Raw genomic sequence first — 72,089 nt, forward strand, 5'->3', positions numbered from 1 at the left:
TCTCCTGAGAAACACGGGCCTCTCTCCTCTGAACCGCTTTGGTGATTTCCCTTGTGAGTGGACTGCTCTCCTGAGAAACACGGGCCACTCTTCTCTGAACTGCCTTGGTGATCTCGTTGTGAGTGGACTGCTCTCCTGAGAAACACGGGCCTCTCTTCTCTGAACTGCCTTGGTGATTTCCCTTGTGAGTGGACTGCTCTCCTGAGAAACACGGGCCACTCTTCTCTGAACTGCCTTGGTGATCTCGTTGTGAGTGGACTGCTCTCCTGAGAATCATGGGCCTCTCTCCTCTGAACCGCCTTGGTGATTTCCCTTGTGAGTGGACTGCTCTCCTGAGAAACACGGGCCACTCTTCTCTGAACTGCCTTGGTGATCTCGTTGTGAGTGGACTGCTCTCCTGAGAAACACGGGCCTCTCTTCTCTGAACCGCCTTGGTGATTTCCGTTGTGAGTGGACTGCTCTCCTGAGAAACACGGGCCTCTCTTCTCTGAAATGCCTTGGTGATTTCCGTTGTGAGTGGACTGCTCTCCTGAGAAACACGGGCCTCTCTTCTCTGAACTGCCTTGGTGATTTCCGTTGTGAGTGGACTGCTCTCCTGAGAAACACGGGCCTCTCTTCTCTGAACTGCCTTGGTGATTTCCGTTGTGAGTGGACTGCTCTCCTGAGAAACACGGGCCTCTCTTCTCTGAACTGCCTTGGTGATTTCCGTTGTGGGTGGACTTCTCTCCTGAGAAACACGGGCCTCTCTTCTCTGAACCGCCTTGGTGATTTCCGTTGTGAGCAGACTGGTCTCCTGAGTAACACGGGCCTCTCTTCTCTGAACTGCCTTGGTGATTTCCGTTGTGAGTGGACTGCTCTCCTGAGAAACACGGGCAACAGTCGCAGCCTTTGGTCTCAAGGGGCCACTTTGTATCCTGACAGGATCTTTTTAGTTCAGGTTTCCCAGCGCCTGCCGCCTATTCAGCATCGCATCACTAGCGGTTCGCTGACTGTCATGCCCAGCCCGAGCTCCAGACATCCCCTGGCGATCCCCAGGCAGCGCCCGTGTCAGTCTGCTCCATTGACATCCCTCCATTTCTCAAGCCAAAGAGTATTGCCTTTTATACCGACAGACAGGATGTTCAGCCACCCCGAACATGGAGAACAGACGTTGACCAGAGCACCGCCTAATCTAGGTACAGACGTGTCTAGATTTGCTTCAGGACCGGGGGAGGGTAGTGGAGGTGGGGGGTGCCGGGCTGGATTTACCCTAGTGGGTATCTTCTCCCCGGACCCTATGCCCCTGAACACAGACCTCACTGCAGAGCTGGAAAACGAGCCCCAGCTCCTCACCTGTCCTCAGAGTCGATGCAGCTGAGAGGCTCACCATCCGAAGACTGCCTCCGGATGCCGTTCCCAGTCTTTGCTACTGTGGCTGTTTATTCGTCTGTGTTTGTAGTTCTTTTTGTTCTTACTGATTCTGTTATAATTATTTGTACCTACTGTGAGAGGCCGGAAGATAATGAACCGGAGACTCATATTGCGGTGATATACACGTACTTTGATGGGGAAGTGATTCTGAACTTTGAAGTCTGAACATGATTTCCCTTTAGTCTTCCCCTCACTCGGTAGATCAAGCGGACATCCTCCCGCATACAGATACCCTGCCCGTTCGTCCAAATGACGAGCACAATCCATCCTCCGTCTCTTCAGGCTCCCCCTTGAATCTTCGTGTTGGTGGAAAACCGAGTCCTTCTAAACAAGCGAAAGCCGGACCACTACACGTCATCATTCCCAGCCATTTATTCCTTTATGTTTCCCATCAGTCTGTGCGGCTCAGCGCACCACACGCAGGGGAACGGGTTATTGGTCGGACAATGAGAAGGATGGGATAGACCTATGGGGACGGGCAGAAAGCCGGTGGGGGGAATACCCACATCTGTGCGGTAACAATCCGTGGACGTGAAAGAAAACAGTTCAGCCAGGGGAGTCGGCGCACAATGCAGACGGGAGCCGGCACGGACCAAACAGGACAGTGGGACCAGCAATGACAGAGAATTCCTATGAGAGAGAGAAAAAGAAAGACTTTGGACTATAGAGTACTTTTTGTTTAAGGTATCTATTTTGCCGATGTGAGTGTCATTGCTCAGGTCTGTAAATATTCCGCTAAACCATACACGAATCCGTGGCACTAAGGGAACAGCGAGTCGGACAGCAGGACAGGCTCAGTGTTAGCGACGGCCGACACTGCGGGCGTCGTATCCATGGCGACAGACATTGTATCAGATAAAATGAGCGAAGATGAACCTCCGTCAGGAACAGTGGATGGAGCGTCGCCTCCACCGGGAACAAATGAATGAGGATCAAATCTACTGGGAAAAGTGTATGGAGGGTCAATCCGCAGGGAAAATGGATGGAGGGGGAACTTCTAACGGGAACAGTAGATGGCTGGTCACCCACCGGGATTAGTGATGTGGAGCAATTGGACGGATGGTCAGCCCAGCGAGGTCAATGCATTGCGGGTCACTCACACAACGAATATTGGATAGAGAATCAACGACACACGGGTCAATGGCTGAGGCTTCACTACCACCGGGAACAATGAATGGAGGTTCAACACCACACGGGTCAATGGCTGAGGCTTCACTACCACCGGGAACAATGAATGGAGGTTCAACACCACACGGGTCAATGGCTGAGGCTTCACTACCACCGGGAACAATGAATGGAGGGTCAACAACACACGGGTCAACGGCTGAGGCTTCACTACCACCGGGAACAATGAATGGAGGGTCAACACCACACGGGTCAATGGCTGAGGCTTCACTACCACCGGGAACAATGAATGGAGGGTCAACACCACACGGGTCAATGGCTGAGGCTTCACTACCACCGGGAACAATATATGGAGATTCCGCGCCACTGGGATGTATGGGATCTGGTCACCCCTACAATAGATGGAGGGCCAACCATCGGGTACAAGGGATGGTTGCTCATACCTAACGGGATGAATGGATGCAGGGCCACCACCATCAGACATCAGCGAATCGCTGTAATTTGTATCCTTGCTTCGTAATGATTGAAAATTGTGGGCGCAGAGTCACTGTATCTGGGCACTGAGGAGAAAGTGGGACCTCCCCATTGTCACTGAGAGGACGGGGTCTCCGACAGAGGGCAGTGTGGGGGAGGGTCTCTGTTTTCGGAGATTGCAGGATGATGTCACGCACCGGACACATTGACCTGGGGAAAGAGAATCCCGTCACCGATGGGAAATTGATATACAGCGTCACGTTCCCGGACGTGCGATCGAAGGAGAGTGACAACGCTTACTGTATGGACACCGTAGCTGTACGGTCTGTCGATATTCAGCCAGCTGCGCCACCTTAGGGAAGATTGGGTAAAAGTCGGGAGCAGCGAGGCTGACGGTGAGCAGGTTTGTGCTTCGTTTGGGGGTTGCTCTGTTAGTGAACCGGAGTACTGAAATGAACGGATATTTCACCGCGCTTTTCACCTGCTCTCGGAATCTGGACTGAGTGGCGGAGTAAATGAATGTGTTCGTGCAGCAGCTGAAATTCCTTAGCAAATATCCGGCATAGGCGGAAATAATTTCCGAGTCATTCTCCTGTTTTCCTATCCTGGTGATGTGATAGTAGATAAATTCTGTAACATTCGTCAGCCACAGGAGGATGAAGCTGCCGGAGACGGTGAAGAGCAGAACCACAGACCCTCTTCCGGCTCTCCATCTCCGGGTCACTGCTGTTTCCCCCACTTGCTCTGACACCTCAGCCCCTACGGACCCTACTGGCCACTAAAATGTGCCTGACTGTCAGAGCATTGAGCAGCGGAATTACGCCGAATGGGAGGAACGGAGTCAAAACGATCTCAGACAGTCATACGCCACCCACGCCGGTTCAGTGAAGTAACTTGGGTTCGGTTAACAGAACCCTGGTACATGTAAGTGAAGGAGAGTGGGCCGTTTTTCAGACAGAACGGACCGCTAGATGTCGCTAGAACCACGGCGGCCGTTCTCCCCGTGCAGTACTTTGTTTTCAGTTTCTGACAGCAAATGGCAACAAACCGATCGAAGGTGAAAGTGACGGTGAACCAGACGGAACAGTTCACGGCAATGCGGGACAGGACACGGATAACAGTACACACAGAGGGGACGTTCAGGAAACAAAAGGGAAAATAATGATAAGTGAGTTCAGAGCCCATGGAATTTAAAAGCCCATGGAATTACAGGAAAGTTACATACGTGGATAGAGGTCTGTTTGATTGGCAGGAAACAGAGAGTGGTCATAAAGGTATCCCATTCAATCTGGCTGCCGGTTACCAGTGGTGTTCTGCAGGATTCTGTGTTGTAGCCGCTTCTTTTTACGTTGTATATCAACGATTTGGATTGTGGAATAGATGGTTTTGTGGCCAAGATTGCTGATGATACACAGATAGGTGGAAACAAAGAGTCTGCAGAAAGACTTGGATAGACTGGGGGAATGGGCAAAGAAGTGGCAAATGAATTAGAATGTCGGAAAGTTGAGTCCAGGTTGAGTCGGAGTTGAAGAAGGCGAATGCAATGTTGGCATTCATTTCTAGAGGAATAGAGTATAGGAGCAGGGATGTGATGTTGAAGCTCTATGAGGCACTTGTAAGACCTCACTTGGAGTATTGTGCGCAGTTTTGTGCTCCTTATTTAAGAAAGGATGTGCTGACGTTGGAGAGGGTTCAGAGAAGATTCACTAGAATGATTCTGGAAATGAGAGGGTTAACATATGAAGAACCTTTGACCGCTCTTGGACTGTACTACTTGGAGTTTAGAAGAATGAGGGGGGACCTCATAGAAACATTTCGAATGTTGAAAGGTATGGACAGAGTGAATGTGGCAAAGTTGTTTCCCATGGTGGGGGAGTCTAGTACGAGAGGACATGACTTGAGGATTGCAGGACGCCCATTCAAAACGGAGATGCGAAAATATTATTTTAGCCAGACTGTGGTGAATCTGTGGAATTCGTTACTACGGACGGCAGTGGAGGTCGGGTCATTGGGTGTATTTAAGGCAGAGATTGACAGGTTCTGTGTAGTCAGGGCATCGAAGGTTATGGTGAGAAGGCGGGGGAATGGGACTGAAGTGGAGATTGGATCAGCTCATGATCAAATGGCGAAGCTGATTCGATGGGCCGAACGGCCGACCTCTGCTCCTTTGACCTTTGGTCCTATGGAGTTGATATAAAACGACCTGAGTGATAATGACCAGTAGATCCGCCGCTGCCAAGGCATCCAGGTACCGTGTGGTGCAGAAGGAGAGGCCGCCCTTTCCCCGGGACAGGATGACAACTGCCACTAAATTCACTGGAGAAAGAGAACGGAATGACATTATAAAAATATGATTCGCAGTCAGGCACCCCCAACTTAACCGCCCTCCACAACCCATCAAGGGTAAGGTTGAGTTACTGTTAACCTCAGATTCAAGGCTCTCCGATTCCAATGATTCACCGATCACGAGCGGTAAAGAATTTCATCTGATATCCGTCGTGAGCAGTGTATTCATTTTTCTGAAATTTTGCCTCCTAGGCCTCGACGGCACCGTACAGGATACATATTCCCTGCACCCAGACTGTCAATCATAGAATCATAGAAATCTACAGCGCATTACAGGCCCTTCGGCCCACAATGTTGTGCCGACCATGTAATCTCAGACAGAGATTATCTGCAATATTTGCAAATCATTCGTCTTGCTCGGTGTGAATGAATGTACAGGTCATTGTTTGAATGAAGCAGCTTCGTGACGGAGCGTCCAGTCCACGTGATCCAATCCCCGTCACAGTACAGCCACGTCAGAAGCCAAGATGGTGAACATTCCTCAAATGCGAGTCGGTATTTCTTAAGCAAGGAGCACAGGGTGCATGCAATACAACAGTTTTTGTCTCATAATGTCGAGACGAATATGGAGTAGGAAAACATTACTTTGACGGGGGATAAATGTTACTTGCCGAGAATATCAACTGACCATCTCTGAATCTGACTGGTTGCCCTATTTACACGTGAACAGTGAACAGTGTTCCAGGTGACCTGAGAATTGGCACACGAGAAATTTCCAATATATTATTCAAAACGCTATTTTGGTAGCACTTCGCTTTTAATTTCCGCCATACATTACATTTATCCACGTTACTTTTTTTTTTAAATTGCCATAGATTTTTGCACACAACGAGATTCACTAAATGGCACTGGATCATCCCGGCGTCCTCATAATTCTCCACATTGCCCAATTTCACATCGCCAGGAATGCCAGAAAAAAAAATTCTGTCCTCATAATTCCCCACATCGCCTAAATTCCCCTCGCCAGGAACGCCAGTAAAAATACAGCCCGTCCTCATAATTCTCACATCGCCCAATTTCACCTCGCCGGGAACAATAAAACCCGACCTCATAATTCTCACATTGCCCAATTTCACCTCGCCAGGAACAATAAAACCCGTCCTCATAATTCTCACATCGCCCAATTTCACCTCGCCGGGAACAATAAAACCCGTCCTCATAATTCCCCACATCGCCCAATTTCACCTCGCCGGGAACAGTAAAACCCGTCCTCATAATTCCCCACATCGCCCAATTTCACCTCGCCGGGAACAATAAAACCCGTCCTCATAATTCTCACATCGCCCAATTTCACCTCGCCGGGAACAATAAAACCCGTCCTCATAATTCCCCACATCGCCCAATTTCACCTCGCCGGGAACAATAAAACCCGTCCTCATAATTCCCCACATCGCCCAATTTCACCTCACCGGGAACAATAAAACCCGTCCTCGTAATTCCCCACAACGCCCAATTTCACCTCGCCGGGAACAATAAAACCCGTCCTCATAATTCTCACATCGCCCAATTTCACCTCGCCGGGAACAATAAAACCCGTCCTCATAATTCCCCACATCGCCCAATTTCACCTCGCCGGGAACAATAAAACCCGTCCTCATAATTCCCCACATCGCCCAATTTCACATCGCCGGGAACAATAAAACCCGTCCTCATAATTCCCCACATCGCCCCAATTTCACCTCGCCGGGAACAATAAAACCCGTCCTCATAATTCTCACATCGCCCAATTTCACCTCGCCGGGAACAATAAAACCCGTCCTCATAATTCTCACATCGCCCAATTTCACCTCGCCGGGAACAATAAAACCCGTTCTCATAATTCCCCACATCGCCCAATTTCACCTCGCCGGGAACAATAAAACCCGACCTCATAATTCCCCACAACGCCCAATTTCACCTCGCCGGGAACAATAAAACCCGTCCTCATAATTCCCCACATCGCCCAATTTCACCTCGCCGGGAACAATAAAACCCGTCCTCATAATTCCCCACATCGCCCAATTTCACCTCGCCGGGAACAATAAAACCCGTCCTCATAATTCCCCACATCGCCCAATTTCACCTCGCCGGGAACAATAAAACCCGTCCTCATAATTCTCCACATCGCCCAATTTCCCCTCGCCGGGAACAATAAAACCCGTCCTCATAATTCCCCACATCGCCCAATTTCACCTCGCCGGGAACAATAAAACCCGTCCTCATAATTCCCCACATCGCCCAATTTCACCTCACCGGGAACAATAAAACCCGTCCTCGTAATTCCCCACAACGCCCAATTTCACCTCGCCGGGAACAATAAAACCCGTCCTCATAATTCTCACATCGCCCAATTTCACCTCGCCGGGAACAATAAAACCCGTCCTCATAATTCCCCACATCGCCCAATTTCACCTCGCCGGGAACAATAAAACCCGTCCTCATAATTCCCCACATCGCCCAATTTCACATCGCCGGGAACAATAAAACCCGTCCTCATAATTCCCCACATCGCCCAATTTCACCTCGCCGGGAACAATAAAACCCGTCCTCATAATTCTCACATCGCCCAATTTCACCTCGCCGGGAACAATAAAACCCGTCCTCATAATTCTCACATCGCCCAATTTCACCTCGCCGGGAACAATAAAACCCGTTCTCATAATTCCCCACATCGCCCAATTTCACCTCGCCGGGAACAATAAAACCCGACCTCATAATTCCCCACAACGCCCAATTTCACCTCGCCGGGAACAATAAAACCCGTCCTCATAATTCCCCACATCGCCCAATTTCACCTCGCCGGGAACAATAAAACCCGTCCTCATAATTCCCCACATCGCCCAATTTCACCTCGCCGGGAACAATAAAACCCGTCCTCATAATTCCCCACATCGCCCAATTTCACCTCGCCGGGAACAATAAAACCCGTCCTCATAATTCTCCACATCGCCCAATTTCCCCTCGCCGGGAAACAATAAAACCCGTCCTCATAATTCCCCACATCGTCCAATTTCACCTCGCCGGGAACAATAAAACCCGTCCTCATAATTCTCACATCGCCCAATTTCACCTCGCCGGGAACAATAAAACCCGTCCTCATAATTCTCACATCGCCCAATTTCACCTCGCCGGGAACAATAAAACCCGACCTCATAATTCTCACATCGCCCAATTTCACCTCGCCGGGAACAATAAAACCCGTCCTCATAATTCTCACATCGCCCAATTTCACCTCGCCGGGAACAATAAAACCCGTCCTCATAATTCTCACATCGCCCAATTTCACCTCGCCGGGAACAATAAAACCCGTCCTCATAATTCTCACATCGCCCAATTTCACCTCGCAGTGAACGGCAGAAAAGAATAAAACGCCCGGTCCCGATCTCATCGACATAATCGATACAGTCTATATCGTGACAGACGGGTTCCATCCTGTGCGGTACCGCACATGTGATTGACTGCTACCCTAAAAAAGAATAATTTGTTGCCAACATCTGTATTTTTCGTCTGACAACGATTGTTCAAATGCAAACTCGCATGTCACTGTCTTTTCCACGGGGGAATTTATCCGAGATAATACTTTTAATTTCATACTTTATAGGGAATTAGAGAATCTTTCTTGTTATTGCTGATGGATGAGACTGTTCAGAGAGATGAGGCAGAAAAGGAATAAAAGGGTGGGGAGAGGGGTGCAGAGAGAGGAGGATAGAGTTGGGAGAGAGAGGTGGGGTAAAGAGATGGAGAGAGAAGAGGAGACAGAGGGTGGGAGAGAGAAGTTGAGGGAGTAGTTAGTGGATCTCGTCTACTCTTCTCACCTCTTTCTCCTCTCCGCTCCTCAATCTGACACCTCCCTTTCCCCCACCCTGCAGAAAATGGTGGTGATCCACGCCAACCAGCCCGCACTGCCAGACCTCACCTCCGTCTTCTCCGGCAAAACGGCGCCCACTTCTGCCTTTGACGGGCCCGAGTGACGACACGTCCCCCTACTCCACGGGACAGCCTGAGGGATTCGGACCGACCGACCTGAGACTCGGCCCGAGAGAAAAGTCAAGGCGAGATTTTGGAGACCAAGGGGGGAGGAGGGTAACAGTGCTAGTTATATCCCCCCCCCCCGTGGGAACCCCCCAGTTCCAGCTCCCATGTTATGAGTCGCCCTATCCCATCCTCAGCTCCCGTCACTTCTGAAACACTCCGCTCTCTGTCCCCTCGCTCTTCCCTCTATCACTGCACATCTCACCCTGGCTGGCGGCCATTTTTGTGATGATTACCATTGACAACCGCTCTCCCAGCTTCCTAGAATGGGGCAGACCCATTTCCTCACCTACCACTCCCCTCCCTGTTTATTCAATCTCAACTCCTCATCTTTCCTCTCCTTTCTCTCCCTCCTCGCTCTTCCAACTCTCCATTTCACCTTCTGCTAATAGCCATTTTGTCACAGTGTAAGCACACTCTTCCCCTTTCTTGCCGTCCGTCTTGTTTACGAAGGAAATGTCACCACCCACCCTTTCTCCTCTATTGAGTAAGCCACTCCCGCACACATCCCATCCTGTTCCTCCCAACCCTGTCCCATTATTCTCCCTCCCTCCCCGTCCAATCACTTCCCCTCCCTCCCCGTCCCATTACTCCCTCTCCCTTCCTGTCGTTTCACTCCTCCTCACCCCGTCTTTCTCTTATCCATGTCGGTCACCAGTTTGTGACAGGAGCTTTCCATCCCCTATTGAGTCAGTGACTTCGCCACGCTCACCGTCTCATCAGTCCACTCCTCGTCCCATCACTCCTCTTCCTCCCAAACCCCTCACCCTCCTCACCAAAACCCACATGTATATGTGTATGTGTGAATATCTGAGATATATAGTTTATTCAATGACAACATCATTAGAAATAAAACATATATACAATACCCAAGACTATATAAAACACAAATTAAAATACTGTTATTACCATCAATAACACACTCGATCCCGGGATTGTATCCATGGGCACCGCATGTTCCTTCGCCATAGATTCTGTATGTGACAGTGGCCATTGTAAGTCAGTGTCTCACTCCATCCCTGGCGGGCACATTAACCAAGGATTCGCCCATTTTAAATAAACGCGTCCCTCCCTCTCTTGTGCTCACTTCCACCAAAGCCGTCCCACCTCTCCAGCGGCCATTTCAAGTGAAGCGCCGGAGATCCCACCTCTCTCGGAAGTTCTGGGAGTCTCCCGTATATTGATAGTGACTCCCTGACGCCCGTAATTTATATAAAATATCACGGTGGAAGGAGGGAGGGTGGGAGGGAGGGAGGGAGAGAGAGGGAGAGAGAGAGAGAGAGAGAGAGAGAGAGAGAGAGAGAGAGAGAGAGAGAGAGAGAGAGAGAGAGAGAGAGAGAGAGAGAGAGAGAGAGAGAGAGAGAGAGAGAGGGAGAGAGAGAGAGAGGGAGAGAGAGAGAGAGAGAGAGAGAGAGAGAAAGAGAAACCATGGCAGAGTGTTCCAAAAAAAATATAAAACGTACTTCACCCCCAGACTACACTGAAGTGTTCCCCTGCCTAATAGGGGTCAGGAATAATGACAGTGTTGCTCGCTGCACTGTTTGCAACAGTGAATTTTCTATTGCCCATGGGGGGTTAAATCACTGTTGAGGTGAGTTTAACGGGTGTCATTCATTCATCAGCACAGCTAACGCTATTTAAACTAGCTGGCTTGCCGCTAAGGAGCTACTCTATTGCAGACATCCCACCTCTCCCGGGAATTCCGGGAGTATCCCGCAAATTGATGGTGCTACCGCCTTGAAATGAGATTTTGCAGGGTTGGATTATTTGAATTCAACGTGTCCTTCACTCCTTCTCTGCCATTCATTTTATCCAAGGCGTCGCTCCCTCCTTGGTTACGTTTCGACCCGGCCGAACGGGGTCTCATTCAGTCACCACATCTCTTCCTTTTTATCAATAAAATTAACGATGCTGACGGTCGTTTTCAATCGCCGTCTCACCCACTCCTTTCCCGGCGTTCAATTTAAACAAGTTATCACAACAGTAAACTGCCCCGTCAGACAGGATAAGCGAAGCCGCGGCCATTTTATGTCAGAGCAATAGGTCATTTTAAATCGCCCCATTACCCCCTCTCCCTTCTCAATATGCCACTGACTCCATTTCGGCCATTTTACCCGGTGCGTCTCTCCTGCTCTGTTGTCTGTCCATCACTCTCTCCCTGTCGGCCATTGTAACAAAGGTATCAGAGACTATTTCAGGTCGGGTCGCCACTCCCTCGGATTTGTCACCTCCTGGCGTCCATTTTCTCTCAGTGCATCCCTCCCTTCCTCCATGTAAACCATTTTCAAAGCGCGCGTCACCCCCTCCCTATTGACAATGTTATATTGGCGCGTCACTCTCTCCCTGTTATTAATTCTATATTCTGGTTTTAATCCAGAATCCAATAGTTAATCAGCACATAACCTTCCCCGCCCCCGGTGATAATTTTCAGTCAGTGCACAAGCCTCACTCTGTCGGCCATTATCACTCAGCCCATCACTTTCTCCGCGGAGACCATTTTCAGTCAACCTTTCACTCCCTCCCCAGTGACCATTCTAAATCCTTCTGTCGCTCCTTCCCATGTCACCATTTTCCATCAGGAGCCCCTCGCAGGACAGACACTCTCGACCACCCTCCACTCGATTGCGCAGACTGTTTATCACAAATAATAAATATATCGCAAACAATAGAGACCCATCCGACATCCTCATCTCCGGATCCTGTGCGTCATCACTCCGAGTGTCGTGGAGAGAGGAGGATACAGACACCAGGTAACGTGTGCGGTAATACTCCCGGTGTCGATACAGAGACCCGACACGGTGCGCGGTAAAACTCTCAGTGCGGAGACAGAGATCGGAAATTCTGCCTGGCAAAATTCCCAATTTGGGATTTGAGGACGGGAACCGTGCCGTGTATAACTTCCTGTGTGCTACGTGGACACAGGGAACCGGGCGCAATGAATCTCCCGACGTGGGGAAACGGAAAGGGTAAACCTCTCTCATACGCACCCCACCCCCCGCCATCTTCAGATAGATGTGTCGAATGTCCTTCAGTCCGATCCTATCCGCCGTCTCCGCCAGGAGATGAGCATCGTCAGTGTTACAAAGCCGTCACCATCCGCACCACCCTCGACTTTCCGAGTAACTAATAAACCCATCGGCGTTCTCGTCAAATTTCCTAAATCCTCTCCGAGTTCTGTCAAATACAGAATTCAGGCGTCCCCGACAATTTCCAGCATCCCATTCCTGTCGGAAATGAACTGAAAGGAGTTCCATTGGGAGGCAGACGGTGGGAATGGCCAGATGCCACTGGGTGATCGGACGACAGGAGTGAATAGGAAGCGGTGAAGACGATGGGGGTAAATGGGAAGGGGCGGGTCCACTGGTAGGCAAATAGTGGGAGCGAATGGGAAGGGGCGGTGCCCACTGGAAGTTTGGACGATGCAAGCGAATGGGTCAGAGTGCGTCCCGTTAGGAATGCGGATAGTTGGACTGAATGGGAATGGGTGGGGTCCATTGGGAGTGTGGATGGTGGGAAGGAATGGGAAAGAATGACATTTGATTGGGATCACGGTCCGTGTGAGTGGGCGGGAAGGGACGGGAGGGACGGGAAGGGGTGGAGTCCCACTTTGCAAAATTATCCTCAACTTTGATTTCATTCTGGTCTACCTCTGGAACCTAGAAGTCAAATGTGATTGTTAACCGCTATGGTTATGATTACCGTCTGTAGTCCCCTGCCTGTTTGTGCCCCCTCCCACCCTCTCCTGGTTTGTGCACTGTGTGTGTGTGTGTGTGTGTGTGTGTGTGTGTGTGTAGTTCCCTGTGCTACAGTTCCAAAATGAACACAATGAGAGTCTCCTCTGTAATCTGTTTTGACTCGAGAACTGCAGACCTTTTTGTTCCCGTGTCAGACCTCAGAAGAGTGTCATGGGATGGTGTGGAGGGAGATTCACTCTGTGTCTGACCCCGGGAGTGCGTGATGGGACAGTGTGGAGGGAGATTCACTCTGTGTCTGACCCCGGGAGTGTGTGATGGGACGGTGTGGAGGGAGATTCACTCTGTGTCTGACCCCGGGAGTGTGTGATGGGACGGTGTGGAGGGAGATTGACTCTGTGTCTGACCCCGGGAATGTGTGATGGGATAGTGTGGAGGGAGATACACTCTGTGTCTGACCCCGGGAGTGTGTGATGGGACGGTGAGGAGGGAGATTCACTCTGTGTCTGACCCCGGGAGTGTGTGATGGGACGGTGTGGAGGGAGATTCACTCTGTGTCTGACCCCTGGAGTGTGTTATGGGACGGTGTGGAGGGAGATTCACTCTGTGTCTGACCCCGGGAGTGTGTGATGGGACGGTGTGGAGAGAGAATCTGACTGTGTCTGTCCCCGGGAGTGTGTGATGGGACGGTGTGGAGGGAGCTTCACTCTGTGTTTGACCCCGGGAGTCTATGATGGAATAATGTGGCTCAACGCCGGTGTGCCTTCCCCCATCCCTATCGTACTCGGGACACAAGTGAAATCACGTCTGACATTACAGTCGATTTTAACTGTCTGCGGGGGCAATCAACCACAATGGGGGTAGGGTGGACATGCGATCCTGGGCACCCAGACTCTGATACGCTGCTGAGGAGCTCAGACCCACTATTACAGTGCACAGGGTGCGGGGGCAGCTGTAACCCCAGGTCACTGTTTCTCCTTTCAAGTGACTCAAGTCCGACACCAAGACGGAAAGTTACAGCGGTTTATTGATTTCATCATGACAAATGTAAATGAAACAATGTGTGAGCTGCTGTCGTGCGGGAATAAATAAGCTGCTCCCGACTCACTCACAGTCACACACGATTAACTGACCGGCGACAACGATTGACCGGTTGAATAATCAGTCCCGTTTCTCACCGTCACTCTGCATCGGGGAACCGATGATTATCAAATCACACTTCAGGGCCGTGTCCGGGATCGCTGCAGATCCAGGGTCACTGCCGAGGGATTTGTCCATTTAACATCATTATATCGGCCAGGCTGCAGAATGCACCGTCCTCAGCAAAGGGAGCAAAAGGATTCTCTCCGGGGATAATCCCACCCCGGGATACCGGTGTCCCAGACTAAGCCCCGCCTCCGGGTTCTTCCTGCCTGTGTAATACCCCGGGGTCTCGCGTGGGGGAGTCTTGAACCCGCACATCCGGCGGAAGCTGGTGCTGGACCGGAGGAGATATACGTCAGTGCAGGATCACAACGAACAACACACAGCGCGAGACTGGAGCCAGTTCCGTTAAAACCGTTGGGAATCACACCTGGATCACGGCCATTAAATGTAACGGCGGGAGTTAAAATGGAGGGTGTGGAATCTGTCAAAATGTCCCCATCCCGCGAGCGGGGATGTTCACACATTCAGATGTTCACAGGATCACAGATCCACCATCAGTCCGGGTCTGAGTCCCTGCAAAGATCTCAGTTTATTCCCCTCGGCCTCACTGAACCGATTCCAGTGCAGCCTGAAACAGATGGAGGAATAAAGGTGAAATAAACAGATTACACAACAGTGTCAGTAACAGGGGACCGGGGTTAATGTTTCAACAACACTCACAGACAAATATCACCAGAAAACCCGCGGATCCGCTGATATTTTATCACATTGAACATTAACACAAACACTCACCCGATCCACTCCAGACTCGGGAGGGTCAGTATGAGGTGGCGGAGAGCGGGGACAGATCGGTCTGTCAGCGAGTTTGATCCCAAGTTCAGCCACGTCAGTGATGGTTTTGTACTGAGAGCGGAGACGAGATCCTCGACACCAGAATCTGTGAGACCGACACTCCCCAGACTAGAGTTGAGAGAGAGTGAGGGTGAAGGACACAGAGAGACAGGAGACGGTACAAATCCCCAGTGTTTATCAGTAACACAATTACTGATCACATTAATGTTCAGTGTCAGACACCCAGTGACTGTAAACGCAATCTCCCTCAGTCTGGTACTTACCGCAGAGCCTGTATTTTACACTCCGGGTTCCTCAGAGCCATAGACACCAGTTTCACTCCTGAATCTCCCAGTTTATTATCACTAAGGTACAGCTCCGTCAGTGATGGTATTGTACTGAGAGCGGAGGCGAGATCCTTGGCACTCGTATCGGTGAGACCGACATGGGTCAGCCTGGAGATGAGAGAGAGTGAGGGTGAAGGACACAGAGAGACAGGAGACGGTACAAATCCCCGTTGTTTATCAGTAACACAATTACTGATCACATTAATGTTCAGTGTCAGACACCCAGTAACTGTAAACACAATCTCCCACAGTCCAGCATTTACTCCAGTTTCGGTATTTTACACTCGCGGTTCTTCAGAGCCGCAGACACCATATTTTTAAGTAGGTACAGTGGAGGTGTCGGGGGTAAGACTTTAACACAGAGAGTGGCGAGTGCGTGGAATGGCGGAGGCAGAAACCATAGGGTCTTTAACAGACTCCTGGATGGCTACATGGAGCTCAGAAAAATAGAGAGCTATAGGTAAAGCTTCGGTAGTTCTAAGGTAGGAACATGTTCGGCACAGTTTTGTGGGCCGAAGGGCCTGTATTGTGCTGTATGTTTTCCATGTTTCTTTGATTCTACTGATCACATTAATGTTCAGTGTCAGACACTCAGTGACTATAAACACAATCTGCCACAGTCTGGTACTTACCACAGTGTCTGTATTTTACACTCCGGATTCCTCAGAGCCACAGACACCAGTTTCACTCCTGAATCTCCCAGTTTATTAAAACTCAGGTCCAGCTCCGACAGTAATGGGTTTGTACTGAGAGCTGAGGCGAGTTCCTCGGCACCAGAATCTGTGAGACCGACATTGTCCAGCCTGGAGATGAGAGAGAGTGAGGGTGAAGGACACAGAGAGACAGGAGACGGTACAAATCCCCACTGTTTATCAGTAACACAATTACTGATGTTTTTTTTCTTCAGCACGACTGTGCAGGTCGGCCAGTGAGAACAGCGAGAAGAGTTTAAAAGGAAGACCGATTTACAGAGCGAGCGTCAGAGGAGCGGGAGACAGAGTAGGAAGGCTTTGGCTCAACGGGGCTTCGGCGATAAAGGGTCGAGGCGAGGTAGGTTATCTGTTTACAATACAGACAGAGAGTATGTGTGTGAGGCTAGTTGTCTCTGCTTAGTGTCAGATGTGGGAGACCCGTCGTCTTTGTGATTATTATTAATGACCTAGATGAGGCAGTGGAGGGATGGGTTAGTAAGTTTGCTTGTGACACAAAGGTTATCCACAAAGGTTGTGGATCGTGTGGAAGGTTGTTAGAGGTTACAATGGGACATTGATAGAATGCATAACCGGGCTGAGAAGTGGCAGATGGAGTTCAACCCAGATAAATGTGAGTTGGTTACTTTTGGTAGGTTAAATGTGATGGCAGAAAGTAGTATTAATGGTAAGACTTGGCAGCGTGGAGGATCAGATGGATCTTGGGTTCCGAGTCCATTGGACACCCAAAGCTGCAGCGCATATTGACTCTGTAGTTAAGAAGGCATACGGTGTATTGGCCTTCATTAATCGTGGGATTGAGTTTAAGAGCCGAGAGGTAATGTATTGCTATATAGGACCTTGCTCGGACCGCAATTGGAATGCTGTGCTCAGTTCTGGTCGCCTCACTAGAGGAGGGACATGGAAACCATAGAAAGGGTGCAGAGGAGATTTACAAGGATGTTGCCTGGTTTGGGGAGCATGCCTTATGAGAATACCTTGAGTGAACTCGGCCTTTTCTCTTGGAGGAACCGATGATGAGAAGTGACCTGACAGAGGTGTACAAGATCATCAGTGGCATCGAATGTGTGGATAGTCAGAGGCTTTTCCCCAGGGCTGAAATGGCTAGCATGAGAGGGTATATTTTTAGGTGCTTGGATGTAGGTACAGGGGAGATGTCAGGGGTAAGTTTTCTTTTACACGGAGACTATTTAGTACGTGGAATGGGCTGACGGCAGCGCTGGTGGAGATGGAAACCATAGAGTCTTTAAGAGACTCATGGATGGCTACATGGAGCTCAGAAAAATAGAGGGCTAAGGGTAATGCTTAGGTATTTCTATGGTAGGAACATGTTCGGCACAGCTTTGTGGGCCGAAGGGCCTGTATTGCGCTGTCTGTTTTCTATGCTTCTTTGTTTCACTGATCACAATAATGTTCAGTGTCAGACACCCTGTGACTGTAAACACAATCTCCCACAGTCTGGTACTTACCGCAGTTTCTGTATTTTACACTCGGGGTTCCTCAGAGCCGCAGACACCAGTTTCAGTCCTGAATCTCCCAGCTGATTCCCCCCAAGTCTAAACAGAAACAGACAAATTGATGATCAAAGTGATTCAAGCCATGTTTCTGAGGGAATTTCTCTCACTCGGATATTTGAGGAAACATTAAACCCTTCAATAAATCGCTAATCGGAGTTCCCGTCACTGTCAATGTCCCTCACTGCCCAACTCCAGGGTATTTACGGAATGCCAGTAATTTACTCCCACAGTGAGGAAGATTTGTAAATGGGGAAGTATTAATGGGAGATGTTGGAAGTGATCCCACCTGAGAGAAAGGGATAGGAAGACAGATCCTGCAGGAGATGGGTGGGTCTGAACTGATGTCCACAATCGGGAGAGGAGATGCGCCCGTGGGGTCTGGGTATCTGGTAGTGAGCACAGTCACACAGGTGGACTGATGGTGATAGTCACACACGGGGAAGGGCAGGCAAGGACAATCTCATAATGGTATTTCTTTCCTTCTCACTGGGACAGTCTGCAGACGGTCTCTTGTCCCTCACCGGGAAGGGGGTGTGAATCTCTGACCCACCTGCTGCAGTCAGTGTCGGTCTGGGTGTCAGTAACAGTGAGAAGGAATATTGTCAATGGACGTGTCACAGGCAGCGAGAAACACGGCCATTCCTGTGATTTACTACCATTAAACTAATGTCCGTTGTTCACTGATCTGATGAAGTCTCCAGCATCCCTTCACAAGGAACCCTCCCATCGTTGGGCATTTGTCAGAAGTCTTGGCAATCTGAATTACTACAGTTTTACCCAAAAAACTTTACATTGAAACAACACAATGGAACAGTTTCGCAGTTCAGAGTGAGAGATAAATCAAGTTACCTCAACTCCCGGCACTTGTACAACCCGGGTCCCAGCCGCTGGGTTCCTTCACACTGAATGTGGCAGTACTCTAGGTTGAGGTATTTTATTGTATCACAGAGTCCGATGACATGAGACAGGACCGCGCAGTCAATCGGGGTTAGTGTGATTCCACTGAATGAAAGTGTTTCCACAGATCGCAGTGCGGCCTGAGCCAGTCCACGATTCTGAGACTCAAACAGGTAGTGCAATATGTTCAGGAGGCTCCTTTTACCAGATTCACTCCTCGTGTTTCCACTCTGGCGTTTAACCTCCTCCTTCACCCAGTCAATCACCCGGCAGGTTGTTTCATGAGTAAATGGACCCAGAAACTCCTCCAGGCCCCGAGCTATCATTGGGGAGGAAAGACCAGCAACAAAACGGAGAAATACTTCAAATCGCCCATCTGTCGTGTTGTGGGCTTCAGTAAGGAATATCAGGATATCCCCGGGATGTGGATTCAGGAATTGTGCGACTGCAGCTACAAACTCTTGGATGGTGAGGTGTGGGAATGTGTACACTATGCCCCGGGCAGAATCCTCTCTCTCCAAAAGCTCCATCAGGAACCCGGACAGGAACTGGGAAGACTGCAGATTGTACTTGATCAAATCTCCATCTGTAAACACAATCTTCTTCTCGGACACTCCTCTGAAGGCCATCTGACCAACCCTGAGAAACACATCGCGGGAGTTCTCAATCTCACGACCATGGTTTTTCAGGATGTTGTAAATATAGTAGGAGTACAGTTGGGTGATGGTCTTGGGAACTCGCTGCGGGTCCCTGACTCTTTGGGTGAAGAAGGGGCCCAGTGCCAGAGCAAGGATCCAGCAGTAGGAGGGGTTGTAGCTCATGGTGTACAGGATCTCGTTCTCTTCCATGTGTTTGATAACAGCTGCTGCCATCGTATGTTCTTCAAAATACCTGATGAAATATTCCTTCCGTTCCTCACTAACAAATCCGAGAATTTCGGCCCAGACACTAATCCGAGCCTTTTTCAATAAATGTAACGCAGCGGGACGGGTGGTCACCAGCACTGAACACCCTGGGAGCAGCTTGCCCTGGATTAAACTGTACACAATGTCAGACACCTTGCACTTGAATTCAGGATCTGTGCATGTGGACTGAGTTTCTGTGTCTCTGCGACTGTCAGAAAAATCAATTCTGTCATTGAATGTATCCAAACCATCGAATATAAACAGCAATCCCTCTGGGTTCTTCCAGACCTCTCTCAGGATATTCCCAAAGTAAGGATACTGATCCAGAATCAGTTCCTTCAGGTTTATTCTGCAGTTAATGGTGTTTAAATCCCGGAATTTGAAACTGAATACAAACTGGAACTGTTGGTATATTTTCCCCGTGGCCCAGTCATAAACAATCTTTTGTATCATTGTTGTTTTCCCAATCCCCGGGACTCCAGCCACTGCTGCCGAGCTCCCAGATTTGGATTTACTCCGGGAAAAGCTACTCTGGAACAACTGATCAGTCCGGATTTTTTCCAGCTTTCGGCGGAGATGGTTCTCTCTCAATTCCTCATGGTCTCTGCCTCTTGCCAGCAGCTCATGTTCCACCAGTGTCCGATCTCGAACAGTAGAAATGACCGTGAGCTCAGCGTATCGATCAACCAGCTTGAAAACTTTCACCTTCTCCCTCATCAGGATCGTGTTCACTCTCAGTGTTTCAGTTTGTGCCCTCAGAGTCTCCTTGTGTTTCTGCTGAACATCTTCCATGGGAACAGAGAACATTGTCAATATATCAAATTGTTCAACTGACAAAGAATATCATAACTGCATTTCAACATTCAGTGTTTGAGATTACATGAATTAATTCAATGCTTCCATGGAAATTAGGACAGAAAGCAAAATTATTTTCACAGACACTAGAACTGAGAGAAAATGTCCAATCCTTAAATTCTGGTACTAATGACTTGTGAAGGTAATCATTCCCCCGATATCCTAATTCAATCCTGACTGTACTTATGTTACAACAACATTTCACTATATTTAAAGCATTGTTTGCATCATTAACAGTCGATGTTAATGGTGATCTGGTGCGGAAATATGGAGAGCAGGACACTGTGCATTTTGACAAAGCTGCACACTGGGGCGTCAGAGGTGCCCACTGCTCTTGCATCTAAACAGGAACAGAATATGTAGGAAATACTCAAGTCGGGTAGCATCTGGAGAAGAATGACAGTGAAGTTCCGGATCGATAACCCATCAGAACGACAAGAATGAAAATGGATGGAGGAGGATGGAGTGATGGAGGAGCGGAGGAAAGATGGAAAGGAATCTCCGTGAATGGCAGAGACCATAAGCGTATCAGTGGTGTACATCGTGTGTGTGGAGAAGGTGGTGAAGTCTTGGCAACTGCTACTGATCAGTCTGGCAGGTGGAGTGTGGGGCACTGTATTATGATGCCTCCGCCTATCAGAGTCGACCATGGACGTTGCGGCCCGGATGACTAGATACGCAAGCCAGGACACTCTTCCATTGGTTAACATCCTTCTCCTATGATAATTTCTTCATTTTTATGGATTCTGCTTTTATTTCCGTTCAGTGATGCGTACCCTTTATCAGAACTGCATATGCTTGTCCGGAGTGCTGAATCCTCCTTGCGTTGATGAAAATATAACCTTAGAGCTAATTGTGGATTTCAGTTAGGCCACACTGATTTCTGGTCGCCTCACTATAGGAAGGATATGGAAGCATTGAAAAGGGTACAGAGGAGATTCACCAGGATACTGCCTGGTTTAGAGAGTATGGATCATGATCAGAGATTAAAGGAGCTAGGGCTTTATTCTTTGGAGAGAAGGAGAATGAGAGGAGACATGATAGAGGTGTACAAGATATTAAGACGAATAGGTAGAGAGGACAGCCAGCGCCACTTCCCCAGGGCACCACTGCTCAGTACAAGAGGACATGGCTTTAAGGGGAGGGAAGTTCAAAGGGGATATTAGAGGAAGTTTTTTTACTCAGTGAGTGGTTGGTGCATGGAATGCACGGCCTGAGTCACTGGTGGAGGCAGATACACAGGTGAAGTTTAATAGAGTACTAGACAGGTATATGGAGGAATTTAATGTGGTGGGTTATGTGGGAGGCAGAGTTTGAGGGTCGGAACAACATTGTGGGCCGAAGGGTCTGTAATGTGCTGTACTGTTCTATGTTCTATGAGTATCTAACCTGGGCCTAATATATCGATGCAGCTAAAAGAAGGCACAACAGCGGCTATATTTCATCAGGACTTTCCAACATCACTCGAATATTTCTACAGGTGTAACTTGCAGAGCATTGTAACTGGCTGCATCACCGTCTGGTTCATGGGGACTACTGTACAGGATCGGAGTAAGGCGCACACTCAACGATTCAGGGATAACTTCTCTGCCATCCAGTCTCTGAATGGACATTGAACCCGTCGATAGTGACTCACTAATCTCTTTTATATTTCTATTTCTACACAAGTAGTTTAATATTTTATAGAACCACACAGACATGCATAGCTATATATACTATATACGGTTTCTTTGGAAATTAGTTCCAGTATTTGAATTAATAGTTTTAGCTTTACTGATGCAAGAACAACTAATTTCCAATCATCCCTGTACAGCTGTGTCAAAGTATAATTCGTTTATTATTTTTTCTTCAGATTTGATACCTGATTTTTGTCCGTTTCAGTAAATTAGAAAGCAGGTTTACAACTAGACAAAACCACAGAGAGCTGTGGAAGTCGCTCTGGAATACACCTCCATTTATTTTTATAACAGTGGCTGTTCCTCTGTGGATGTTAATAGGGCGATTATTTCATGCCGATGCTTCATCAGACGTTGTGGAAATTTCACAAAGATTTGTTGCATTTTATATATATTAGGAACTTCTCTTAAACACACGAGGGACAGAATCAGGCAACACAGACAAAATGTTGGTGGAACGCAGCAGGCCAGGCAGCATCTACAGGAACAGGCACTGTCGACGTTTCGGGCCGAGTACTTCCGTCAGGATTGTCTCAGAATCAACCGGTGTTTGATAAACAATATAATGTTGAAAGATTTCTGCTTACCCCAGGGCTTGCTATCGAATTACATAATCTATTAGCAGTTGTTCCTTAAATCCGTTCATACCAACACTGTATTCTTACTGCATTTCTCTATGTCTATTGTGGTTATCATGTGAGTGGTAATTAGTGACGAGATGAACGATGTTACAATTATACATGCATACATACATACATATTGGATTTATTATTAAGAAGCCAATAATAACATAGTAGATGACCATTCAACAGTCTTATAAATGCAGAATTAAAGCTGTCCTTGAGGCTGTCGGTTCATACCTTCAGCCTTTTATATTTTCTGCCCCATGGGAGTATGAAAGAGAGAATGTTTGAGGTGGGTTAGGGTTCAGCAGTGAGGCTTTGGGGAAGGGGGGTGTAGTTTCTTGCTAACTTGATTGAGTTCCTCCAGGAGGTGACAAAGGCGATGGATGAAGTTACACATGGATATTTTCTGCTTGAATATTAGTCGGATGTTTGACAAGATCCCACATGGGAGGCTCATACAGAAAATTAACATGCTTGAGTACTGTGTGAACTGTCCTGGCTGCCGGGGACCCACATTGGGAGAAATTTATTTCGCTGGCGGGTAGTGAATCTGTGAAATCATTGCAATAGACAGCTGAGGAAGACAAGTCATTGGGTATATGTAAAATGCAGGTCAATATGTTCCTGATTAGGAAGAGTGTCAATGTTTACTGGGATAATGGAGTAGGGAGAAATTGAAGAGCAAATTTACTGCACCGAATGGCTTAATTCTGCCCCTGGATCTTACGGTTTTAGGGAGCATCTGCAGTATTGTATTCACTTCTGATTGTCCAGCTCTTGGAAGGATTGGAAAGGGTGCTGAACAGGTTCATCAGGGTGTTGTCTGGATTCGGTGACATGTGCTACAAGTAGAGGTTTGAAAAACTTGGTTTGTTTACTCTGGAGTTAGAATAGAGATCTGACTGAGGAGTACAATTTTGAGAGATGAGAGTTTAGGTACACAGCCTGTATTTTGTTGTTTTTTTTTTCACATGTGACTGGTGTCTAGTACCAGAGGGCATTTGGTGAGGGTTAGACTGGGTAAAGTTACAGCACATTGGTCGAGTTTTCACATGGTGGTGGGTGCCTGGAATTTATTGCCTGCGTCATGTCGGATGCAACTATGATATAGATTCTCCGAGGTCTACACATGAAATGCGCAGTAAATGCAAGGGTATGGTCAATAAAAAAACAGAGGATACCAAAGTATTTTTTTTCTTTCCCAGATATATAAAGAGTAAAAGACAGTGAGAGGGTCGATATCGGAGCGCTGAAAAATGATGTTGTAGATGTCGTAATGGGTGAAAAGGAAATGGCAGACACACTCTGTAGAAGTCATTAGGGGAATTACAAAATGTAAAGAGCATCAGCAGACATAATTGAGTGTAGCTGTTGTTACGAAGGGCAAGGGGCTTCGGAATCTGAAAGGTCTGAATGTAGAAAAGACACCTCAGCTGGACGATAAAGTATATCAGGAGCCCGCCTGAGGTGTGTGGGCATTCCTTGAGCATTAGAAACAGGTGTGAAGGGTTCAGCACACCCACCCAACAGCTGGATTAATAGAAAAATGCAATGTAGGATATTCAGGCTGCAGCGAGATATTCTCTGAATTGTACACCGAACCAGAGATCAGCGAATGATTAATGGTGAATTTTGATTCCCAGGTTCCAGCAATTCACAGTCAAACATTTGAGATCTGGTTTGAACTCTGCATTTCATCACTCACCTATCAGATGAGAGGGTAACTCAGATAACACTTGGCCGAAGTCCATGTATTCTTGTGGATCAGGACCTGTTTGAATCAAAACAATGTCCATGAAAACAGAGCTAGAATAATAAAAACTGTTTATTTCAATGTGCCTTTGTGTTCAGTGCGTGGTTTTAACATACCGAGCTCCTGTATTTCCCTCAGTATTCTGTCCAACTTCGGTAACTCAGTCCTCCATGTCACAAAGGATTCCCACATCGCCCTCCGGGCCCGGGAGCCTTTGCCCATCACCAAACTGAGGAAGAGTCTGGAACTCTCTGCCCGGTTTCCCTTCTCTGTCAGCTCAGTGACTTTCTATAAAAGAAAACAATGAATATATTGTGGAGCAGACAGACAGACATGGGGAATGTGGAGGAAAATATCTGTTCATGGTCCCGGTAGTTTCAGAACAGATGCAGTCACTGGGCTGCTGTCTCATCCTCCCTGGGTTCAGTCATTAACAGAGAAACAGTAACTGAAGGAAATTCTACATCAATATTCTGTAAGTATAAGATTTTACTGACACCCTGCTGTATATTCAACGTGATTAACTTACATAAGTGTGCAACATTACATCAAAAAAGATGCGACAACAAGAACGGAAGAGTGGGAGAGTGAGAGGATGGCAGGCATCACTGAATTGTGGCGAAAAGAAGATGGATACATACTTAATCAAAAGGACAAGCGGGTAGGTGAAACGGTTGGCTTGACTCCGTTCTCGTAGAAAAATAGAAGTCCTTCTAAAGAGGTGATATTGGATTGGATGATGTAGATGTTAAGAAACTGCACAGGAAAAATGACCCTGACGGAACAGTAACCAGGATGTGGGCTACAAATTCCAGTGGGAAAGAGAAGAGGCAAATAAAGAGCTCAGTGTTAAAATAGTCATGGGGTATTTCGATATGCAGATAGCTTTGGAAAATCAGGTCGGTGCTGAATCCCAAGTGAGGGAATTTATAGAATGCCTATGAGATGGCTTTTGAGAGAAGCCTGTGGTTGAGCCCACTATAGGAAAAGCGGATCTGGATCCGGTGTTGTGTATTGCAGCAGATTTGTTAGGAAGCTTAAGGTAAATAAACCCATAAGAAGCATTGATCATAAAATAACAGAAAGGGAGGGAGAAGGTAAATTTAGATGCATCTGTGTTACAGTGGAATAAAGGAATTACAGTCTGGGCAAAAATAAATTGGAAGATGACACTAGCAGAGGAAACACCAAAGTAGGTGAGGAGTAGATGAAGATTCTCGTAGCGATTCGGAAGGCGTCGGTAGAGGTAGATAATCACAAAGATGAAAAATTATTCCAAAGGGAGGATGATCAAACGTGGCTGACGAGGAAGTCAATGCAGCACAAAAGCAAAGGAGAGGGCAGAGAATGTTGCAAAATATAGTCGAAAGCTGGAGGACTGGGAAGCTTTTACTAACCAGCAGAAAACAACAAAAAAGCCATAAGTGGACAGAATATGAAATGTGAAGGTAGGCTAGCTAATAACGTAAAATGGTTCATCAAAAGGTTTGTCTGATATATATACTCTTTTAGGACAACCTATTGATTTTTGGGGCAATAAGATATCAGCTTTACGTGCGGTAGTTCATGTCTAACCAATCTTAAAGTTCTTCCAGGAAGTGACCAGGAAAGTGCATGGATTCACGGATTCAAGGAAGTGGGTGTTGTCTCCATGTAATTTAGCATGACCTTTGACAAGCTACTGCATAGGAGGGTGGGCAAGAATGTTCAGTTGCTCAGGTTTCAAGGTAAAATGGTAATTTGAATTTGACATTGGCTATTTGGAAGAAGACAGAAAGTGGTTAGAGACTGTTGAATCTCTGACTGGGAGTTTGTAACTCATGCGGTGCCACAGGGATCTGTGCTGGGTCCCTTGTTGTTTGTCATCTGCATCACCGATCTGGATGAACATGTGGTTAACTGGATCAGCAAATTTGCAGCTGGTACCAAGAGTGGGAATGTGTGGTGGAGAGTGAAGAAGACGGCCAAAGCTTGCAGTGGTGTCTAAACCAGCTGAGATATCGGCTGGAAAATGACGGATGCAATATAATGCAGACAAGTGAGACGTGTTGCACTTTGGAATGACCAAGCAGGATCGATCTTATACAGTGACAGTAGGGCACTGAGGTGTGTGGTATAACAAAGTGATCTGGGAATGCAGGTCCATAATCATTAAAAGTGGCAGCAAAGGTAGATAGATCGGAAAGGAAGTATTTGGCACATGAGCCTTCAGAAATGAAGGTATTGAGTACAGGAGATGAGATGTGATGTTGAACGTGTATAAAACGTTGGTGAGGTCTAGTTTTCAGCATTGTGTGCAGATCCAATCATCTACTTAGAGCACAGATGCAAAGAATGTTGGAAGAGTACAGAGCAAATCTACAAGAATGTTGCCAGGACTGGTGGATCTGAGGTATAAGAAAATATTGAACAGTTTAGGGCTTTAAGCCTTGGAACGCAGAAGATTAAAGGGCGATTTGATAGAGGTTCACTAAATTATGAGCGTTATAGATAGGTTAAATGAACGGAAACTTCTTCACTCAGGGGGTGGTGACAGTGTGGAACGAGGTAGCAGTGCAAATGGTACAAGCGGTTAAGAGAGAACTGGATAGATACAAGAATGATAAGGGTATAGAGCGCCAGGACACGGTGCAGTCAATAGGAATAGGCAGTTTCAGTAGTGTGGCATGGAATAGATGGGCGAAAGGTCCTGTTTCTGTGCTGTACTTTTCTATTTCTATAACAAGTCGGCCACTCGTTGGGAACTCAGATGGAGACCAGATCAGCTGTGGTTAGCAGGTTTCCCTCCCTCAAGTACCACAGTGAAGCCGGTTGGTCCAATTTACAATCTGACAGTTTAATATTCATCCTGGATTAATAAGCTGAGGCGAATTTGACCAATGGTCCTGATAAGATGCAATATTAAATTTAGACTGAATGTCTGTTCAACAGTCCAGATATGCAGCCACTGCTCTTATTTCACACTGATAAATGCAGCAGGTGTGAGAGGAAAATGTGACGCTGAACCTGTTGTTCCCAGTGCTCCCCACCTTAGCAGCTGAAAACAGATCTGCTGAAGACAAGTCAGAGATCAAATTTTCCATTACCATGTAGAACTAGAATGTGCAGGAGATTAATATCGATTACTATTCCCTCTGACACCAGCAGTTCAGTGACAATACACTAAATACACTCACCTCATTTTCTTCTCTACTGAAATGTCCCTCCTTTGTCAACATCCAACCGAGTCTTTCAACCTTTTCTTCAATCGCTTGTTTGAGTCTGTCCCTGTAGAATTTTGTCAGCTGGTACAGTCGATACTCGCCCCCCTCTGCCAGGAGGTCGGAGATTGTAAACTCTGGCTCTGTGAATATAAAAAGAGAATGTAGTCACAAACTCAAATATCGCTTGTCTCCACCGCTCTGGCCCTGCTCAACAAACCAGTCACGTCTTGAATCTCAGTGTTGACCTGCTTTCAGCTGAAAACACGTATCGCCCTTAAAACCGATCCATCAATGCGCTGGGCATGACGTTACCAGAAAGACCACATTCAGTAGTAACCTGTCTCTCCTACCGTCCCACCCACTCACTGATTTCAGTTTAAGATGGGCAATAAATGTTGGGACTGTCCATAATAGTCGCTTCCCAGAGATATACTCTCTCTATCCTGGCGGATACATTTCCCATAACTCAAATCCTGGAACTAATCACTTATCCAGATAGCTGCATTTCATGTTGTGGGGTAACGGGTGCCTCACTACACCACATACACCACACCAACACATTTCCCCTCTCTGAACAACCCTCCAACAAGGAATCACATTTACCTGCTTCCTGATTCAATCTGCAAACACATCACCCTCATATTTCACTCACCCGCTTCTTGTTTGGGAGTTGACAACTCCGTGTTCAGTGAGCTTACGAGCTGACAGGCAGTCGCCTCGCTTGTGCCATTTCCAAGGTCCTGCTCGGTGTCTCTGACGTAACTGTCTACGGGCTGACTTTGCTCCTCCTCCGCTGCGGCTGTCACATTCCATTGTGACATTGCTCTCAATCTGACCCTGTTTTGGTACCTTGCTTCCCGCGTCCCGATGATCTTCCCTCGGTGAGTTGCCTAGTAAAAACCTCTTGACTACTTTTCGTACCCGCTTTAATTTCCCATCGGAAGTGAATGATGAATAGCAGGTTCGGAGTGATTTATACTCGAACAAGGTTTCACAATGGGTGTCTGCAATGAAGCCGAGACTCTGACTGACTAGATTTGGAGTGGGACTGTGCTGGTGAATGTGAACCACACTTCCTGCTAGGTGACCATCACGACAAACCAGTGTCTGGACACATCCACTCCCAGAAAAAGAAGTGTATAGACACAGTAATACTGTTATCGGAATACGCATTAGTTGAATGCCCTGATAACCAACGGTTATTAATGGAACGGCATCAGGTGATACCGGGAATTATCACTGGGATCATCAAGCATAAATAAACATAAATCTCTTGGATCACAAACTGTCCAGTCACCTGTGTCACACACAGACACGCCATTGCATTACTCATGGTCCGATCCTGTAGGTAACACGTTCTCTGTTTGCTTTGTCACACACTGTCTTGTCCCCTGGGTCACAGACTGACCACTGCCTTGAGACGAACAATGTCCAGTCCCCTGGGTCACAGACTGACCATTGCCTTGAGACGAACAATGTCCAGTCCCCTGGGTCAAAGATTGACCATTGCCTTGTGATGAACAATGTCCATTCCCCTGGGTTACAGACTGACCATAACATTGAGCCCCTGAAGCCTGGTCCCCTGGGTCCCGTCCCGTCTCCTGGATGATGATCGTCATGGAACAACTATACAAGTCATTGGCAATTGAAGAGTCTTGGGTGCATTTCTAGTAGCTAAACTTAAAGACACGCTGAGAGAGCTTTACATACAGTTGCAATTGTTAATCTAGAGGATGGATGGTATTCAGCTCGAAAGAGTGAGGAGGAGATTGACAAGTACGTTACTGGATGGGGCTGTTTGTTTTTTTTTGTGAATTAGAGCACTGGTTTTGTTATACCACGAGTTTGTGAGTTCAAGACCGACTGGAGCCTCAATATTTTTTTTTTTCGAATCTCATGTGGATAGGCTGGTGAAGAAAGCTTTTGGTATGTTGGCCTTTATAAATCCGAGCATTGAGTATGGGGGTTGGGATGTAATGGTAAAATTGCTCAAGTCATTGGTGAGGCCAAATTTGCAGTATTGTGTACAGTTCTGGTCACTGAATTATGGAAAAGAAGTCAACAAAATAGAGAGGCAGAGAATATTTACTAGAATGTTACCTGGGTTTCACCTCCTAAGTTACAGGGAAAGTTTGAACAAGTTAGTTCTTTATTCTTTGGAGCTTAGAAGGTTGAGAGGGGACTTGATAGGGAATAATGAGGGGGATAGATCAAGTTGACGTGGATAGTATTTTTTATTGAGAATTGGAGAGATTCAAACAAGAGGACATGATTTGAGAGTTAAGGGTCAAACGGTTAAGTGTAGCACGAGGGGTATTTTCTTTACTCAGAGAGTGGTAGTTGTGTGGATTGAGCTTCCAGTAGAAGTGGTAAAGGCAGGTTCGGTATTGTCATTTAAAGTAAAAATTGACAGGTATATGGACAGGAAATGAATGGAGCGTTATAGGCTGAGTGCAGGTCAGTTTGGATAGGTGTGAGTAAGTGATCGGCACGGACTAGAAGGGCCGAGATGGCCTGTTTCCGTGCTGTAATTGTTATATGGTTATATGGGTCGGTGGGACTAGGTGAGAGTGGGCGTTCGGCACGGACTAGAAGGGCCGAGATGGCGTGTTTCCGTGCTGTAATTGTTATATGGTTGTCTGGTTATATCACGGGAGCTTGAAGGGAAACCTTACACACGTACATAAAATAATCAGGGTGTAGACAGTGTTTTTCCCAGGGTAAGGGAGTCTGAGACCAGAGGGCAGAAATTTAAAATGGACCGAAGGTGGTATATACACTTTTTCACGTGGTAGGTGATGGGTATAAATTACCCATGCAGCCAGATGAGGTAGTAAAAACAAATAAAATTACAAAGTTGAGAAAAGATGTGGGCAGGAAAAAAGATAGAATAAGTCTGCAAGGGAAACATGGGAAAAGCTGCTGTGAAATCGGACAAGCTCAGAGACATTTAGAACAGCATTTAGTTGGGCAGCTGTGAAATCGGACAAGCTCAGAGACATTTAGAACAGCATTTATTTGGGCAGAAGGACCTGTTTCAAGGCTGTAATCTCTATTTTATTCCACCTGGAATCACAGAGCTGAGCACAATCACAATGCTTACAGGAGACAGAGACAATTGGTCACAGGTTATACCGGGTCTCCTATCAGAGATACTTGGAATTTAAATTCAAGTAGCAGATCATCTCATGAGAGACTATGAGACCTCAGGTTCCCCATTTGGTCACAGACCAGATATGGATTGGGGTATTAAAACAGTATCAGAATCAAGTTTACTATCACCGGCATGTAACGTGAAATTTGCTAACTTAGCAACAGCAGTTCAATGCAATACATAATCTAGCAGGGAAAAGAAATATTAAAAAAATAAAAAAATATATAATAATAATAATAATAATAATAATAATAATAATAATAATAATAAGAAGAAGAAGAAGAAGAAGAAGAAGAAGAAGAAGAAGAAGAAGAAGAAGAAGAAGAAGAAGAAGAAGAAGAAGAAGAAGAAGACAAATAAACCAATTGCGTATATTGAGTAGATCTTTAAAATCATGCAAAAACAGAAAGACTCTATATCAAAAAAAAGTAAGCAAGTGTCCAAAGATGGGATGTCCATTTCGGAATCAGATGGCAGAAGGGACGAATCTGTTCCTGAATCGTTGAGTGTGTACCTTCAGGCTTCTGTATCTGCTTTCTGACGCTAACAGTGAGAAAAGGGCATGCCTGGGGTGCTGGAGGTCCTTAATAATTTGACGCTGCCTTTCTGAGACCCTGGTTCCCAAAGATGTCTTGGGAACTTTGTAGGCTAGTACCCAAGATGGAGCTGAGTAGATTTACAAATTTCTGCAGCTTCTTTCGGTCCTGTGCAGTAGCCCCTCCAAACCAGACAGTGATGCTCCGAAGCTGACCACAAGTCTATCTAAAATGAAGGGTCTCCTGATCCTCAGCCATTTCCAAGTCTGGCAAAGTTCTCGGCTCGGCTACAGAAAACAGAGTTTGGAAAATTCCCCTCATCTACTTTGTCAACAAGAGGGGTGTTGATAGCTGCCCTGCCGAATCCTGAAATGTTTTGTTATCACAGAATCTCTGAAATCCCGGAAATGCACTTATCACCTGTCTCTGAATTTTATAAATGAAAATTGGAGATGTCTTTCACCTCTAAACAGGCCCTGATGTACAACAAACCCTGAACCTGGACTTTTACGTAACAAGCAACACCGCTGTCTCATTCCTGTATGTGTTTCACTCTCAACCTGCTGATTCAGGGTCTCCAGCTCCTTTCACTCAGGTGAAGCTTGGCCTGGTGAGCGGAGTCATTCGACCATTACTGGTGTCAGGTCCCTGCGCTGGAACTGGAACACAAAGCCGTTTTACCAGTGGGATCAATGTTTGATAAAACTTCTCTGCCCTGTTAGCGCCTGTGTAAGTTTCTTCATCTGAACTACTGTGCACCAACAGGGCAGAAGTTTAATTATAAAGATCCCGGTGATCATACCTGTAGCCATTCTTATTCTGACTGATGATTGTCGATTTTCGTCGTCTTGTTTACACTTTGATCGCGATGCACGACAGCTCCACCCGCTGGTGATGCCCTGAATTACACAAAACAAGCAGTGTGTCAGAGAGCAAATGTGCAAATGTGCAAATGTGACAGTATCTGCATCCTCTGCATCTGAGCAGCAGTTCGTTTAGGAACCAAACATTCCCTGTTAACATCACTTCCCACACCATGCCTGTACGTCTGTCCAGTGATATCTGGCTCATCCTACTGATGAAGTATGCCGACCACAGTGCCCACAGAGCTGGTCCCAATTTCCTGTGTTGAGCCCATTTCCCTCCTGGCCTCTTTATTCCATCTTCACATCCCAACTGCTTCTGGAATTATACAATTGTGCCTGCCTCATCCACTTCCTCTGGCAGGTCCCTGCACATAATCACCAGCCGCTGCATGAAACCGTTGCTGCTCATGTTGGTTTTGCAATCTATATACCACTCATCTGCCCATTTAGATCCCCTACAAGCTACGATATTCTTCACCGTGGGTACCATCTACTAATTTTGCGTCATCCACGAACTTACCAGTCAAGCCTTGTGCACCTGCATTCAATTCATTGCTATCAAATAACAAATATCAAATATTGCAACTTGTAGCTTTGCGGTACAACACTACTTACGCGCCTCCATTCTGAGGAGAAACCTTCATCCATCACTCTTTGCTTACTAATTTCAAGGCAATTTTTGAATCCATCTAACTTTCTCTCTCTGTACCGCATGGGACCTTGTCTTCCAGACCAAGCTGTCATGAGGCACCTTGTTAAAGGCTTTACTGAAGTTCAATGTACAACATCCACTCGCCCATCCTCACTGACAATCATCTTCAAAAACCTTAAAAAGTATTGTTGAACACAACTTTCCATGCACCATGCCATGGTGACTCCTACTCAGTCTCTGCCGACACAAATGTTGGTAGATATTCTGTGTGTGACTGGTCCGTACTGTGGAAAATTGTCTCGGGCACATCCCCTTCCATTTTCTCTACTCACCATCAAAAATCCAAAATGATAACCCGTAGTAAGATTATGCTTCTCCAAATGCTCAAAATTCCTGTCCTCAAGTATCCGTTCCAAGGGTTTTCCAACCCCCGATGTAACACACACTGGTCTATAATCCCCTGGATTAAGCCCATTGTGTTTATTGAATTACAGAACAACATTTGACAGCCTCCAATCATGTGTTGCTACCCTTGTGGCCAGAGAGGATGCAATGACCATTATCAGTGCCCCGTAACCACCCCCCGTCACTTCCTGTAGTAACGTGGTGTTTATTGGCAGAATGAACAACATCTCTTTCTTAGCAGAATGACAATGTTATGCTATCGTCACCATCACTGTCCATCTCATTGGTAACACTAAAATAAAGCATTCGTTAAGCACCTCACCTGTCACCGTATCCTCCGGCACGTTTCCACCTTTGCTCCTGCGTAGTCCTACACTCAATCGATTCACCCTCCTCTTCTTCACCCACATGTAGAACGCCTTGGGCTTTCCTTCATCCTACTTCCCAAGGACTTCTCAAGTTCCCTTCGACTTCTAAATCACTTCTTAAGTTCCATCCAGGCGACCTTATAATTCTCTAGAGCCTTGCTTGAATGTTGCTTCCTAAACCTAAATAATGCTTCCTTCTTGCTTAAATGCTCTCATCTCTTGTGAACCACGGTTCGTTTATATAAACATTCTTTCACGGTGTCTGTAACAAATCTTCCCCGAACCGCATTTAAGTGTTCCTGAAACAAACTTCAGAGTTCCATTGTGCATTTCCCTTTGAAACTGTTTTTCCCAATTTACACTCCCAAGATGCTTCGAATACCATTGCAACTATTAAATACTGCCTCGTATCGTCCGCTACCATCCGTGTCCATGACCATGATAGAAGTTGAGGTGTTGTGGTCATTATCTCAAAAGTGTCACGCATCGTAATATCTGTCACCTGACCAGCATCATTGTCTCATACTAGATCGAGTATGGCAGCTCCTCCAGTTCGCCCAGCCACATACTATGTCAAGAATTCATCCAGGACACATAACGCATTCTGGCCCTTTGACACATTTTGGAACAAGGAGATGGAATCAACATCAGGAACGTTGAGGTCAACAATGACAACAACCTTGTTGCTTTTGCACCTTTCCCAAAACTGCCGAGTTATCTGCTCTCATTATCCCAGTGGCTTTCGGGAAGGCTGACAGAATGCTCCCAGATTGATAGCCTCCTTCCCGTTTCTGACTTTCACCTACGTTGATGTTCTCTGTTTATGTAGCTGTGATACCATTCCTAATTAGTAAAGACAATCCTCCATATGTATTCTGAAACAACTAAAAACTGAAGCATCAAACACCAATCCTACCCTTATAACAGTCAGGTCTGTGTAATGGTGATAATATGCACCATCCATGTTCTAAGTTACTCTTATTCTTAATACTTATTGTATGGAATTAACCACGTTTCCAGCTGACTACATGATGTCCTGTCCACATCCGACCTTTCCACCAGTCTCTGTGAACTTTGCATCTACCTTTATATCAACTCTTCTATTACCTGACCAAACGCTCTGTTTCCCAACCCGCAACCACTGAGTTTAATCCGACCTCGGCAGCTCCAGCAGTCCTGGCTGCAGGGACATTTATTCATCCCAAGTACAGATATAACCCATGCCTTTGGTACAGGGCCAAATGGGAACATAACTTCATTATAAAACCTAAATATGCTTAATCACAGGTTCGTACGTTCTGACAATTTATTAGTAGAAAAGCACTTGATGGCGACAGGGTATACAAATGTAAATTATTGTTTGGCATTTGCTAGTTAAGACTGAAATATGGTGCTGGGACATTTGGCTTCAAGAGGGTTTGCTCTTAGCAGAGGCTTGCTCGACGATATACTCGAGGGCAAGTGTATCATTGCAGCTTGCAATAGACAGAGGAGTCAATGACATGTTGCTGCAGTTCACGGTAATTCCACATTTCCGCAATCAACAGAACAGGAAAAAAACTGGCCTCTTATAAAGGGAGGAAATTCTCAACGCATTTTCAGATTAATGTGACGTAACACAGGCAAGCAAATAAACAAGCAGAACTGATAAGAGTTTGAAATGAGCAAACAATATGAGGGAATGTGCGTGGCTTCACAGAGTAATTAGCAAATCTGCAGTGAGTGCAGCTGGGTCTGACAGACGCATATTGGTATTCCTAGGCTGATTCAGTCCCACTCCAGCTATTTCCTACCTTCCTTGGTACAAAAATGTAATACCAAAAGGACCGGTGTTCGGGTAAATAAGACTCTCCAATCTTTCCCCTGACTGAATCAATGGAAACGCCAAGTCAGATGGGTTCTCTCCATTTGGTGCTCTCCGTCTTCGGGCTGGTTCATTGTTGCTGTTCCCTCGTCTTCAGTTGTGATTTTCTTCCAGTCGTGGGCTTTTCCTCCAATAAATCTCGCAGGTCAGGTCAACCTTTAACCAGAGAGATAATGAAGCATGTTACTCATACAAAGTAGAACAGAGGATTAAGCTTATTGGAACTTAATCTTGAACTCATATATAATGATGCGAGTGAAGAAATCTGTAACTGCCCCTCGACTTTACAAAACCTGACATGGGATACAAAGAAACACACATAAAATTGCTGCAGGAACTCATCAGATCAGGCAGCATCTGTATGTCGACTCTACTCTCTTCCACAGATGCTGCCTGGCCTGCTGATTTCCTCCAGCATTTTGTGTGTGTTGCTTGGTAGCATCTGAAGATCTTCCTTTGTCTGTGATGGGATAAAAAGAAGTCATCACTCAGTCATGGTATAAGATAAAAAATCATTATGCATAGAGGCAGAATTAGGTGACTCGGTCATTCTAGTCTGCTGCATAATCAATCATGGATGATTTTTTCCCAACACCGTATTCTTGCTTCCCTACTATAGCACGCAACGTATTTAGCAATCCATAACATGAATGTACCCAACGACACCCTCCACCACCCTCTGTGGCATCAAATTCCACAGATCAACCAACATTTGGCTAAAGTAATTGCTCTCATCTCAGTTTTAAAGTGAAGCTTCTTTATTCTGAGATTCTTTATTCGCAGATCCCAGACTCTCCGTCTAATCCAGACACCCTCTCTATTCTCACTGCAACCAAACTTCTTGTCATTCAGTCGGTGTAAATAATCACCCCTGTCTTAACCCGCCAACCATTTGAACTCCACTGAACACAGGCCCAGGGCCATCAAATGCTCCACATGCATAATGCTTATCATTCCTCGGATTATTCTCTGAACCTTGTTATCAACAACAATACTGAATGCATTTTCAGGGGAGAAAACAGGACAATTGGGACCAGGATAATGTACTGGGAAAAGCGGTGGTTTCTTCGCTTTTCTATCAACTGTCACAAAACGAGCGCTGGTGCGCTGATCCATTGGCAGGAGATTTAAAATGTTCCAGGGTGAATGTAATAAAGAGAAACGGGAATCACTAGAAACGCTCAGCAGGTAAGGAGCAGCTGCGGGGAGAGGGAAAAAGTTACCGATTCGGTTTCCTGACCATTCGTCAGAATGGTTTCAAACGTCATCCATTTCTTCTGTGTAAAATCTCGGGTTGTTCTCCACGAAGCGGTCGGGATTGAGGGAAGATCTGATAGAGGTTTATAAGATTGTGAAAGACATTGATAGAATAGGCAGGGAGTATCTTTTCGCTGTTTTTGAAATGTCTAATACCAGAGGACATGCAATGAACGTGTGAGGGAGTAGATGCAATGGAAATGTGAGGGTAAGTTGTTTTACTCAGAGAGGTGTGGATGCCTGGAATGCGCTGTCTGTTATGGTGGTGGAAGCAAATACATCGGAGGCTTTTAAGAGATGTTTAGATAGGCACGTGGGTGTGAGGAAGATTGAGCGGATATGGACATTGTGTAGGTAGGAGTCATTAGATTTTTTGAGGGGCGGGGGGTGATTTACTTTTCAGCTTGTCTGGCACACCACTGTGGCCGAAGGGCCTGTTCCTGTGATGTACTGTTCTATGTTCTGTTCCATCTTCAGCATCTCGAGTTTCTCTTTGACTCCCGCCTCGCACATCTTTTCCACATCTCAAGGTGGGTGTTCCCACGTTTCACACTGAGAGAAGCCGCTTCCAATATCCAGCCCCCGGAGACGTCTGCTTCGTTGCGGAAGGAGGGACATCCAGCCGCTTCTGTAAAAGCACCAACGTAGACCGAAGCCCAAACACTGACAGTCCCATATTCCTGGAAACCACATCCCAAGATTGTATCTGAAGCACCAACTCTCCCAGAGCTCTTTGCTGCCGGTAATATGCGGCAGCGTCTCAGCTAATCCCAATTCAAAAACTTACCCTCCCACACCAACCCGTGACAGAACTGGAGCCTGTTGATCCTTGTTCTGGACGGGGATCAGCCGGGAAACATGGGCATTGGGTCACGAAGAGGGTGCTGATACATTTCAACTTGTCTCCACTGTTACTCTGAGCACACTTGTTCATTACTTTTTTTATTGTTGAGTGCGCTGTAGCCCGGGTCAATTAGCAGCCACTTTCCCATTACGTAACAGGAACAAAATGTTGTAAATATAAATTTCAAAATAATAAGTATAGGAGATATTTTTGTTCTTTTCATGCACAAAACACTGACAGCCTGCAAGATGTTTGACACAGTGAACAAAATTGCATAAATGCAATCTCTACAATCATTAGTTCTTTCTTCATTCCAACACAGACATCATCCATCCCGCCCAGTGAAAGCTCAAAGCATCCTCGTATCAACCGCGGCTGCTGAGGCCCCTGTCTCTCCGCTGAGAGTCAGTAACATGTTCAACACTCTCTGCAGCTCCAGCGAGCTGTTGCCCTGGTGACAGAGGAGGTGGCTCGCAAAGATAACCGAGAGGGGAAATAACAAACTCAGTGTGACATTACGGCAAAGATGAACTGAACATTCAACCATTTTGTGATGGTGATCCTAAAATTCCACTGGTTGTTTTTACCCTGACGAGGGGCATTCAGCAAATCTCATGGTGGTTCCGGCTCTACAGAACTCTCGGCACTGCAGACGCTGGTCCAAAATAAAAACACATTGTTGGATACCATCTGTCGGCAACAAATGTCGAATATGTGTCGAACGATCAAATTAAATTCACAGAGCCCTCAGAGCGCAGACACGGGACTATTAGCCCATCCAGTCCGTGTCATGTTCGCCCCCTGCACCTAGACCATAGCCCTCCAAACCTCCCTCATCCATGTAACTACCCAGCCATCTCTCAAATACTACAATTGAAACTTCATCTCTTACTTCCCCCTCAGAACCCCTTTAAATGTGTCACATTCTCAATTAAGTTCACTATCTTACCCAACATGAGGGGAAAATGCATACCTGCATTCACCCTTTTTATACCATCATCGATTTCTATGTTTCTAGCGGGGGTTTGGAACCTCGGGCCCATGGACCCTTTCTTTAATTGTAGGGGAAAATGGCGTAGAAAAGTTGGAACCCTGCTAGGATACCCTGTCATTCCCCTGTATTCCAGGTAATCAAGCCCTAACCTGTTCAAACTATCACTATAATTATTTCCTGAAACACCAGCAATGTCCGTGTAATTTTCCCTGCACACTTCCACTCTCATCGATATCTTTCCTCCAAGTTCGGACAACAGCTGCACACAATTCTGCATATTTTGGAATCACTGTGACTTTTACAACTTTAGCGTTAATATCCCGTCACTTCTTCCTAATGGTCAATAAGCCCAAAAATCTCTTTACAAATCTGGTATTACCAGGAACGCAACTTTCAATCCTCAAAGGAATTGTGGATCTGTAACATCCACGCCAGGACAAGCAGTCTCAAAACGGTTATTTTCCACAGGCAGTAAGCCTGATCAACACCTCTGCTCAGTAACTACACCCTCCACACCCCACCCACTACTAGGTTAACATTCCCTGACAGTTCTATACACTCCTGTGCCTAATGTCACTTTATAGACAGATAATCAACGTCACAGACCAGACGATTGTGCAATATTGGAAAGGAAGAATGGCTGAATCAAAAATGCAATGAAGTAGAAGGTCATATTAACAACAGCAAATAAATGCACAGGAAAATTAAGGAAGTTACAGCAATTTAGAAAACCTCCTCTACAGGATGCACAGGATCAGCAGACGGATCCATCCTAACAGACCCAGATAAAGTATGTGAGAGTTGAATTCAGTATATAGATCAGATGTTTGAAGATAATAGAGGGGAACCCCATAAAATAAACATCCTAATCCTGGCCCACCTATTACCAAAGAAGAAAGAACTAAAACAATGAAAGGCATGAAGCATGGTAAAGTCTCTGGACCTAATGGAATTTCAGTGGAAATGATAGAAGCCCCAGAAGATCTGGGAGTAGATATTCATTTTGAAGAGTTTAATGACATATATGAGTCTGCTGTATTGCCTGACGATCTCTTGAAATCAGTATTTATAACTCTGCCTAAAATTCCTGGAACTATTGACTGCGAAAATTATAGAACAATCAGTCTGATGAGTCACATAATAAAGATTTTGTTGATAATTGTTCTGAGTCGAATTAAAAACAAGTTAAGGCCAGAAACTTCTGAACTGCAATATGGGCTTAAGGAGGATAGAGGAACCAGGAACGCAACTTTCATACCACGAACGCTTTCAGAATGGGCAATTGATGTCAAAATGATGTCCTTTTATTTTTTATTGATTTCACTAAAGCATTCGACAAAGTGTAACATGAAAAACTATTTCAAATTCTCACTTAACTAAACATTGACGGAAGGGACCAACAACTTATTCAAAATTTATATTGGAATCAAACAGTGGCTGTACAAATTGTTGATAATATAAGCAGTTGGACTAATATTCAAAGGGGAGTTAGAGATGCGTTGCCTCACCGGAATTATTTAATATCTATGCTGAAATGATTCTCAGAGAAATAGAAGACCTAGATGGGATAAAAATTGGAGATGTTTACATCAACAATATAAGATATGCAGATGATACCACCCTAATAGCAATTGCTGCAGAATGCTTACAAATCCTCCTAGACAAAGCAATACAAACAAGTGCAGATTTTGGTCTAACCATCAACGGTAAAAAAAAACACATATATGGAAATATAAAATGGGCAGGATACTCCCAACTACCAATTGTCCATTGGTAACCAAGAGATTAAAGAAGAGATCGGCTTTAATTACCTTGGTAGCTTTGTATCAAAAGATGCTAGAAGTAAAGTAGAAATAAAAAGAAGAATTGCCATTGCCAAAACCAACTTCCAAAAAATGAATAAAAACACAAAATGCTACCAGAACTCAGCAGGCCAGAAAGCATCTATGGCCCGAAATGTCGTCACTACCTCCTCCCATAGATGCTGTCTGACCTGCTGAGTTCTGCCAGCATTTTGTGTTTTTGTTTATTTCCAGCATCTGCAGATTAACTCGTGTTTCCAAAAAATGAAACCCATTTTTCCCAACAGACACATTTCTATGACAACAAGGCTTAGGCTACTGAAATGTTGCATCTGGTCAATCTTGCTGTATGTTTCCGAAACATGGACTATAACACCTGAACTCCAAAGAAACTGAGAAGCAACAGAAATGTGTTTTTTAGAAGAATGCTGAAAATATCATACAGAGATAGGGTAACTAATGAGACGGTACTCCAACGTGCAGATACAAAAAGTTCTTTAATGAGAACATTAAATGAGAGAAAACTTAAATTCCTGCACCATGTCATCACAAAGGGAGAAATAGAATGCCTTACGTTGCAAGGCCGTATGCCTGGGAAACGGGGAAGAGGAAGACAAAGAAGAAAATATATGGACACTGTGAAAGAACTAACAGATCTAAGTGTGCGAGATATCATTGACTCTGTGAGGAGTCATTGGATCTGGAGACCCATGATCGCCCAAGTGTGTAACGCGCAAGGCACATGCAGAAGAATTATCAATGTCAGTCTCATATGTCCAGACACTCCAGTGATTAACGTCACTTTATGGACACACAATCAATCGTTTTAAGCTATCATACTTTATGTTTTGTTATTATTGTGGTCCCTTTCATTATTTTTTTTCTGTCTTGCTTTGGATCCAGATTAAGAATTATATTGTTCTCTTTTACACTTGTGTACTGGAATGACATCAAACAATTTTGAATCTTGAATCCTGGGGAAAATACCACATCCAACCTCATTATTTATATTCCATCTTGATTTCATCGACTCCTACAATGTCACCCTCATTCTCATCTGGACTAAAGACCCAGCTCCGCCAAATGTTTCCTACGACTCGGCCCTGTAGTCCAGGCAACATCTTCAGCAATCTCTTCTGCACCCTCTCCAGCTTGATAATATATTTACTACAGTAGGGTGAACACAACTGTACATAATACTCTGTGTAGCGACACCAACAATATAATGCCCATAATCCAGAACTCAATGCCCTAACTGATGAAAGCCAGCATGATTAAAGCCTTCTTTTCCGCTCTCTATACTTGCCCGTCCACTTTCAGTGACTGTACTCTTGTACTCCCAGATCGCTCTGTTCCACAACATTTGGTGCCCTGCCATTCACTAGAAAATGCTGGGAAATCAGTAAATCAGACTGAAAGGACAAAAGGTAGAAGACCCAGTTCCAGAACTGAGACTGTCCAAGATGCTGCCGATCTGCTTAGAGTCTCCAGCATTTCCTCCTCTTTACTTTAAATTTCCTGCAACTGTAGTATTTTCTCCCTCTTCAATTCAATGCATAGACAGTAACTGATGGTCACCCTAAACTGTAAATGCCACCCCACACCAAACAATTTGCTAGTTCTCAGTTCATTCCGCCCCTGGTGTATTGCATTCCATACAGTCAATGCTCACAGCATCCTTTCCTCCCACTATCACTCTGTTACATTTGCTCCCTAGGCCACTCTACGCTGAGAGGCGGTGACCACAGAGCGATAAAGAAGTGCAACTCTTCTTGCAGCTCTGACAGGCTGTTACCCTGGAAACGGAGGAAATGGCTCACCCAAAATAACCGAAAAAGGAAATAACAAACTCAACATCAGATGCTATGAGCTCCATAATGACAAAGATTAATACTGCAGTCATTTTGTAACGGTGAAACTAAAATTGAAATGTCTGCTTTTACCTTGCCACGTGCTGTGTTCAATTAAACCTCTAGTAGTCCTGTCTATATAAAAATATCCTGGAAAAGATGCAAAACAAAATTTCACAAAGAAGACGAGGTTTGAAAGAGAGATTGCTGAAATATATCATTGCGGCTTTGGGATACAGACTGGACAGAGATTGAACAAGGTGGTTGATATATATCATTGAGTTGGTGGGATACAGGCTGGGCAGAGGTTGAACAAGATGGTTGATATATATCTTTCAGGTGGTGGGATACAGACTGAACAGAGATTGAACAAGATGGTTGATATATATCATTGAGTTGGTGGGATCCAGACTGGACAGAGGTTGAACAAGATGGTTGATATGTATCATTGAAGTGGTGGGATACAGACTGGACAGAGGTTGAACAAGATGGTTGATATATATCTTTCAGGTGGTGGGATACAGGCTCGACAGAGATTGAACCAAGTGGGCAGGGGATGAGCAGATGGAGCCAGATGAGATAAGGGGATCGAGGACAATCTCTGATGATCCTCCCGCAATGCACAGATCCTCAGATGATAGAAAATAGATAGTAGATAACAGATTGCAATTTAACAAACCAGAACTAACAATAAGAACTTTGGTATATGCCCTTTTCTACTCTACACACTTTATCAATGCACCGTAGAAAGTATCCCATCCCGATACTTCACATCTTCATACGGCTACTGCTCTTCCTTTAATTGAATGAAATAGCGGAGAACTGTGGACACAGCTGAGTACATCATAGAAACCAACCTCCCCTCCATGGACTCTGTCTACACTTCCCACTGCCTCAGTAAGGCAAACAACATAATGAAAGATCCCCACAACACTGAACATTCTCACTTCTAATGCTCCATCGGGGCGAAGATAAAACAAAACAGAAACATTCCACCGGGCTCAAGGACGGTGTCCATTCTGCTGTTAGAAGCGAACAGCGTGATGAGTGGACTCCTGACCTCACAGTCTAAATCGATGAGACCTTGCACCACATATCTACCTGCACTGCACTTTCTCTGTAACCAGAATGATTTGTTTTACCTCAATGTACTGCTGCAATGTATTGATCTGTGTGGACAATACCGGAGACACGATTTTCACTTTACCTTTGTACAAAATAAAGATTCTCCATTTCAATCGTGTGGAAATATTAGACAGCCTGGGTTGCTCCTTTGGAAATTTTGGAGGGAGTGGACACTTTTCCGAGAAACCCAGATAAATGAACAAGGCTTAATTCTCTCATTAATAGGGCCAGATATCGGGAACACTGTCAGCATTTCGGCGACCCGTAGCAATGGAAAGAAGATTGAAATAAACTTCCCAGTCCCCCGAGAGGACGTGAGAGATCTGGATCTCACTGTCCTGTCTGAACTGGGAAAGATGAAACTACTCATACACGTGGAGGAGTGTCCCGAGGGTGCGATTACTCTGGTTAACCCTCGCGGTCTGCAAGAACACAACAGGCCGAACGGCCGCTTCCAGTGTGCTGCAAATATGTAAAACAATTATCGACCCCAGGCATCCATACAGGTGAAGTTTGGATCCGATACCGGGCCGGGTGATGGAGCTAAAGTTCCCCAGGTACATCTTAATGGATGGGTTCAGTCTCGGCATCACCACCTCATCCCTCTCCTGGGACCAGAACACCAGGGGCTGAGCGGCGGCTCATCTCAGGCGTTTCAGTGTGAAGGTCCCATAACCCGGACCGACCACGACAGGTTGTGTCCAGGAAGCGGGACGAGACCACCGGTTCGAGGATGTTAACGGGACTCCCTGCCCATCATCAGGTGCCCAACTTCCCCCGGGATCGGCTTCCGTACTCACCGATGGGAAAATGTAGGTCACGTTTACCCGTAGTGACCGGTTATTAATACCCACCGATGAGAACTTGATCAATTGTTCCCGCAGAAAGCGATCGGTCCTCCGGCTCCCAGACGACGATCCGCTTCAACAGAGAACGGAACGAAAACCCCGCCCATCCGGAGACTGTGAGAGTGGGGGCGGGGCCTCGGAAGCGAAACCCTCAGATGCTGCAGATCTGCGTTTGGAATGGGAGTGAGAACCTGGATCACGTGACGGGTGGAGGGTTTCCCGTCTGAACCGGTGACTCTGCTCCTCGCCCCTCACACACTGCCCGATCTACAGGCCGCATTTTACATATTATTTCATATTTAGCCCAGCTACATTTTTAATATCTCCCTCTGCATCTTCGCCGTCCCCATCGCTCCACCACCCGGTTCTCAGAGTTACTGGATCAATTCTCATCCCGGTCCGACACTGAATTCCCACCCGAAGAAGAATTGTGCAGGTTTCATTGAAATCACTTTTCCGTTTATAAACACTAATTTCTATTCACATTCCCCCGGAGCCTCACTGGACAGGAACACTGAAACATCAAGTGAGAAACAGGAGGAGGTGGCCATTCAGCCCATCAAACCATCAACAAGTTGGCGGCTGCTCTCCCATCTCAGCAAAATGTTTATACCCTATCCTCATTTCCTCGATCCCTTCGGTCTCCACACAACTGCCGGCCTCTGTTTTATGTGAAGACGATCACTGAGACTTCAACGTCCTCCAGGAATCAATCTGGTGAATCTCTAAAACAAACTCTCTCTTACTTGTTAGATAATCTTCCACAGAATTTGATTCCATTTCTGCAGCCCCGTGTTGTCCCAATCACTCACCTCCCACGCCTATCACTATTTCCACCTTCCCACCTCCCCCCTCACCTGGATACACCTCTCACTCCCCAGCTCTTGCCCCATCCCCACCCCTCACCTCTTTTCTCTGACTATTTCCGTCCACTCTCAGTCCAGTGGGAGGGGCTCGGCCCGAAATGCTGACGGACCATTTCCCTCCACAGATGCTGCACAACCCACTGAGTTCCTCCGGCAGTTTGTTCTGTTGTCTGTATAACCCGTGTTAGTGTGGGGAGCGGGATTTTACACCATATTCCAGGTACAATCTTCACAAAGCCCAAATAATTCTTACGGTAATTGCCACACTTAAACACGAGAAAGCTTGCAAATGCTGGAAATCCAGAGTAACACAGACAAAATTCTGGAGAAATTCACCACAGCAGACAGTGGCTATGGAAAAGAGTAAACGGTCCACAGTTTGGACCACGAGCCTTTTTCATTCCTGAGCAGGAGGGGGAAGTGATCTGAATACAAATGTCGGGGGGGGGGGGGTGTGGGGATAAAGTGGGGAGCTGGAAGGTGATAGGTGAAGTCAAGTGATGGTCAGTTCAAGGGCTGGAGAGGAAAGAATCAGAGCGTTGTCAATAGGAGAAAGGGAATGAGGGGACCCAGGGAGAAATGAAAGTTCAGAATGGGGGGGGGGGAGGGGTGGGCTTTGTTTACTGGAAGGAGAATTCATTATTCATACAATCAGGTTGGAGGGGGCCCAGATGGATTATAAGATGTTGATCCGCCACCCTGAGGGCGGTCTCATCTTGGCACAAGAAGAGGCCATTGACCGGGACGTTGGAATGGGGATCAGAATTAAAATGTTTGGCCGCTGCAAAGTCTCCCTTGTGCCAGATGATACAGGGATGCTCGGCAAAATGGTCTCCCAATTTATGGCTGTTCTCACCAATGTAAACGAGGCCGCATCGGGGGCACACGACAAAATAGATGACACCAGCAGATTCGCAGGTGAAGTGTCGCTTCAGCTGGAAGGACTGTTTTGTGTCTGAATGGAGGGGAGGGAGGAGGTGTACGGGTAGTTGTAGCACTTAGGCCACTTGTAGGGAAAAGTGGATGGAGGGAGATTAGTGAGGAGGGATGAATGAACAAGGGAATTATGGAGGGAGTGATCCCTGTTGAAAGAAGAGGGTGGGGTGGGCGAGGAAGTTGAAAATATGTTTAGCTGTAAGATCTCTTTGGAGATGGTGGAAGTTGCAGAGGCTGAAGGGGCGGTAGGTAAGGACAAGAGCAACTCTATCACTGTTACGGTGGTAGGAAGATGGGGTGAGCACGGAAGTACGGTAAATGTGACTGAGGCCTGCATCAATAGTGGGGGGAGGACTGCCGGATCCTGTGAACAGATGCCGGGGGAGCAATGAAACTGAGAAAATTTACAGGTGATAGGCCGGGAAGAGGCATCGTCGAGATTATCACGGGAATCAGTAAGTTTATAAAATATGTTGGTTAACAACCTGTCTCTGGAGATGGAGAGATCAGGAAAGCGCACGGATGTGTCAGAGATGGACCAGCTTACTCTAAATAGCTCTTGGCAGGCAAGTGTAGAGACGGCAGGAGGCCTGGCAGTCACGGATGTTGTTAGTATTTAAGGAGCTGAGTCACAGGGGTAGATTGAACAAGTTAGAAATCTGTGAAGCACAAAAGATTGTGATGACTTTTTTTATGCCACAGAACCCTACCATTAACCGTGGTGTCCGTGGCTCCCAGACTGCGAACCCCTGCCAGAGGTTTACAAAGGATACCCCTGCTTGAGGTATACAAACTATGATGGTATAGATAGCGTGAACTCATGTAGTTTTTTGCCCCTCAGGTTTGGTGAGGTCATGGATTTAGGGCAAAAAGTGGAATATTAAGGGGGAATCTGAGGAGGAACCATTTCGATCAGAATTCACGAATGCAAATTCAGGTTAAATTGCAAAATTTAAGAGAATTTTCTATGGGTACATGGATAAGGGAGGTATTGAGGGCTGTGGTCTGGGTGCACGTATATGGGCCTAGGCGGAGAATGACACTGACTAGATTGTCTGAAAGCCCTGTTTCTGTAAGGGAATGATTACGTTGTGTGTCCTATACAATTCCATTTCCCAGGAGACGTAAATCATTCCAATGTAATGTTCTAAAAATAAATGAAAATGCGAGAAACAGTCAATAGATAAGGAATATCTGTGAAGTGAAACAAAGTTAATGTTTCAGCTCCAACTCGCTGTGTCGGAATGGCTTCAAACATTTTCTGATTTGATTTCAGGTCTCCTACAACTTGAGTCACAGAGCTGAAAATGAGTGGGAATTTCCAAACATGGTGAGAAAACTGAACCAGAGGCAGAGAACCAACGATGCAAACACTGCGCAGATCGTTCCAGATAATCACTCGCACTGTGTTTTGAGATGGCCTCTCAGGTGTCTCTGGTCTCTCCGCTCCATTGTATCTGTGGCCTTTGGCTTCGGACTCCCCAACCCTGGGGAAGAATCCTTGGTGTATTTGACTGGGCATCAACGGCATTACAGACTACGTTGGGGAAAATGGCGCTGACTGCATGAGTCACGTTCCCCTCCCGTGCGCTCTAAACAATGCTTCGAGGCTCGAAACTCGAGCAAGTCACGAAAGCTACACTCTCCGAGGAGAACAACCACACAATGTAACAACAGCAGATGAGAGGACTGTGCAGAGATTCAACCCCTGTGAGGCAGCCGGGCCAGAAAACATCCCAGTCCATGTACTCCGTCAGTACGGACACCAGCTCACTGATGACTTCACGGCCATCGTCAAAACTTCACTCATGTGTCTTCACTCAAATGACTACGGGCTAGCCTCTTCTTCAACGTCAACGAGACAAAGGAGATGGTTATCAACTTCAGGAGAACTTGCACCACTCACACACGTCTTTACATCAGCAGCTGTGGAAACCGGAAGCAGTTTCAAACTCCTGGGCGTGCACATCTCACACAACCCCTCATGGTCCCAGAACACATTCCACAATACTCGCTCCCCAACATCTCTACTTTCTAAAAAGGCTGCAAAGAATGGACTATGTGCAGTGCATGCGGGAAAGAGGCCGGCAACAGTCCCACCCGGTCTTGCGTATGAACCCTTTGACCCACTCCCATCAGGAAAGGCTACGTGGCATCACCTCCAGGACCAGTAGACTCAAAAATAGTTATTTTCTCAAACAGTAAGGGAAATCAACACCTCCACCCACTAACTCACCGCTCCACACCCCCATCACCACTATTTTAAATTTTCCTGTCAGTCACCATATGTCCAGACACTCCTCTTCCTATTATCATCTCATGGACATACGATCAATATTTAAAGCTATCATATGTAGTGTGTGTTTTTATAATTGTGCTCTTTATCTTCCTGTGTTTTTTTCTATTGTTCCTGCGTCAGATCCAGAGTATGTTATTCTCCTTTTCACTTGTGTACTGGAATGACATTAAATAACTTGGATCTTGAATCCGAGAGAATATACCACGACCAACCAAATTATCTATGTCCCTTCCTGATTTTATAAACTTCTACAATACCACCTCATTCTCCTGTGCTCAGTGGAATAAAGATCCAGCTTGGCCAAACCTCTGCCTATGAATAGGCCTGTAATAGCCTCACCAGTAATTTATGTAACTACATTATAATGCCCATAACCCAAAGCTCAATGCCACAACTGATGAAGGCCAGCATGGTTAAAGCCTTCTTTGCTGAACTTTCTGGAAAACGTACAATTGTACTCCCCGGTTTCTCTGTTCCACACACTTGGTGTCCCACCATTCACTATTTCAGTCCCACCATGCAACCATTTTGTAACAGAAACACTGAAATTTTAATGGCTCTATTTACCCCGCGTGTTGATTCAGTTAAACCTCTGGTAGTTTTAGCCAACAAAAAGCAATTCCTGGAAAACTCAATGAGGTACAAGGCGGAAGAAAATACTTCACAATGAAGACAACTGTTGGAAGAAACGTTGTTGATATAAGTATAGCACTGAGCTGATGAGATACCTGCTGGACTGAAGACAGCAGAGAACTGCGACACAGCTGAGCAGATCAGAGAAACAAGTCTCCCCTTCTTGGACTCTCTCTGTCCTGCCCGCAGCCTCAGTAAAGCAGGCAACATAATCAAAGATCCCCACAGACCTGGACATTCTCACTTCTCACCTCCCATCGGGTCGAAGATAAAATAGAACAGAAACATAACATTAGGCTCAAGGACCGTGTCCATTCTGCTGTTATAAGCGAACTGAATATTCCCAGTGTGACGAGATGGATTCCTGACCCCACAATGTACCTCGATGTGACTTTGCACCACATATATACCTGCACCGCACTTTCTCTCTAACCACAATAATTTGTTACGCTGTTATTGATTTACCCGATTTCACCTCAATATACTGTATTGACCTGCCTGGATTTTACCGATTACAAGACTTCCACTGAACCTCGGTACATGACAAAAATAATAAACTGTTTCCCCATTTTAATTGTGCGGAATTATAAGACAGCTGGAGTCTTCCTTTGGAAATTCAGGAGGGAAACTTCATTTTCTGATAATTGCATTTAAATGAATCTGCGGCAGCACCAGAATGCAATACATAACAATATCGGACACAATGAAATGCAATAAGTATATAATTAAATAAGTAGTGCAAAAATACAACAGAAAACTAATAAACCGATAGCCCGTTTTAATCGTGTGGAAATGGTATTCGGCCTAGATTGCTATTTCTGAACTTCTAGAGGGAGGCTTAACAGAAGTTTAAAAATTTTTGAGAAGCCCAGATGATTGGAAAAAGCTGAATTCTCTCAGAAATACGATCAAACATCGGGAAACACTGGCTACGCTTAGCAGGTCATAATAGTGGAGTGGAGTCAAGAAAAAAAAAAACCTTCAATGAGTGAACGTGACAGATCGGGATCTCACTGCCTTGTCTGAACGGACGGAAAATGAATCTACACATACACGGGGGGGGGGGGGGGGGGTGATCCGCAGATGCTGCAGATCTGTGGTAAAATGGGAGCGGGAAACGGGATCAGGTGACTTGTGGGGGTTCTCCTTACTGAACCGGTGACTCCGCTGATCGCCCATCACATACCGCCCGACCCATATGCTGCATTTTCCACAGTATTTCATATTGACAGCAGATACATTTCAACGCTTTGCTCTGTACACTTCCCCTTTCCGCTTTCCCTGGTCATGGAGTCAAGAGCTCATCCCCATGCCGGGCTCACATAGAATTTATACACAGAACGGAACTCTGCAGGTTTGACGTAAATCAGTATATGTTTATAAACACTAATTTCTATTCACAATCCTCCGGCCTTAATGTACAGGAACACTGAAACATCAAGTCAGAAACACCAGCTGGGGTCATTCTGCCCGTCTAACCATCAACAAATGGAGGTTGTTCTTCCATCTCAGCCACATGTTTCTGCCCGATCTTCATTTCGGCTCCACACATCTGCCGGCCACTGTTTTATGTAAAAAAGGTCATTGAGTCTTCACCGCCCTCTGAGCTGGGGACTTGCAAACATTTACCACCCTCCAAGTGAAGACATTTCCTCATCTCAGTCTCGAACAGTCGTCACCTGTCTCAGAGACTCGGATCCTCAGTTCACTCGTTAAAGATGTTTGGTATTTCAGTGTGTTCACTTGTCAGTCCTCAATTCCCCAAATGGAAGAGTTTTCGAATTTGATCGTTCTTCATTTAAGAATTCCAACAGCCTCGGAATTAGTCTGCTGAATTTTTATCGCACTCTCTGTAGCAAATACTCCCTAACCTCTTTGTCAATACTCTATGAAAATAATTTCCTCAAAATGCAGCAGGCAGGCATCAGGTCAGATAGCATTCATAGAAATGTGCAAACAGTGGACATTCCGGGCCAAGACCCACGTTTTGGACTGAAGATAAGTAAGAGGGGTTCCACAAAGAAGTAGTGGACAGGTGAGCAGCAGTAAAAGGTCAGACTGGGGAATAGGTTAAGTGTGGAAATTGGAAATGTTGATCACCAAATTGAGAAATCGATATTCATACCATGAGGTGAGGGAACACAGCCGGAAGTTAACGAGCTGATCGTCCACCGCGAGGGTGGCCTCATCTTGGCACCATCATTTGCAGCTCTGTTCTGACCCCACCACTCAGTTCCTAACCACTGTCGCCACTTCTACCCCACTGCCTCCCCCACACCATGATCAACCTCTCCCTCCCCAGCCCACCCTTATACCCACCCCTCACCTCTTTTCTCTGACTATTTCCCGTCCACTCTCAGTCCAGAGGGAGGGTCTCGGCCCGAAATGTTGACAGTCCATTTCCCTCCACAGATGCTGCACGACCCACTGAGTTCCTCCGGCAGTTTGTTCTTTGGTCTGTATAACCCGTGTTTTTATGAGGAGCAGGATATTACACCATATTCCAGGTAAAATCTCATCAAATCCCAAATAAATTTCACTTTGCCGATACCCACCACTCCAGGGATCAGTCTGGCGAATCTTCATCGTACTCTCTATAACAAATACTGTCTAACCACTTTGTTAATCCTCTATGGAATTAAATTCCATCTTCTGCAGCCTCGTGTTGCCCCAACCACTCACACCCCCACCCTTGTCACTATTTCCACTTTCCCACCTCCCCCCTCACCTGGATCCACCTCTTACTCCCCAGCTCTTGCCCCATCCCCACCCCTCACCTCTTTTCTCTGACTATTTCCCGTCCACTCTCAGTCCAGAGGGAGGGTCTCGGCCCGGAATGTTGACGGTCTATTTCCCTCCACAGATGCTGCCTGACCCACTGAGTTCCTGCGGCAGTTTGTTCTTTGGTCTGGATAACCAGTGTTAGTATGGGGAACGGGATTTTACACCTTAATACAGGTACAATCTAAACAAAGCACAAAGAAGTGAAGTCATGTCACTCCCTTACACAATAACATTTACAATAAGCACAATGTACCTGCGACCTAACCCCTACCCACTGCCGGGAATGTGGAACAATCCTTGTTCCAAGCCTGCACCGGTATCGCTTTCCTACTCCTCTGACACAACACTGCCGAATGCATTGGTGCTTCTTCCTGCGCCTGCTCTCAAGTTTACTTAGTCCATTTACTGACTCGTCGAACCCTTTTCTCGAACTATCTTTCTTCATCTCAGGAGGTCGTATATCCACTGACATCTTGTATAAACCCATTGATTCTCTCAGCTACCTGCACTATACCTATTCCATTCCTTCTCTCAGTTCCTCTGTCCCCGCCACATCTGCTCTCAGGTTGAGGCTTTTCATTCCAGAACTAATGAGATGTCCTTCTTCTTCCCCAGCAATGCTGCCCTAAACCGCATTTCCTCCGCCCATCTTCCGTCTGCCCTCAGCCCATCCACCCGCGGCTCCACAAGGGAGAGGTTTCCTCTGGTCCTCATCCACCACACCACCAGGTTCTGTGTCCAGCGCCCAATTCTCCGTAACTTTCGCCATCTCAAACGGGATAGTAGCAACAAACATATCTTTCCCTAAACCCCCAACCCCACAGTCCCGCTCCCTACGCGACTCCCTCGTCCATTCTTCCTTTCCCGCTGATCGCCCTCCTTGAGGTTTTCCTTGCGAGCGTCACATGTGCCAGACCTGCCCCAGGAAGCACAACTTCCTCTTTATATTAGAAACTGTCTAATCTTGCTGTTAACATTGAGTTTGTTACAGGGCCCCAGAGTCTGCAAACAGGTGATTGTTAGGAAGCAGAAGCTGACGGTGAGAAGCTGTTTCTTGGACTTGAGTTCCGCGCTTAGTGATGTTCCCGGGGTTACACCTATTCCTACTTGTCTTGTAGATCGATAATTTGGTTCAGAAGGTACAGGATATGGTTATTGAGTCGGCACAAATTAAGTTCAAGCAATTACATTTCTGAAAGACAGTAAGTATAAACAAACCGCAGACATTCCCTCTCCCCACTCAGAACTGACCAAAAACTGCTTCAAAACACGCAAAAGCTTGAAATGAGCAAACACTGAGGGAATGTGAGTGGCTTTAAAGAGCTGGGCTGCGGACAACACATTACCAGACGGAGTGATTACAGCTGGGTCTGACATAGGCATACCTGGCACATTCAGTCTCATTCCAATGGTTTCCTACCTTCCTTTGTATAGATATGTAATGTCTAAATGACCAGTGTTTGACTAAAGGAGACTCACCAGACTTTCTGCTGAACGAATCAATGGAAACTCTGAGTCAGGAGGGTTCTGTCCAGTTGATGCTCTCAGTCTTCGGGCTGGTTCATTTGTTGCTGTTCCCTCGTTTTCAGTCGCGGTTTCCTTCCAGTTGGGGTTTTTCTTCTAATAAATCTCTCACCGCAGGTCTAACTTTAACTAGGGAGATAATAAAGCACATTAACAATACAAATGAGAAAAAAAAACTATTTCCGTTTATCGAAGTTTAAATGTTGAAGACAAATATAACGATCTCAAAGAACAAATCTGAAAGTTCCCCTCGCACTTCCCAATGTCTGATACGGGATACGAAGGAGTCATCGTTCAGTTATGGTCCGACACAAGATGTAGGAGGAGAATTAGATGATTCTGTCCATCGAGTCTGCTCCACCATTCAAACATGATTTTTATTCTTACACCATATTCCTGCCTTCACCCTGCTATTGAGCAATCGCGAACATATTAAAATCTGCCATAAATATACTCAAAGAGCAGTCTCCACCACCCTCTGCGGCAACAGTTTCCACACAGCAGCCATCCTTTAACTGAAGAGATTTTTCTCAAGCAAGGCTGCAGGCCCGGATGGTGTCAGCCCCAGGGTGCTCAAAGCCTGTGCCTCCCCCCAGCTATGTGGGGTACTTCACCATGTCTTCAACCTGAGCCTGAGTCTCCAGAGGGTTCCTGGGCTGTGGAAGACGTCCTGCCTCATCCCTGTACCGACGACGCCGCGCTTCAGTGGCTCCAATGACTACAGACGGGGTGGCATTGACCTCCCACATCATGAAGACGCTGGACAGTCTTGTTCTGCAGCAGCTCCGGCCTATGGTTATGCCACACTTAGACCCCCTCTAGTTCGCCTACCAGTCCCGACGAGGAGTTGAAAATGACTTCTTCTACCTGCAGAGCCTTGTCTACGCCCACCTGGAGAAGCCGGCGAGCACTGTGAGGGTCATGTTTTTTGACTTCTCCAGTGCGTTCAACACCGTCCGCCCTGCTCTGCTGGGTGAGAAGCTGACAGTGATGCAGGCGGATGATTCCCTGATGTCATGGATTATTGATTAACTGACTGGCAGACCGCAGTACGTGCGCTGTGTGTCAGACAGAGTGGTCAGCAGCACTGGGACTCCACAGGGGACTGTCCTGTCTCCCTTTCGCTTCACCATCTACACCTCAGACTTCAACTACTGCACAGAGTCTTGCCATCTTCAGAAGTTTTCTGATGTTTCTGCCATAGTTGGATGCATCAGCAAGGGAGGTGAGGCTGAGCACAAGGCTACAGTGGGAAACTTTCTCACCTGGTGCGTACAGAATCATCTGCAGCTTACTGTGGAAAAAAAAACTAAACAGCAGGTGGTGGACCTGTGGAGCGTCAAGGCACCAGTGAACCCTTTCCATGCAAAGGGTCAGTGTGGACATGGTGGAGGATTACAAGTACCTGGGGATACGAATTGATAATAAACTGGACTGGTCAAAGAACACTGAGGCTGTCTACAAGAAAGGTCAGATCCGTCTCTATTTCCTGAGGAGACTGAGGCCCTTTAACATCTGCTGGACGATGCTGAGGTTGTTCTACGAGGCTGTGGTGGCCAGTGTTATCATGTTTGCTGTTGTGTGCAGGGGCCGCGGGCTGAGGGTAGCAGACAGCAACAGAATCAACAAACTCATTCGTAAGGCCAGTGATGTTGTGGGGGGGTGGAACCGGACTCTCTGACAGTGGTGTCTGAAAAGAGGATGCTGTCCAAGTTGCATGCCATCTTGGACAATGACTTCCAAACACTCCATAATGTACTGGTTCGGCACAGCAGTACATTCAGCCAGAGACTCATCCCACCGAGATGTAACACTGAGCGACATAGGAAGTCAATTCTGCCTGTGGCCATCATACTTTACAACTCCTCCCTTGGAGTGTCAGACACTCTAAGCCAACAGGCTGGTCCTGGACTTATTTCCACTGGCATAATTTATTTATCATTACTTAATTATTCCTGGTTTTATTTTGCTATATTTCTACTCTATTCTTGGTTGGTGCAACTGGAACGAAACTTAATTTCCCTTGGGATCAGTAAAGTCTGTCTGTCTGTCTGTCTGCCTTTGTCAACACAATTTTAAAGGTAGGCTTCTTTATTCTGAGTGTGCTGTCAGATCACAGACTCTCTGTCTAATGGAAACATCCTCTCCATGTCCACTGTATGCAGGCCTTTCAACATTCGGTAGGTTTATTAACCATACATCCCTCCACCACCCTCACCGTCCCTCTGAACTCCATTAAGCACAGGTCCAGAACCATCAAATGCTCCTCATTCATAAAGCCGATCATTCCTGAGATTATTCTTGTGAACCTTGTTATTAACAACTACACTGAACAGATTCCCAGGAACAACAGGCAAATGGATACCAGAACAATTTAGTGCCATTTCCATTCCCAGGTTAAATCAGGTTAATTTCAGGAAATATAAACCAGTCCAGGGTGAATGTAGTAAAGGGAAACTGGAATTACCAGGAACACTCAGCAGGTAAGGAACAGCTGTGGGAAAAGGAACAAATTTGACGATTCAGCTTTACACCGTTCGTCACAATTACTTCAAACATTTTCAGTTTTTACTGCAGCTCTCCAGCATCTTTAGTTTCTGTTAGATTTCCACTGCCTGGCGGACGTGTGACAGTGAGGGGGAATTTACAAACACGGTTTGAACAATTATTTTACAGACCAGAAATACTCGCTCAACACCTTATAAACCTGGGCAAGTTGACCCCCCGGGTCCATTTTACTTGATCTGAAACTAGGATATCCCATGACACAACCTCACAGTGTCACACAGATGATCCTGTCACTTACCGACGCCAGAAGCCTCGCACATCGTCCACACATCTCACAGAAAGTGGTGTATTCAGGGATATATCCACAACCAATGTCCAGATGCCCGAGACTTCTGAATCATTTGGAAGGAGGAGCATCATGTCCCATCTGTATAAGTACTAAGGATTACAGCCCAAACCTCAACTCTAGGACTCCTTGTTACCGGTATTTCGGCCAATCAGAGTTCAGAAACTAACACTCCATCAACCTATGGCAGAACGGGAACCTGACGATCATCTGACTGGACCAATGACCGGGCTGGAAAGCCTGGGCGTGAGTCACCAGATACAAGCGATACGTTTCACATTGTCTCCTGCAGCTAAACTGAACACAATTTATCGTTATCTTATTGTTAAGTGAGGAGTTGTCCGGCACAATTGGCCATCATATTTTCTGTAGGCTAACAGGATTAAAATGCTATTGATACAAAATTGAAATAATAGTGCTGGAAACTTGTTTCATCAGATAGGATGTGTGGAAAGAAAAACTGTGGAAGAGCCAGTATCTGAATTGGGACTGTCGAAGTTACTGCCCGATCTGCTGAACGGTCTCAGCATTTTCTCTTTTTACTTTAAATGATGCACAACTATTGACTGATTACAAGATGTTTGTGACGGCCTGAACAAAGTTGCACAAATGTAATGCCCACATTCATTAGTTTCGCCTTCATTCCAACACAGAGCTAATACAGTCGTTACATTCACTGCTCACAAAATCCTCCCCACCCCACTATCAGTCTGTCACATCCGGTCCGGAGGCCGCTGTCTCTCACTGAGGGACCGTGACCAGAGAGCGATAAAAATGAGCACCACTCCCTGCAAGTCACATGGGCGGTTACCCTGGCAACAGAGAAAATGGCTCTCCAAAAGTGACAAAAAATAAATGAAATAACAGACTCACTTTAAATGTTGTCAAGATTAACGCTTCGCCATTTTGTAACGTTGAAAATAAAACTGTAATTATTGATGCGATACAGATTGTCATTGAGGTGGTGGGATACAGAACGGACAGGGGCTGAACAAGATGGTTGATATATATCACTGAGCTGGTGGGATACAGAGTGGACAGGGGCTGAACAAGATGGTTGATATATATCACTGAGGTGGTGGAATACAGAATGGACAGTAGATGAATAAGATGGTTGTTATATATCATTGAGTTGGTGGGATACAGACTGGACAGAGATTGAACAAAATGGTTGATATATATCATTGAGGTGGTGGGTTACAGCCCGGAGAGAGGTTAAACAAGATGCGCGGGGAATGAGCAGATGGAACTGGATGGAAAAGGGGATCATCATTAGTTTTCTCTTCATTCCAACAAAGGAATAATTCAGTACACGCAGTCAATGCTCACAACTTCCTCCCCACCCCTTTATCAGTCTGTTACATCTGCTCCTGACGCCACTAACTCTCACTGAGCAACGGTGACGAGAATGCGATAAAAATGTTTACCACTCCGTACCGGTCACATGGGCTGTTATCCTGGCAATGCAGAAAGCGGCTCTCCAAAAGTGACCGAAAATGTAAACAGAGTCAATTTCAAACGCTGTGAGTCTTGTTATGACAATATTAACATCATTCAATATTGCATGTACTTATTCAAAATAAGTCTGTGAACCTTGGCTTTCATTAACTGGTGTGACCTCCCTCCCCCCCCCAACTCCGCCGTGCCCCCAATCCCCCGTACAGGAATAAATTCAAACAAATGCTTCCGTTAACTGTTGATCTTCCTGCACATCGGCTTGGAAGAATTTTATGTCATTCCGCCTTACAAAACCGCTTCAACTCTGGGGTGTTGGTAGGATTCCTCGACGGAACTGCTGCTTCAGGCCATTCCGCAACTTCCTAAGGGCTTAACGTTAGGACTACGACTAGGCCATTCTAATTTTCTTTTAAAATTATTCTCTTATTGATTTACTCTTGTCTTTTGGATCATTGTCTTGTTGCATTACCCAACTGCAATTAAAGTCCAGTTGACAGAGTGCTGCACTGACATTCTCCCGTAAAGTGATATAAAATTAACACACAGCAGTTTTATAACGTTGAAACTAAAATTGCAATGTTTGCCTTTATCTTACCTCAGGCTCCATTCAATACATCCTCTGATATTTCTAGTTAATAAACACCGATAGTGAGGCAAAATAATTCACAATGAGGCGACAGTAGTAGTTTCAATGATTACAGTCCAAACAGCAACTCTCCCAGGACTCCTTGCTACCTGTAATATGATGCAGTGTTTCGGCCAATCAGGGCTCAAAAACTAACACTGCGTCAACTTATGGCAGAATGGGAACCTGATGGTCATCTGACTGGACCAATGATCGGGCTGGAAAACCTGGGCGTGAGTCACCAGATACCGGGGATACGTTTCACATTGTCCCCTGCAAACAAACCGAATTCAATTTATTATGGTCTTTTTGTTAAATCAGGTCTTGCCCAGCACAATTGGTCATCATATTTCCTGTAGGCTAACAGGAATAAAATGTTTTTAATATAAAATTGAAATAATAGTGCTGGAAACTCGCTTCATCAGATTAGATTTGTGGAAAGAGAAACTGTGGAAGATCCGGAATCAGAACTGGGACTGTTCAAGTTGCTGCCCGATCTGCTGAACGTTTCCAGCTTTTTCTCCTTTAACTTTAAATGATCCACAATTATTGACTGGTTACGGGATGTCTGTGACGGCCTGAACAAAGTTGCAGAAATGTGATGCCCACATTCATTAGTTTCGTCTTCATTCCAACACAGAGCTAATACAGTCGTTACATTCACTGCTCACAAAATTCTCCCCACCCCACTATCAGTCTGTCACATCTGCTGTCGAGGCCCATGTCTCTCACTGAGGGACCGTGACCAGAGAGAGATAAAAATGTGCACCACTCCCTGCAAGTCACATGGGCTGTTACCCTGGCAACAGAGAAAGTAGCTCTCCAAAAATGACAATGAAGTAACAGACTCACTTTAAATACTGTCAAGATTAACACTTCGCCATTTTGTAACGTTGAGCCTAAAATTGTAATTATTGATGTGATAAAGACTGATCAGAAATTGACAAGAAATTTGATATATATATATCATTGAAGTGAGGGCATACAGACTGGACAGAGGTTGAACAAGATGCTTGATACGTATTGAGGTGGTTGGATACAGGTTGGACCTGGGTTGAACAAGATGCTTAATGTATATCATTGAGGTGGTGGGATAAGTGCTGTACAGAGGTTGAACATGATAGCTGATATGTATTATTGATGTGTTGGGAGACAGACTGGACAGATTTTGAAGAAGATGGTTGATGTATATCATTGGGATGGTGGGATACAGGCTGGACAGAGTTTAAACAAGATGTATGGGGAATGGGCAGATGGAACCAGAATGGAAAAGGGATCATCATTAGTTTTCTCTTCATTCAGTACACACAGTCAACGCGCTTCAACTCTGGAATGTTGGTGGGATTCCTTGCCTGAACTGTTGCTTCAGGCCATTCCACAACATTCTCATGGGATTAACGTTAGGGCTTTGGCTCGGCCATTCCAAAACGCGAAATTTTCTTTTGAAATTATTGTCTTATTTATTTTCTCCTGTCTTTTGGACCATTCTCTTGTCGCGTTATCCAACTTCAATTAAACTTCAGGTGACAGTCTGCTACCCTGACATTGTCCTGTAAAGTGCCTTTATATAAAATTAACACAGCTGCCATATCATACCGTTGAAACTAAAATTTGAAATGGCTGCCTTTACCCTCCCTCATGCTGCATTCAATAAATCCTCTTCTAGTTCTAGGTAACAAGCACTGAGCGCGGAAATAACTCTGTGAGGCAGAATACTTCACAATTAGGTGAGAGTAGGAGGAAGATTGCTGATATATAATTATTGATAAAGTACAGGCAAAATATGAACAATATAGCACGGAGTGAGCAGATAGAACTTGGTGGAAGAACACATCAAGGACAATCACTGATGGTCCTCCAGAAATAGACAGTTACTGAATTAACAGTTTATATTATGATATAAATGATCCTAAAGTGAAAAAGCTAGAACGAAACAATGTAAACTTTGGCATATGCCATTTGAAATTATGCATGCCTTGTAATCCCGGAAATGTCCTGGTAAAGCTCGTCTGCAATCGCTCCTAAACCCCGACATTCTTCCGAGAACGATGTTACTAAAACTGTATGAAATACTCCAGAAGTGGCCAAACTCGAGCTTTAACATAACTTCCTGGCATTTGAAATCAACGCCTTGATTATAAAGGTAAGCATACTATTTGCATTCTTAACCACTCTGTCGATCTGAGTAGTCTCTTTCAGGGAGCGCTGAACTTGGACTCCAGGTTCCCTCTGCTCATCAACAATGTTCAGGCTCTTGTGTTTAACAATGTACTGTCTCTTTACATTTCTCCCACTCAGATGACAAGATGATAATCAAATCTCACTGAGTTTTGTGGGGTCCTGTGGAATTCATAACGAAGTGCACAAGTACGGGAAGGTACAGGTACAGGGAAACACTGACCTGTGGCAGCATCACAGGCAAGTACATTCAGATAACACACGGAACACAAATTATACGATTCTCCGTCATTAACAATATCGAAATGTGTTTTATGTTTTTAAATACAGGTTGTATGCAATGATATTATATATATTATGTATCAATAGCAGACTTAGAAATCTCATTAACAATGTAGAGATATAAGTTTTATGTCCTTAACAATATCTTAATATACTTTTGTGTCATTATCAGTATATAACTATACTTTCGTGTCTACAACAGACTCAGAAATGTTGGATTTGGTCCCTCGGTCAGATTGCTGATACAGTTTGGGAAAAACTGGGCTCCTACCACCGGTCCTTACAACACACAGTGAAACATCTTGCAGACCAAGGAAGGATTTGGTTATTCCATCTCCTTAAACACAGAGACAACAGGAACAGGAGCAAGCCAGTCGGCCCTTCCAGCCTGTACTTTCATTCAATAAGATCCCGGGCCAGTCCATCATTACCCCCCAACACCACTCCTATCCCCACTTTTCCCAGACCATTGGCCCGACCCGGAGTTAAACAGTCTTTCTGTGTTTGTCCACCAGCTCACCACCACCATGGTCTCAGACATTTCCAAAGCTAAACCCCTCCTATTCCCACAGGGACAAATATCGTGTTTGCTCCTTTTCACACCACTGGTATCTTTTCAATAATATCCCCCTCCCCTCCGTCTTCTGCCGGGATCCCTAACTCCCCTGGGAGCTGATTCAAGCCGATGGGCCGAGCAGTTCCCTCCAACCTATCAGCGATACATCAAAATCCGGCCGCAGGAGACAATTCACAAGCGCCGTAAATTCCCTCGGATGGAAATGGAAATAAATCAAAAAGAGGGACATTTACTTTGGGGTTGGCACCGCTTTGACGGGGTGCTCGCTGAGGGAGCGGGAGACGGATTCAGCGGGGCTACCGCCCTCTTGGATGCTCTCCATCCGCTATTGGGTGTCACCAGTGATTGACATCACTTCGCACCAATGGGATAGCTCAGGTCCAGAATCCTCTGTTGACGGCCGTTTGTGGGTGACGTCACCTGTGGAGAGAGAGCTCGGATTTAAAAACACCGGAATGAACGATTCTTATTATTTCAGTGGGACAACAACATTAATCATGGGTTTCATCACTGAATCCAGTGTTGTGGGATGTAATGTCCTCTGTTATGTGTCCGGCTCTGCCGTGTTGTTGGTGGAGTGGGCAGCGTGGTGTTTGTCTCGATTCGGGTCACAACACCAGAATTGTCAGCGGGGTCCACACACAGTGTACTAGTCAACAGAAAACCTCTCGTCTCGGCAGCCTTTGTTTCTTGGTAAACTCAACAACCTTAACATGTGGACCATAGATACCCCTTCATCTAAAAGTCAGTGAATCTTTTGGACAGCTGAGAGCAGAAAGAAATTAAGTTTATTGGTCATAAAACCTCGCCCAGACTTGGTTGGATGGATTTAGTTTTGAGTTCGGGGTGTCTCAGTGAAAGGGCCTGACGGATGAACTCTCTCCTTTGTCCAAACATCCTTGCAGGTGAGGTGACACTTCACCTGTGAATCCCCTGGGGTCGCCTAATTCGATGCGGCCTCCTCTACACTGGTGACACCAATTCCTCCACATTTCTGCGGCGTTAGGTTTTATTTTTGCGGGGAGGGTTGTCGATGTTGTTGTTGCGTTTTGTGCGGGGAGAGGAGTTTTTTGAGGTTGACGATCGGCTTGCCATTCCATTTATGTTTGTGTGTGTGTGTGGGGGGGGGAATTTTATGTTTCTCTCTGAACGGCGTTCATGTTCTTTCTCTGTTTCATGGCTGTCTGGAGAAGAAAAAATCAGAGGTGTATATGGATACATGTTTTGATAACAAATTAACCTTTGAATTATCTGCTATGAGTGGGACTTCTAGACACTAGACACTCGAATACTACAGCATAGTACAAGCCCTTCAGCCCTCGATGTTGTGCCGACCCATATGTTCTTTAAAAATGTACTAAACTCACATTACCCCGTAATCTATATTTCTTTCATCCATGTGCCTGTCCAAGGGGCTCTTAAATACCCCTAATGTTTTAGCCTCCGCCAACATCCCAGGCACTCACAAACCTCTGTGTAATAAACTTACCCCTGATGTCTCCCCTAATCTTCCCTCCTTTAACCTTGTACCCGTGCCCTCTGGTGTTTGCTATTCGTGCCCTGGGGAACAGGTGCTGAATATCCATCTGATCTATACCTCTCATAGTCTTGTAGACCTCTAGCAAGTCCCCTCTCATTCTTCTACGCACCAAAGTGAAAAGTCCCAGCTCTGCTAAACTTGTCTCATAAGACTTGATTTCAAATCAAGACAACATCCTGGTAAATCTTCTCTGTACTGTCTCCATAGCTTCCACATCCTTCCTATAATGAGATGACCAGAACTGAACACAATACTGTAAGTGTGCTCTCGCCAGAGGTTTGTAGATTTGCAACATGTCCTCACTACTCTTGAACTCAATCCCCCTATGATCCGATAGGCCTTCTTATCTATCCGATCAACCTGTGCAGCGACATTGAGGAATATATGGATTTCAACCACAAAGTCCCTCTGTTCATCCAGACTCTTAAGTAACCGACCAATAACCCTGCACTCAGCCTTCTGGTGTGTCCTTCCAAAATACATCACCTCACACTTCCACGGATTGAACTCCATCTGCCGCTATTCAACCAATTCTGCATCCTGTAACATTCGATAACCTACAGTTCCACCCACAACTCCTCCAATCTTCGTGTTATCTGCAAACTTCCATCCACCTCTTCATCCAGGTTATTTATAATAATCACAAACAGCAGGCATCCCAGGACAGATCCTTGCGGCACTCCACCAGTCACCGACCTCCAGGCAGAATACTTTCCTTCCACTACTACCCTCTGCTTTCTTCCTGCAAAGTAGAAAAAAAATTGCCCACGGCTATATAGTTTAAAGGTATCCCATAATGTTCCACTGGAAATTTCTTCCGTTGAGTTAGTTGAAAAGAAAAATACAATTTGTTCTTTAATGAAATTAACAAAATTTAAATCCTGAGGCAAAACAGAGTTGAACCACCATGGTCGATTGGACCTCTTGCGCGTACTAGGCGCTGTCTCCGCGCCGGCTTTCGAGTCTCCGTATTTTTCTTCTCGGGTGAGTTCGGTTCCTGCCTCAAACGCTAGAAATTGCCCAGAGTGTTCCGTTACTAACATGACGCTGTATGAGAGTTTCATCATACCACTTTGCGCTTTCGTTACATCAGCAGTATTTTGTGGTCACAGAGACGGGGAGGGAGGATGAATATCGCGAAGACCGTTTGAAGAAAGTGAGATCGCGGATATGGTGTGGGAAGGACTCGGGTCAAGCAGGCGGGGTGGGAGCGATCAGAGAGATGGCACGGGTTGCTTGTTTCAGAGGGATTATAGAATGTAAGCGCTGTAATCCCAGAATGCCCCGCAGGTAGGAAAGTCAAAATCGCTCAGTGTATTTCTGGACAGTATTCTCTGACTCACACTTCCCTACCTCATCCTAGTCTCTCTCTCACTCTGTCTCTCAACCTAAGTGTCTAGTTCCCTCCCCAGCTCTTATAATCTCCCGTCTCCCTGTATTCACCCATCTTCCCAACTCCTCTGGCCACCAGTACCTAAGCCCGCCTCTCTCTCTCTCTCTCTCTCTCTCTCTCTCTCTCTCTCCATTGACTTCCCAATCCTGGTTCCTCCCTCCCACCTCTCCCTCCCACAAGTTTCTCTCTCTACGTGCCGTCACTCCTACTCTACCCATCACACAGCCGCGTCTCGGAATCTCCCCTTCTGAGTTCTCTTCCAATCTCCCTCCACACCCCGATTCCCAAGTATCTCTCCTCAGCCCAGAACTTTCGACTTCCCCTGCCCCCTCCCCGTCGATCTCTCTCTATTTCACCGGTCTCTCTCCCAGACTCTCCCCTCAGTCATTTCGTCCCAAGTCTCTGCCTCATCTCTCTACACTAGCTCTGTCATACAATTCTCCCTTTACTCCGCCCCACTCTGTCTCGCTCAGTTTCTCTCTCCCTCTGCAGTTCTCCTCTCCTAGAATCTCGGCTGCATCTCTCTTCTCCCCCCCCCCCACACCGTCCTTCTATTCTCAGACACTCGCCGCCGTCTCTCTACATTCCCCAGTCTCTTTTTCCCCGCACCCGTCTCTCACATTATCTCTATCTGATCTCTCCATCACCTCGGCCGCTTTTTCCTTCTCTCTCTCTCTCTCTCTCTCTCTCTCTCTCTCTCTCTCTCTCTCTCTCTCTCTCTCTCTCTCTCTCTCTCTCTACCTACCCCAACCCTTCGCCCTCCTCTGGACTTTAACTCCGCCAGTCTGTTTCTCATCCAGTCAATCTATCGGCCTCCGGTCTCTGCTCCGTCCCCCTCTCCGTTGCGTTTCTCTCTCCTGGCTATCTCTCTCCCGCTTTTTACCGACACCAAACTCCCGACTCCGATCTCAGTCCACATCTAGTGTCACTCTCGAAACACTGATCTCTCTCCACACCAGATACCTCGACCTCCCCGGCCCCCTCCCTAGGGTCTTCCTCTGCCCTCGTCTTTCTCTCGCTACCTCACCAGTCTCTGTCCCCGTCTCTTTCTCCCGAGTCCCTCTCTCTGGCCAGCCTCGAATCGGTTCCCGGGTAATGACTTTTCTGTTCATTGACTGCTCATGGAGTGTCGTGGAGTGAAGATGGCGTCTGAACCTTCGTGTTTTATAGTTGAAATAATAAAATATACTTGCTGATAAGTGCAGATTCTCTGTGCATCACTTATTATTATTACAGTGATGATTTCTGTAACAGTGGCGTCCATCACTAAAGTTGCGCACCAACAGGACATGCCCTCGACACAGTGTTACCACCGGGAGGGAGATTAATTGTACTGCTACTGTAAAGTTAACAAATTTCACGACGTATGCCTGTGATATTAAATTTGTTTCTAATTCTGATTCACTTGCAGTGGGGATGTGTCATTCTGAATTAGTTGAAAGTATGTCACAACCTCGTGAGACGAAGGGTTGTACAATGCCGTAATGTTCTATGTTCTGTGCTCTATCTACTGTACCGCATCTCATTATTTAAGTCCAGTCGATTATTTATTTAAAGCTACGACACCGTTTCCAGACTACTCTCAATGCGCCTGATAATATTGCAGGATCATTTAACAATAGGCCATAAATATCAGTGACAGCCACAGGATGAGAATGATAGTTTTGCCGAGAAAGGACTCGTCAAGTTCTACGTAAGGAGGAATTGTCCTCGGTGTTAAATCTGGTCATGGGGTATGAAGGGAAGTATATGGACAAACAGGAATATTAGCGATAGTCAGGATGGGCCAGTGCGTATTAGGTCATGTCTAACGAAACGTACAAAGCTTTACGAGGTAGTGACCAGCAATGGTGTTGACGGCAAGGCAGTGGATGGAAGGAACTTGAAAGGTTTTACATGGGAGGATGCTCGGGATGGGTCAGTCGCTTGGCTTTCACAATGAGGAAGTAAATTGGGATCCTTCCTGTGTCCGTTGTTATTTGTAATCTATATCAACGATCTGGATAATCATGTCATCAACTCGATCAGCAAGTTTGCCGATGACAACAACATTACGAGTGTAGTCGACGGCGGAAAGAGTACCGGAGCATGAGTCAGGATCTGGACCAGCAGGGAAAATGTGTTGAAAACTGTCAGATCGAATTTAACGCACACAACTGTTAGATGTTGCCCTTTGGGAGGGCAAGCCAGGGTCGCTCTGACGCAATGAGAGATAGGGCACTGAGGAGTACGATAGAACAAAGGAATCTGGGAATGCAGGTCCGTAATTCAATGAAATTTGCGGCACAGTTAGAGAGCGTCGTGATCTTTTTGCACATTGGCCTTCCTAGACCAAAGTACGGAGTACAGGAGTTTGGATGTTACGTTTCTGTCGTTTAAGGCTTTATTGGGGCTTAATTTGGAATATTGTTTACGCTTGGGCTCAACTACCTGCAGGAAAGATGCAAATAAGATTGAAAGAATGCAGGAAAAACAAGTTACACGGCCATTGCCGGGACTGAATGTTTTGAATTAAAAGGAAAGGTTACTCCGAGCTAGTAGAAGACGGAGGGGAGATTTGATAGAGGTATACAACATTATGAGGCGAATAGAGAGTGTAAATGCAAGCGGGCTTTCTCCACTGACGTTGGGCGAGAATACCACTGGAGATCATGGGTGAAGGGTGAAATGTGAAATGTTTAAGGGAATCATGAGGGGAGGCTTCTTCACCCAGAGGGTGGTCAGAGAGTAGTCAGTGCTGACAACACCAATGGTAACTGAGATACCGATGTTAATGTTTAAGAGATGATTGGAGAAATACACGGATGAGAGTGATTTGCAGGAACTGATGGGAAATTCGAAGGCTGCATATCTTTCCGAAATTCTCTGAAGTGCTGATGTATGCTCGCCTCAGATTCCCACGTCTCACTCTCCTAAGTTCTTTAGAATACGTGCTGAGGCCTTTTGCTTTGGAAGTTGTGGATGGCCACGGTCCAGGTCGTAAAAAAATAAACTTTTGACTTCATTTGACTTCATAGGCTAATGTACTGAGTACAGTTGTAAGGATGTTATGTTTATGCTGTTTAAGATTTCATTGCTGAATAATTTGGAATACTGTGTGCTGTTGGGCTCATCTACCTGCAGGAAAGATGTAAATAAGTTTGAAAGAATACAGAAAACAAATGAAGACTGTAGTTCCGATTTGGAGGTGGGTGTGACAGTGGTCTCAGTACGGTGAACAGATCTGTTGCTTCAGAGCTGCTAGTAGGTAAAAGGGATGATTAGCCACGATACTATACAACGAAGGTTCATTTAATCCGAATCCTATCCTTGGTCAGAAATTGCAGGTCAGTAATCCTGCAAGTCGTTGGAGGTTTGGAGACGTCATGTTTTAATTGTGTTGAATATTAACTCGTGGACGATACGTTACCTTCTGCGCCTCTTTGTCTTGGAGTCGAAAGGTTTCATTAAATGGTTTACGATTGCAATTACAGATGTTTGTTAACCATTGAACAAATAAGAGCATGTCACTTTCTGAAATATTTTGAAGATATGAATGCATTGTAACAATTTGCATAACATTTGCCACCTTCGAATCTTCTAGTTCTTCTTCCGTGGTCAAGGAAAAAAGAAATACCCTGTCCGGAATCTCAGCAATATCTTCGTTTCCCTTCCCAAATCAGCTGAACTGTATCCATTCCGGCACCGGGGAATCATCTATCATAGTGTTTTCCAAGTTTCCAGCGCATCCTCTTTCTCAGCGCCGGCACTTTCGAGCATGTCTGCCTTTTGACGCTCTGTTCACATTCATTAATGTATTCAGTGAGGAGCTTGGACTCCAGACGCAAGATTTCCTCTTTTTCCTCTGATCTGCCCACACTGTCTCCAGTCTCCTCCTGTTCTTCACAGTGCAACTCGCCAAGGATTTCTCAAAACCCCTTCTAAATGTTCGAATTCCATTACTAAATTCTCTTCTGTGTGCATTGTGACCTTCCATAACCCTGCCAGATCGTTTTGTCCCGAAAACTTAAGTACCTTTCTTTCTTCCTCTTGACGAGTTGTTCCAACTTTATTGCCACTGAGTGTTACTTTATGCTATCATCCTTGCCCTGAGACAAACCCTTACTGAACCCCATGTCAGTGCTCCCTAAACAATCTGCACATACCTGTTGCACATTTCCCAGAGTACATCATTTCCTAATTTACGTTCCCATGTTCCTGACAGGTAGCACCATACACAGCAGCCCCCCAATTAAACACATTCTATGCTCCCTGGTCCTATCCATGTGCAAGTTAAATAGAGGGCAGATCTGCCCTATTGCTCTGAAATCCGGACACACCGAGAGATCTGTCACCTGATCCGTTTCCTTTTCTAATACTAGATCCGGTATGGACTGTTCGCCAGTCCGCTTGTCTTCATACAGTGAAATGAATCCTTCCTGGACACAACTGAGAAATTATGCCATACCAAGACCTTTTACCCTGGGGAGGTGCCAGGGAATATTCTGGAAGTTTCAGTTACCCATGCCAATAACTGGCCGATGTCAAATATCGTCTTCCCGATCGGATCTTTACCGTTTCCGTTGCACTTATTTGGTTGATCTGGTGGGCGGCTGTATAGAATACTCCAAACGGAGTGATCAGCTTCATGTGTGTGTGTTAGTCACACAATCTATTAATAAGCAAACGCTCCACGTTGTCCTCCCTTTCTGCAGCTGCGATACTATCCCTGGTTTCCTATTGCGCCCCCTTAAAACTATGTTACCCGACCCTTTCCATTTTGTAACAACTAAATCCATCCCTGCCCTTTTGACAGTCGAGTGTCTGTGATCGTTTGGAACATACTTCAACCAATGTAACAATCAGGCAAGCAGCATTGAGCGTTTGTATTGCTACCTACCTGAACTGCATGAAGTCAGCAATTTTCTGCCAATTTTACAATTTCAGGATGGCCAGGCATATGATTGTTCGAATTTATAACAATTTGCCAAACCTGTTCATTGTCAATCGGCTTTATTTGAAAACTTCGCAGAATTGCCATAGGACACGGGCGTTATCTACACAGATGGCCATTTAATGTCAACACATACTTCATTCCATTCCTCAGCTCTTCTCTGAATTTCCTCTGTGTCAGTGTATAGATACAAGTATTGGTGCACATGCTGAGAATTTGTAACATAAACCCAATTTGTTGCAGGATGTATACAGGGGAACTCAAATATCTGTCCTGGTAATAATAGTTTTGCACTTGCCATTTCAGGGAATGGGCTACATCGGGCATCCAAAAAAAATATGAAATTAGCTGAGATAGAAAACAGCAAAATCATCGATTTTCTGCGTGTCTCCACCTCGGCATCTTTCTGATTGTCGCTGCTGTGCCGAAGCTTTCTGCGGACTTTATTTGCCACAGCGATATGACTTACGGTTAACCCGTTAAACACCAGGATTAAGCCGATTGGTAACAATGGTGTTAAAATACTGCCCAGTACTTGGTATCCTCTCCACACGGGTGAAGTAACGTATGCGGGCGCAACGCCAGGGCGTGTTGTCAATGATGACGTAAGGTTCAACGGCAAAGTAAAACGGGACACCTCTCCCGCAGCTCACTATAACCACGGTCACGATAACCACCGTTGCTGTTCTCTCGGTGCAATATCGCTCCCGCAGCTTTCGGCAACATATGGCGATGAAGCGATCGAAGGTAAAACTGACCGTGAACCAAACAGAACAGTCCTGCGTCACGACCCGAAATATAAGTGTCAGAGCGCAGACAGGAGTGATGAGCAGGGATCCAGAATAAATGTAGATATTGTTGGTCTGTTCCAATAAAGCAGCAACGATGACAACCAGTAGATCCGCTGTTGCCATTCCAACCAGGTAACGGGTGATGCATTTGGAGAGTCCGCATTTTCCCCGAGAGAGGATCACAATCGCCATTAAGTTAACTGCAGCAATTTGGAAACAAAATAGAAATATGGTCAGCTCCCTGAATGCCCCCATTCTACCGATGATATGCAGGGTATGGTCTGTTTGGAAGAGGAAAGCTGGAATCCGTCGCTGCACTCCGGCTGGAGGACAATGACGGATGTGAGTGTCTGTGGATTGGCGAACTTCCGACAGTTTAGAGCGAGGTATCCAAGTTCCCCGACTTACGTACCGGTGAGCAGTCGATCGCTCCTGTAAACAACACCATTTCCATTACTAGTGGTGAAAGAACTGAAGGGATTGTTTGCAGCTGTGACTAAGTGGAATCAAAAGATACAAAGCACAAGTTATCCTTTCAAGAACAGAACTAAGTGTCGAAAATAGACTGGAACATCATTCAAATAAGCTGCCACGTTGTTATAAGTCGAAGTGTCTGCACTGATAGAGACACGGACCTAGAAAAGCAGAGACCATCATCACTTCCAAAAGCCTAACGAGGTGAAATTATGAAACAGTGACAATATCGGGACCAACTTAATTGAGAAAAGAAGAAAACTCAGCGATCAAAGTAAGGAAAATAGAAATAAAACCATTAGATGCCTGAGTCCTCCATTTTCAGCCGATGGTAGCATCTGTGCTTAGAACCAGTGCGGATACCGCAGCAGAGTAACAACGGCACCTTACATAAAGAGACCAGCTCCGGCATCTTACCGGGGACACCATTCGCTACAAGTGTGGGATAGAAAATGCACGCGATGTGGTAAATCGTCGAATATCCCATATTCCGTCAGAAGCAGCGTTCAGTTGTACGGAGCGTTTCAACTGCTCAGATGGACTGGTGATCGGTTTAGCAGACTTTTATTGAGCAGAGAACAATCCCACTGAGGCAATTAGCGTGGCTATCACGTCAGGGAAATTAGTGACAACCAACTGCACAAACACTTACCTTAAACTATTTATCCTCACTCTGTCCCCGTGTCATGAATTTGACTCCTCAATAGAGTCCATTACTGTAAAACAAAGTAGAATGTGCTTTTTTCCATGTTATTTTGCATGATACCTGACCTCAGCTATTTAAATGCCATTTTTTATATCATTATTGCTTTAAAACCGGCATTCATCTTGAAGTTGATTTATTTTGTAATATTTGAGCGTGCATATTCGCTTCTGAAATTGAGTGAAGGAGTTTGTTCTGGCGGGTGAAATGAACAACACTTCCTTATTAAAGGGGAACGTTCGTTTGTTCTTTTCTTTCGTTCGTTCCAGTCATTTCAGTCTGTTTGTGTGTTGGAAATCACAGTTACAGTTGACATAAAATAAAATACACTGCACGTATTCCTGCAAACACTGTAAAGATCCACAGCGATATCCCAGAGACCTGTGATCAGAACAGGAGCGTGTCTCGGGAGATTAGCGAGGGCTGTGGACAGTTTGAAGAACAATGTTTCCCAGCGCACACATGGGCCGTTTGGCAGGAACCTGATCTCTGCCAGTCAATGACTTCATGACCTCATACCATGACGTGCCATGCAGTCTACTTAAACTTAAAGATATTCTCAAACCTGCCACTATTCTACCGCTAATTTTCCATCCATTCTCTCTTTCAGTAAATATAGTAACTAAAATCTATGGACAATCCGCAGGTTTTCAGGCCGTTCTGTCATTTTCCACGAAGTTGTATTCTTTGCTCCTGATTTACTGTCGGGTATATTGCCTTCCGAGCGTCTCTATGAGTGTGTGCAGAGCAGCGGATGTGGTCAAGCTCAGCTGTCAATCACACTTCCTTCTGCAGTGCACCGCTCCGTGCCTGTTGTGATACACGTAGCGATGAGCGGCCCTCGACTGATTGGAGAGAGTCATCACTCCGTTTCCATTGCGGAATTCGTACTGATGTGCGGCCCTCGATTAACTCATGGAAGTATCAATTCTCATTTCAAATTCGTCCTCCCAAAATGGATCACTCCGTAACCTTCCGGGTGGAACTCCATCTGTAACTATTCAGCGCTGCTCTGCGTCCTGTCACTGTCCTGTTGTAATCTGTGACAAACTTCTATACTGTCTATAATTCCACCAACCTCCACATCACTGGAAATACAATAAACCATCCTTCCACATAAAAACACCAAGAAAACCCTGGGTCTCAGACA

At 45.8% G+C, this 72,089-nt stretch overlaps 1 protein-coding gene and 1 long non-coding RNA gene across 3 annotated transcripts; both read right to left on the reverse strand.

The window, feature by feature from the left end:
* Nucleotides 1-14,461: 14,461 nt before the first annotated feature.
* On the reverse strand, nucleotides 14,462-19,168 carry LOC132388927 (NACHT, LRR and PYD domains-containing protein 3-like). Its single transcript, XM_059961334.1, has 6 exons — nucleotides 18,459-19,168; nucleotides 17,562-17,648; nucleotides 16,015-16,185; nucleotides 15,320-15,490; nucleotides 14,997-15,164; nucleotides 14,462-14,832 (listed from the first exon to the last, which is right to left on the reverse strand). The coding sequence occupies exons 1-6, from the start codon at nucleotides 19,133-19,135 to the stop codon at nucleotides 14,745-14,747; spliced, it is 1,362 nt and encodes a 453-aa protein (XP_059817317.1). The 5' UTR covers nucleotides 19,136-19,168; the 3' UTR covers nucleotides 14,462-14,744.
* Nucleotides 19,169-31,025: 11,857 nt separating this feature from the next.
* LOC132388928 (uncharacterized) lies at nucleotides 31,026-58,274 on the reverse strand. Of its 2 annotated transcripts, XR_009510369.1 has the most exons (5): nucleotides 58,039-58,274; nucleotides 53,087-53,260; nucleotides 35,299-35,525; nucleotides 32,017-32,113; nucleotides 31,026-31,873 (listed from the first exon to the last, which is right to left on the reverse strand). It is a non-coding gene; the product is annotated as an uncharacterized LOC132388928 (long non-coding RNA). The 2 variants fall into 2 exon arrangements; XR_009510370.1 differs by lacking the exons at nucleotides 31,026-31,873; nucleotides 32,017-32,113 and adding an exon at nucleotides 33,838-34,115 and having other exon boundaries at nucleotides 58,039-58,273.
* Between the last annotated feature and the right edge of the window lie 13,815 nt (nucleotides 58,275-72,089).

This window comes from Hypanus sabinus, unplaced genomic scaffold, assembly GCF_030144855.1.
Source record: "Hypanus sabinus isolate sHypSab1 unplaced genomic scaffold, sHypSab1.hap1 scaffold_435, whole genome shotgun sequence".
In the NCBI taxonomy this organism is placed as follows: Eukaryota; Metazoa; Chordata; class Chondrichthyes; order Myliobatiformes; family Dasyatidae; genus Hypanus; species Hypanus sabinus.

Coding starts and splice junctions, on each gene's coding strand:
- LOC132388927 (XM_059961334.1), bottom strand. CDS start 19,135: ATGGCCTTCAGAGGAGTGTCCGAGAAGAAGATTGTGTTTACAGATGGA. Junction 16,186..17,561: donor TGTAAAATACAGAAACTGCG/GTAAGTACCAGA, acceptor TCTCATCTCCAG/GCTGGACAATGTCGGTCTCA. Junction 14,833..14,996: donor CCGAGTCTGGAGTGGATCGG/GTGAGTGTTTGT, acceptor CATCTGTTTCAG/GCTGCACTGGAATCGGTTCA.